At 41.1% G+C, this 72,089-nt stretch overlaps 1 protein-coding gene across 4 annotated transcripts; it reads left to right on the top strand.

The window, feature by feature from the left end:
• The first annotated feature begins 11,965 nt into the window (after positions 1 to 11,965).
• LOC103115664 (two pore calcium channel protein 1-like) lies at positions 11,966 to 48,374 on the top strand. Of its 4 annotated transcripts, XM_060187273.1 has the most exons (19): positions 11,966 to 12,183; positions 18,176 to 18,258; positions 21,229 to 21,343; positions 24,232 to 24,360; positions 26,105 to 26,221; positions 26,326 to 26,444; positions 26,699 to 26,800; positions 27,572 to 27,698; positions 30,863 to 31,064; positions 36,332 to 36,476; positions 38,084 to 38,269; positions 40,638 to 40,702; positions 41,546 to 41,633; positions 43,001 to 43,070; positions 44,419 to 44,630; positions 44,774 to 44,872; positions 46,470 to 46,583; positions 46,813 to 46,937; positions 48,229 to 48,374. In XM_060187273.1, exons 1-19 carry the CDS (start codon positions 12,109 to 12,111, stop codon positions 48,372 to 48,374), a joined length of 2,319 nt encoding a protein of 772 aa, XP_060043256.1. In that variant the 5' UTR covers positions 11,966 to 12,108. The 4 variants fall into 4 exon arrangements, with proteins under 4 accessions (XP_060043256.1, XP_060043257.1, XP_060043259.1 ...); XM_060187274.1 differs by lacking the exon at positions 24,232 to 24,360; XM_060187275.1 differs by lacking the exon at positions 18,176 to 18,258 and having other exon boundaries at positions 12,046 to 12,183.
• The last annotated feature ends 23,715 nt before the right edge of the window (positions 48,375 to 72,089 follow it).

The following is a 72,089-nucleotide window of genomic DNA, read 5'->3' as shown; positions in this document are numbered from 1 at the left end:
TAAATCTTTTGCACTGCCAGATGTAGATCTCAGTTGTGTCCAGGTAAAAATATATAGGAAATAAATTAATAAAAGAATATTTGAAAGATTAAATATATATCCAGTATGGAAGGTTTACCCTACCCAGAAAAGTAGAAAGAAAGGTGCATGTGGCCCCTTGCACCTTTCCATGGGCTTTCTCTTCACAGATTGGTGCAGATGGATATGCAAAGCCAAGAGTCCTGGTTTTCACCACACAGAAAGTGCCTTTTGTCTGAGAGTAAACCTTGCTCTTGGTTGCCAAAGTGGCATCTGAAATGTTACATTGTTATAAAACTATAAAGTTTTACATCAATGCCATAATTTAATAAGCAACTTGAATACTTTTCAAATGCTTTGGACCCAATATTTTCTTTCAGTGTTCTGGAGCTCAGGAAGTCCTAAATGTAGATGCCAGTGGTTTCAGCATCCTTGGATACTGCCTTCTTCCCAGTGAGTGGCCTTTACATGTGTCCTATCCTGTAAGGTAGCCTATGGGAATTGATGACTTAATGTGAACCAGAGAGGTCACTGCTGTGCAGACATTTGCCTTCCAAATAGGTGGACAAGTAATGATATAATCAAACTTTTCGCCGTATTTTAGAGACAAGACAACAACTGAATTGGGTTCCTTGTGTGTGAGATACTAAATGAGAGAAAGAAGTTTTTTTTCCCCCTAGGGACAATTTCAAAAATAGCACTCAATACTAATCCTCTCATAATTGAGGTGTAAAGTTATAATACATGGGGGTGGAGGAGATTTCAGGTCCTGGAACAAGATGGCAGAGGACCTAGTGGGAGTTGTATTGTTGCGTGGCAAACTGAGAAATGTTATGCATGTATACTATTTACCCAGCCTTCCTCAACATTTATTAACTCTTGACTTTGCTTTTGAAGCTTGTGAAACTTCCCACCCTTCAGGTGGGGATTGGGGGTTTGAACAAGTACAATTAAACATTTTAAATTAATTCAAAAAGAATAAAATACTAGTTTTTTTGTTTGTTTGTTTTATCAGAGCACTGCTCTCAGCCTTCCTGGCTATTGATGGTGCCAGAATTCAAACATGCAGGCCCTGGGTTCCAAGTCTTCTTATTTATAGTTTTAGAACAGTTACAGAATCTCACAGATTTGGACATACATAGTTTTATTCTAATGCAATTATTATCACGATCAGTGCTGATATTGTTCATCTTTGCAAACTCTTTAGGTTGGTCCTGCCATCCTTTTGACATGTTCCTGGTGGTCTCAGATCATCAGACCACACTTACTGGTTTGACAAAATGTTCCAGGTTCACTCAAATATTTCCTTCCTCTGATGTAGAATCAATCAGCTATTTCTCCAAGCGTCTGTGGTATCATATGGTAGAATAGGCTATTTAGAGAATTTATTCTGAAGGTTAGAGGCACCCCAATTCCCTCATTTCCCTAAAGGTAGCCTTTTCATAAAGGCTTATATTGTATTCTTCATTTTTTATTAAGATTTTTTTTATTTATATGTGGTCTGGGAGGTGGCACAGTGGCTAAGGCACTAGACTCAAGCATGAGGTCCTAAGTTTGATCCCCAGCAGCACATGTACTGGAGTGATGGCTGGTTCTTTCTCTCCTCCTCTTTCTCATGAATAAATAAATTATTTTTAAAAATAGGAGAGAGATGCTTGCAATTCATTATGCAGGTACCTCTCTTATTTTTTAAAATTTTATTTATAAAAATGAAACACTGACAAAAAACACAGGATTAGAGGGGTACAACTCCACACAATTCCCACCATCAGAACTCCATATCCCCTCCCCTCCCCTGATAGCTTTCCTGTTCTTTATCCCTCTGGGAGTATGGACCCAGGGTCATTATGGGGTGCAGAAGGTGAAAGGTCTGGCTTCTGTATTTGCTTCCTCGCTGAATATGGGTGTTGACAGGTCAATCCATACTACCAGCCTGTCTCTTTCTTTCCCTAGTGGGATGGGGTCTGGGGAAGTGGGGCTCCAGGACACATTGGTGGGGTTGTCTGTTCAGGAAAGTCTGGTTGGCATCATCTTAGCATCTAGAACCTGGTGGCTGAAAAAAAGAGTTAAATCCTACTTCCTATTATACTTCCCTCAGTCACTCCAAAGCTAACCTTGTCAAAGTAAGGACTGCAAAAGCTGAATAAGGGCAAGAGACTGGCATACTTTAATGATGACTCTTTAGTCACTATCAGGTCACCCCATCAGCTGGGGCCCTATTTGGGAGTCCTGAGATTCCCACACAGACATGATGGGCCTAGACCTTGATTAAATCCCTCTCTCCATTGTTACCAGTCATCTCTATCAGGAACAACACAATAGACCCCTTTGTGGGCCCCCATAGGACCTTGCCCTCAACGTGGATCAACAATGGCAGAGAATGTTCCATCCTCTGAAGGGACAACATACTCTATGTTCTACCTGAGGAAGATGGCTCCTGAAATTGGGGCAGCTTGGAATATTTCTACTCATGACCACAGAATGTGAGCGCAGATCTACAAGGATGCAGAGGTCACATAGGCTCCTAAGCTGAATATGGGCTTAAAAAAATCGATGGGGTTTACAGTCAACAACATTTATACACCTTTCCCATATTTGAGAGCTATTCTCTTCCCTGATCCAACTTTCTGGTCCTTTTTCCAGCCATGACATCATCTCCCCAGACAATAACTTGGATCCATTTGCATATCAGATGTCAGGCTCAGAAACAGCAACAACAACAAACCTAGTATTGCCACAGGCCCTTTGGAATATAACTAAAATAGACCTACGAACTATCTACAAAACAGAGACCCCCCAACTCTTCATCTGCACTACTCCAACCTTTAGGTTCATGATTAGTCCACTTCCTTTGGTTTTTAATATAAGCACATAAATCTGTATGTTTATATCCCACTTGTTAGGTAAACAACCGTGTATTATAGTCACCCTTTTCACCATATATACTTATTATATATATTTTTTCACTTAGCATATCTCAGCCATCACTTAATAGAGTGTAGAAATAACTGTTTTCTTATAGAAGCAAATAAATAGTCTCTAAGTTTTTGTGAGAACTATGATGGTTATCATTGGGAGTGTCGGGGTGCAGAACTTTGGTGGTGGGGTAGTGTAGAAATATACCCTGTAATCTTACAATCTTGTAAATCACTCTTAATCATAAATAAAAATGGATTAGCAACAAGAAATATTTTTTAAACAAACAATTTATTCCACCAGTTCCCTCTTAACAGACAATTGGGTTGTTAGAATTGCTTTTTGGTACAAATAATAAGAGCAGTGAATTTCATTTTATTTTGCCACCAGGGCTATCACTGACATTTGGTGTTTGGACAGTGACTCCAGTGCTCCCTGTGACCATTTTTTTCCCTCATTTGATAGATGGATAAGGAGTGGGAGGAGAGAAAGACAGAGAAACACCTGTAGAACTCCTCCACCACTCTTGAAGCCTCCCCTCTGCAGCTGTAGTTGGGAACTGAGCTCTTGAGCCCTGATCCTTTCACATGGTAAAGTGTGTGAAGAGCTGTGAAATTTAAAGAAGAAAGGAAGGCATGTAAATACAAGTGTGAGAATTAATCTTGCCCAGAGAGAGGTCTAGTCTTTGCCCTCAGTGAATGAGGGGGTGATCTCTAGTCTGCTGAAACATTCTGTCAATAGGAGTGTCTTTGTTTGTCTGGGAATGTTAGACCACACAGGATTAATTCTGACTTCCAGATAAACTACAGACCAGTGGTACTAGCCAGACTTTCAGAAAATGATAGAGATGAAAGACCAGCCCTACAGGAAGTATGTAATGAAGCCCAAAAAAAACCTCTGAAGCCCAAAAATATTTGAAAGTTTCCTTGGCTGGCAGCAAACTGTGCTTGTTATCTCACATTATGGTTGAGAGGAGAGGTCAGTGTTTAGGACTCTATAGGGAACAGACTATTTGGACTCTATCTAGACTCTGTCCTTTTTATCTTTCTGTTTGGCGGGTATAATTTTGGTTTTCACCAGAACACTACTCTGCTCTGGCTTATGATGTTGCTGGGGATTGAACCTGGGACTTCAAAACCTCAGGCATGAAAGGTTTTTTTTTTTTTTGCATAATCATTATGCTATCTTCCTGGCCTGGCTGGTTTTAATCTCCAGCCTTCTCTGTATCAAACCATAATTATGAGATAACAGATTTTAATGAGTTTTGTGAATTACAGCAGATAATCAAATTCAAGAGTAGCTTTAGAGAGGTGGGTGATGGTGCACCTGGTTAAGTTTACATGTTACCATGTGTAAGGACCTGGGTTCAAGCTCCGGGTCCTCACCTGCAGGAAGAAAGCTTCGCAAGTAGTGAAGTAGTGCTGCAGCTCTCTCTCTCTCTCTCTCTCTCTCTCTCTCTCTCCACCTCTATAATCCCTTTCCATCTCAGTTTCTCTATGTCTTATCAAAATAAATAAATAAAGTACTCCCGCCAATTTGTGACATGTCAGAAGTAAGAGGAGACTTGCAGAAACTCTTCTTTAAACTTTGGAATTTGGTTAACTTCTCATACGCAGAAACTGTAGTAGTTTCAGACAACTACCTTTTTTTCAAAAGCACAGACTGTATAAAAAAGAAAGAAATGAAGTACAATTATAAATAATTTTTTGAGTGAAAAAATTTCATAGGGGGCAGGGTGGTGGCATACCTGGTTGAGTGCACATGTTAAAGTGCACAAGGACCTGGGTTCAAACCCTGAGTCCCCACCTGCAGGGGGAAAGCTTTGTGAGTGGTGAAGTAGGTCTGTAGGTGTCTGTCTCTCTCCTTCTCCATCTCCCCTCCTCCTCTCAATTTCTGGCTGTCTTTATCCAATAAATAAATGAAGATAATAAAAAATAAAAAAATACTTCAAAAATTTCATAGTAATACTTTAAGATTTATTTATGTCTTATGGAGAGAGAGAGAAAAAAAGAGAGGGAAAGAGAGGGAGAGAGAGAGAAAGAGAAAGAGAGAGAGAGAAAAAAGAGATGGAAAGAGAGGGAGAGAGGGGGAAAGAGAGAGAGAGAGAAAGAGAGGGAAAGAGGGAGAGAGAGAGAGAAAGAGAGAGAGAGGGAGAGAGAGAGAGAGAGAGAGAGAGAGAGGAAGAGAGAGAGAGAGAGAGAGAGAGAGAGAGAGAGAGAACACCAAAGCATGGCTCTGGCACATAGGATACCAGGAATCAAACTTAGGGCCTCATGCTTAAGAGTTCAACACTTTGTCTACTGTGCCGCCTCTCAGGTCTCAATGCTTTATTTTATCTATTATTTTGGCTCTGGACCTCAAATTTGTTTATACAATTCTTGACTTGTAACAGACCAGCATTTCAATCTGCATACTTTATGGAATCTACATGGGTTCAATAGGTACATAATAACTAAGTCAGAGTAGACTATCAATAATAGTCTGTTTGCCGGAGGAATAACAAACCTATGACCATTTTTCCATGATGGCAAAGACGATGTGGGACTGTGGACCTTGTAGGAAGGCACAGGGGGAAGGATAGGAGCTGACAAGAGTGTCTCCTGGGAAATGAAGCACAAACAACCTCACACATCCTCTTTTCTGTGGTTAACTGCAGGATGTTTAGGGGAAAAACTGCTCTATACCACTTCTAGAAATTCTCAGTCTTAGAAATTCTCACTCAACAAGGTATTTTCAATGTACTGATAATGTTTTATTTTCTAGACACAAATTTAGATGCTTGAAAAATATCTGTGAAAAACAATTTGGTAAAACTCCTGCACTTGTGGAAGTTCTTCTCTTGTGAAGAGTAAAATGTATGTATCATGCTTAAATAGATAGCAAACAACCACTAGAGGGTAAAAAATGATGCAGTGTGGCAGAAAATGATAAGAGCAATGCAGGAAAGTAAAAGATAGGGAAACAGGAGGGAAGGAAAGGATAGAATGATTATGGAAAATAGACCAAGGGGCCAGGTGCTGGCCCATGCTGTTAAGCGCACATAGTACTAAGCACAAAGACCTGTGGAAGGATGCTGGTTCAAGTCCCAGCTCCCCGCCTGCAGGGGGGAAAACTTCACAAACAGTGAAGCAGGTCTGCAGGTGTCTGTCTTTCTCTCCCCCTCTTTATCTTCCCATCCTCTCTCAATTTCTCTCTGTCCTATCTAATAAAGTGGAAAAAATGGCCACCAGGAGTAGTGGATTCGTAGTGCCTGCACTGAGCCCCAGTGCTAACCCTAAAGGCAAAAAACAAACAAACAAAAAAAACCCCAAATAAATAGAACAAGCCCATCTCTCTGAGGAGGTGGAAGCAGAGAAGCCAGGCAGGTGGATGTCTGGTAAATGGGCACTCTAGGTTGAGGGATTGGCTGGCCCATGCTGGGAATGTTTAAGAAACAGAAAGAAACTGATCAAGTGGATGGAGTGAGTGAGAGCAGGGAGGAGATGTGTAAAACACTGAGCAGAGCTTGCAATGTGGGCATGTGAGTAAGTCTAAGGTTTGCTCTCCACTGTCAATGGCACCTGTTTGGCAGTCTGTACCCTGACTGTTGCATAACTGTTTAAAAACTATTTTTCAAAATCTCATATGATTCTAGGTGATTAAACTTTATAGAATTCTTTAGTTAAATATAGATTGTCCTCATTTCCCAGTGGAAACCACTTAATAAATACTTATACGGGGGCTGGGTGGTGGTATACCTGGTTGAGTGCACAATGCACAAGGACCCGAGTTCAAGTCCTCAGTCCTCACCTGCAGGGGGAAAGCTTCACAAGTGGTGAATCAGGACTGCAGGTGTCTCTCTCTTCTTCTCTATCTCACCCTCCCCTCTCAATATCTGGCTGTCTCTATCTAATAAATGAAGATAAGAAAAATTAAACAAAATTCTTGTACTTAAGAGGAGAGTAAAGTGAGGGTTCCCAGTTGCTGTGACAGTAGGCTTGGGTTTCTGATCCCAACATTCCACTTTCAAGCTGTCTGATATCCTGAGTCTCTTCTCAATATCCTCTGTTTCCTTAGCTTTATAGCAGAGATGGTAATCAGTAAGTATTATAGGCTAAATTGTGTCTCTCCACAAATTCCTCTGTTGAAGTGCTAACCTCCCACTACCTCAACACCTGACCTTATTTTGAGTTAGGGTCTTTACAAAGATAATTGCATAAAACTGTGATTATTAGAATGGGTCCCAGTTTAATTTTCTGGGTGTTGTTATAAGAAGCAGAAATTTGCAGAGAAGGGAAGTTGTAGCAAGATGGTCACCTTTAAATTGAGAAGAGAGGCCTCAGAAGAAGCGAATCTTGCCTTGACCTTTTAATTCCTGGTCTCTACAATGACAAGGAAACACATTTTTGTTTTTTATGCTAGCCAGTCTGTGGCATTTGCTATGACAGACACTAACACAGTACCCCAAAGGGCTGTAATAGAATGTACTCTCTCTCTCTCTCTTTTTTTTTTTTTTTTTACTTTCCTGCAGGGTTATCACTAGGGCTCGTTGCCTGCACTGCAAATCCACTGCTCCTGGAGGCCATTTTTTCCCTTCCATTTTATTCAGTAGGACAGAGAGAAATTGAGAAAGGATGGGGAGATAGAGAAGGAGAGAGAGATAGACACCTGCAGACCTGTTTCACTGCTTGAGAAGTAGACCTCTTGCAGGTGGGGAGCAGGAATTCAAGCCCAGATCCTTGCACATAATATTATGGGAGCTTAACTGGTATACTACCACCTGCCCCCCTAGAATATGTTCTTTAGGAATTGAATTCTCAAGGCTGCATTTTAAAACTTGCCTTCACTTTGCAGAAATGTTGCCAGGAATAGACATGCTCAGACATTATTACAGAGTATTTTGTAGTTTTCCATTCCAGATAATTTTTCAAATTTTCTATTTACATTCTACCACTGGTAATTTTACCAGATGCAAATATCTAAAGGCAAGATAAGAATATGGTAAAAAAATGAAACCTTGTGGGTGTTGGGCGCAAATCCCAAGCACCGACTTAATGATCCCAGCTGGAACCCCCGGCTCCCCACCTTCTTGGGATTTGCTTCACAGGCTGTGAAGCAGGTCTGCAGGTGTCTATCTTTCTCTCCCCCTCTCTGCTTTCCCCTCTCTGTTCTCTCTCCATTTCTCTCTGTCCTATCCAATAACAATGACATCAGTAACAACAATAACTATAACAATAAAACAACAAGGGCAACAAAAGGGGATAAATAAATATTCAAAAATGAAACCTTGTGGAAAAATATAAGAGGAAAAGCCTCTTGGGGGAAAGGAGGGTAAGGAGAAAAAAAAGAGAGAAAAGAAAAGCCTCTTTCCCTTCATGATTCTACCTCCTGTTGTGTGATCAAAGGTAAACACTGGCTACATAGTTTACTTAGGTATCTGTCCTTCCAGGAAGATATTTTATTTGTTCATGTGGAAACACTGGCAAATTCACCTTTAAGAATTATATGAAATATGACAGACTATATAGGGTATTTATCCTCCCTCTACCCCCATTTAATATCTTGCAGATATTTTGCTGTTAGCCCTATAGGTCTACCTCATTCTGTCCCCTTGTGGACATAAGTGGAGTGCACACAATTCTCAGTGCAAAGGTCAAGCAATTGCTAGGAAGGAGGCACCAAAAAAGCAGCTTAGATCTCCACAGGGCCATCCAGGACCTGAGCAGCACCATCTTCATTCATGACTGGTAACCAGATGGTTAGGAAAACATGGTTTTTTTTTTTTTAAACTAACATTCATGGGAGGAGGGAGGGGATCTTCTGTATGTCCATAGTTTCTTTTTAATCCGGCTGAGCTAATTTAACACATGTACTTCCCTTAATTACTGTTGCCAGGGTGGTACCCTGTACAGTTGACTTAGATAAAGCAAGATCCTCCTGGGGAGGGATGGGGTACAACTCTGACCACAGTCCGAATTCCTGGATAGCAGGGATGTCGATGGTAGGCCTTTAATCAAGTACACATATACTTTTATAGTGATCCATACACTAAAGTTATAAGAATTTCAGATTTCAGAGATCCTAAGCACATGGGTCATTGGGTACAAGCTAGTATTGACTCTTTTTTACCTACTTGCCATTTTTAATCTCTGTGCTAGGAGCTGGCAACTCACAGATTAAGAGTTACTGCCTGCTTTTCTGACAGTTGTGTGAGGAATAGCTGAGTGGGGCATTTACAAAGAGAAGTGAAGCCCCATGTGGCTACTCTCACAAAGAGTGTAGGACCACAGAGAGGAAGTAATCCACTGGCTGGGAGAAGTTGAGGATGAGGTGTGGTGTGAGAATGAGATGGGAACCATCAGAAGAGGAGGTGGGCATTAATAAATGCGGTGGAACCACATGGCCATTCTCATGGCAGGCAAGCCTCATGGCTGGAACATAACTCTGATATTGAAGTGCATGTTAGGGCCTTATATTGGTTTTCACTTGCTGTTTATAAAGTGCCACAAACCAGGGGCTTAAGACAGCATCCTTTTATTATCTCAGTTCACTGGTCAGAAGTTCAGCAATACATGGCTGATTCTCTGTACTGAGTCTTTCACTGCTTAAGTATTATAGATGTGTTGGCAGGACTGTGCTCTTTTGGGGAGATTTTGAGAAGAATCTTCTTCAAGGAGTATCTGGGTTGTTGGCAGTATTGCATTCTGTTTACTGTAGTTCCTGTTCGTCTTGAAGGCAATAGTAGCCAGGCCAGGCATATTGAGTCCTTTCTGGGGTTTCAGTCTTTTAACAACTCTTCTGCCTTACTCTGCTGCTGTTAAAGTGATTCCATAGGACCAACTTAGTTAATCCAGTACAATATATATATTTTTAAATTTTATTAGTAACTTAATTTACAAAATTATAAGTTAACAGGGGTATAATTCTGTACCATTCCCAGCACCAGAATTCTGTATCCCCATTCCCTCCATTGGAAGCTACAGTAGTTCTCCCAAGGTCACAGATATAGGTATTTTGACTATTATTGACTATTATTTCTATAACTACACGATAATATTTTGATTTTAAGATCAGCTGATCTGTAGCCTCAATTACATTTGCACTGCTGCTCTCCCAACACCTCAGGAATAAAGTAACTGATCCACAGTCCCAGGGAATTCTTCTTCTTCTAGCGTTTGCCCTTCTTCCGTAGCCAGTCAACAGGTCAGGTTGAAAGCTGTCAGGAGCTGCTTGTTGCTGGCTTTGAAAGTGACTGGGATCCATGTGGATTCAGTCGGCTAGGAAGGATCGTCAGTTTCCCCAATGAATGGGTACTCACGGGATGCACCACGAGAAGGTCGATCCAATGCATCTCGTCCCAGGGAATAAGAAGTGTAATCTCTTAAAGGTTCATAATTCTGCCTGCCACAGACAAGGAACTTGAGGACTTCTGTCAATGTCCTGATAAACCATTCAGAGTGACCCCATGCCTTCTGTTAGGCAACCAGGATCAATATCAGCCCTGCTGACCAATATCTTCCTCTGGGGAAGTGGTAGTGAAATTGGTTGGGGCCAGGAACCAAGGCTACTTGCTATACTGGCCATGGTCCATCTAATTATTGGCCTATTTAATTATTGGACTATTTATTACTTTTGCAAACCCATGGTAAACAATTAAAAAGTCAGGGAACAGTTTCATAGATTTCTGTTTTCACTTGAAAATTCAGCAGTTCTGTCAATCTTGAACTGGCCATAATGGAGTTGAGGAACACATTTGGTGGAATGAATAGGGTCTGCAGGACCACCTTCTCCATTAGTTTCCCCCTTTAAGTCTTCACCCAGTTCTCCAGAGGGCTCCATTAAAAAATGGGGGCTTAGTAGTACTTCTCCTAGTCCTATATCCAACTCTGACACCATCTCCTCAAACAATAATTTTGGTCCACCTGCATATTAGCTGTCAGGCTCAGGCAAAAATTAGTAAAGTCATGAATGCTTTCAAATATACCTAAAATAGGCCTACTAGCTTTTCCCAAATATCATCTGCTATGTTCTTACCTTTAGGTTCCTGATTATTAAACAATTTGTTCTGCTTTATATCTTAATGCTTTTCAGCCACCAAGTTGCAGATGCTACCATGACATCAACCTGACTTCCCTGGGCAGACCACCTCACCAATGTGTCCTGGAGCCTCACCTTTCTAGAGTCCTGCCCCACTAGGGAAAGAGAGAGACAGGCTGGGAGTCTGGACTGACCTGTCAACACCTATGTCCCTCAGAGAGCAATTACAGAAGGCAGACTTTCCACCTTCTGCACCCCATAATGATCCTGGGTCCATGCTCCCAGAGGGATAAAGAATAGGAAAGCTTTCAAGGGAGGTTGATGGGATATGGAACTTTAGTGGTGGGAATTGTGTGGAATTGTACCCCTCTTATCCTATGGTCTTGTCGATATATTTTATTTTATAAATAATTTTTTAAAAAATGGGAAGAGGGGATCAATATTTAATGGGCAGGAGATAAGGGGGCTACCCACCAGAATCTATGGCCAAATGCCCCTGGCAGCCCCCTCTCCAAACAGTAGCAGACACTAAAGAGGGATAGCTATCTATCTGTGTATCTATCTATGTATCTATGTATCTATCTATCTATCCGTTCATCTATCCGTTCATCCCATCCATCTAATCTTTAATTGTTTTTTAAACTTACATTGGGGGGGAGGTATCTTATTTTTTTAAAAAAAGACTCTCTTTTTAAATTACTTATTTTATTTACTTTGGACAGAAACGGAAGGGAGAGAATGAAACCTGTAGCACTTTCACAGATGGGGACCAAGGGATTGAACCTTGAGCATCCTAGTGTGTGCACTTAGCCAGATGCACCACCGCCAGCCCCCAGGGGGAAGATCTCATTCCTTTTTTTCCTGATATGCAATGCCAGGCACACAGGCACAACCACAAGCCCTTGGCATCTGGCTTGTGTCACTTGCCCGGGTGTCCTCTCACCCGGGTCCACCAACCCCACCCCCAGTCTACTCCCGCCCCAGAGCTGCTTCCCCGCCCATGGCTCCAGTGGGCGGTGGGAAGGGGCCGAGTGGGGAGCCGCCAGTTCTCAGCCCCGGGGCCTCGGGGCGCCCCACCACAGTCACGGGAAGGACGGGTTGAGGCCCAGGGCAGAGTCCGCCAGCGGCCCGGGCGCTCCCGCATCCCCGCCAGGCGCTATGCCTGGGGCTGGCCAAGGGGCTGCAGCGCGCCCCCAGCGCCCTGAGTCCCCCGAGGAGCCGCTCGCCAGGGAGGTAAGGAGGGGGCAGGACCTCCGGCCTCGCGCCCCCTGGAGCCCCCTCACCAAGCCACTAGGTTTTGACTCTCTTCTTCCTCCTCCCGGTCCCCCGGAGGTGGGGGTGGGGTGGTGGTCTCTTGACAGAAAGTGAAGCAGCCCAAAGCCAGTGCTGCGCTGGCTTCTAGGAATGAGGGGTCCCCTGTGGGGAAGAGGGCAAGGATTCCCTCCCTTCCCGCCGGGAGCCCCGCGAAGCCCCCTCCCAGGGCAGCAGCCCTGTTCTGGAGAACCCTGAGCTTGGCAGCAGGAAAGCAGCTGATGGTCCCCTAGCAGGGAACAGCCTGGAAGGAAGGCTGCAGGATGTGGGCCTGGGATTGCTGATGTAGCAGGACTCTTTCTGGGCCTCAGCTCTGTTTTCCTTTCAGCTTGAGTTTGTGTTTTCTTTCTTTGGGCAAGAACTCAGGAGAGTGGAGGGGGACAGAATTGCTGTAGTAGAATCCCCAGGCTCTCACTCTCAGGAAATCTTAGTCCTGCATCACTTCTTGGAGTCCCTGCTTCCTCCTTCTGAAAGGTGATTATGAGAAATTCCACCCCCTTCTGAGTGGCACAGTGTCTGGAGCTCTGTACTGACTGAAAGCTAGGCTGTAGCCCTTTCCAAGTTCACTCATGTGTGCTGCTTTTCCCTTTGGTTGTGCAAATGTGTGGGAGGTGAAAAACATTGTAGTCCCAACATCCTTTCCTTGAACAGGCCCTTTTAGCTCAAGTCTGCTGCTTCTAGTCTCCAGCTCCTCTCAGGGGCTCCTACAGCCCATTCAGGAAGGTCCACAGGGCAGGTTTGTGTGTGGGATTGAAAAACCCTACCTCCTACATTAACCTGTTCTCTGGTCTGCTAATCTCTCAGAGCGGTTTAGCCAGGTTTAGCCATGTCCATTCCTGGCAAGTAGATTCTACCACATTCTCTAGCCTTTAGGGAATAGGTAGAGGAAAACAGGTCAAGGAGAGTGAGGGAGGATTCTTAGTCCACAACTCTGACTTAAGCCAGGCCTTGTTTCCCTCAGTGTGCAAAATTATGGACCTAACTGTGGCCACCAGTCTTCAGTGCAAATAAAATCTTTTTAGCTTGAGACTGTTTATGGTTTCCCTAGTGCACTCAACTCTGTCTGAATAAGGTAAGAATGTAAAAAGCAAGCAAACAAAAACCAAAAACAACTAATAATTAAGACTTCAAAATGCAAGTGGGCTGAAAATAGCCCAGGATCCTGTTGGATCCCTGTTTGAGGCTTAGTACATGTGTACAAGTTTCAGATATGTACATCTCAGTATCTTTCAGAGCCCTTCCCCAAGGGAATAGGTATAAAAGGTGACTGTGGGTACCTACAGATAATCTTCACCAGACACCCTATCTCTGAGAAAACAATATGACTGAGTCATTGAACCAGAGAGGAGCCTACCCAGGCTCTTATCTTGTGACTTGTTCATCTACCCTTGAGCTAGTTTGGGGTCATTCAACAAGAACATATCTTGTCATCTGAAATGCATTACTAGCCTTACTTTTCAAGCACAGGTGACCCTGGCTCAATGCTGGGGTGGAGAGGGTGTTAGGGGCATCTACTCCTGTGCAAAGGAAAATCTGCATATAACTTTTGAACCCCATTCTAACTTAAGTATTATTGTCTCTTGTTACTTGCAAAGGATTGCTTTCAATATTTCCACAGATACTAATATTTGTGGGTGCTCAAATCTGTTATAGTTGGTACTTTGTGCTGCTGTGTTGAGTATTCACAGAGGTAATCAATGACATCCATGGTTGATTGAATTAATGGATGAGGAATCCACTGGTGAAAAAAAAACAACAAAAAACAAATGAGACCAAAAAAAGGCTAAAGTTAATGCTAACATTTGATGCCATTTTATTTTTCATACAGGAAAAATTCTCATAGTAATAAATGGGACTTGTCTTCTGTAATAAATATTTCTGTCTCTTAAAGTAACAAAAGCTTTGACTTTAGATTTAGAAGTAATCCAATGCTTGTGTTTTTCAGGATGATTCAGAATCATATGGCGGAGCTTTTAGAAATAGAACTGGGTTCAGATTCTACCACCGAGCTTCTTATTTGATTGGCCTAGATATGACCTGGGTAACAGTAACAGTAATTTGAAAATGCAGCAGGATTTGAGAGCCCATGTCCTGTGCTGTTTCTTTGTGACTTTATAGGACTGCCTACAGATATTTCATGTGCTTCTTTCAGATACAATATTTTATATTTATGAAATACACACACACACACACACACACACACACACACACACACACCCCAAAGAACTACCGGTGTTGGGTGTTGAGTCTTCATTCTTAGGCAGTTAAGTCCTGTACTGTAGTCACTGAGCCTTTTGCCTACTGCATATGTGTTTCTCTTTGAATATTCTTAACCCTCTTCATCAGGTCTTGTATAAGTTTTTGGTCTTCTGGTGATCCGTTATAATGATTTGAAGAGAAGCTTTTTGCAGGAAGAAAATGGCTGGAACCAGCAGCACTTGGGAGAGTGTTTTTAGGTGGTCACAAGTTGAAGTGCTAGGAAGCAATATAAAGCCAAGATTCACACCTAGATAGTTGAGGAAGAGGAGTGGTGTTTGTGGTGACCTAGAGACTTGTCTTCTGGCCAAAGAAAACCAGAGCTACCCACCTTTAGCTGGTTGTGGCCACACAGCTATCACAGATCACAAAACTGTCCTTAATATCTTCCCATCCCTGAACACACTCCTTTGTTTGCAGTGTAGCTTTGATTTCCCTTATATTGGCAGTTGAAGCTGATTTCTCTAGTTTTTGAGGAGACTGGTCATGAAACTTGATTTGATTAATGAGCCTTTCAGAGATGTGACACAGGTATGACAAATACTTAGGCAATGATTCTTGTTCTTGTGTATTCTTTAACCACCATTATGTGAAAGAGTTCTAGAACTAGCCTGTGATGCTTATGGCCAAAACATGTAAGGGAAGTTAACCTAGATCAGTCAGCCCTCCAATGACCATAGAGACCATACAAGCCAGAAGAAATATTAGCCAACAAAGAGTTTGGAAAGCTGGGTTTGTTCAGGTGATTGAGTATTAGAGTGAGTAGCACAACTTACTGAAATAATGCCTAGAAATTCCTGATCTTTAAAGAGAAACCAGAAGTTCAAACTTTTTGTGTAAGAGTCAGTATTTTTTTTTAATTTGAAGTAGTAGCCAGCATCCACAAGTGCTCTCTAGGCCAACAAAAATATATCCTTGCTGCCCTTGGCTTGTAGGCTGTTGCTTTTTCTGCATTGAGTGACATGAGGTATTTTGAACAAAAACCAAATTGTCCCCTTTTCTGTCATTCTTGAGATTACAATTGTAGTGCCCCTGCTTGCCCTTAAAAATATTTCTATGGGGAGTCGGGCGGTAGCACAAAGGGTTAAGTGTATATGGCACAAAGTGCAAGGACTGGCTTAAGGATCCCTGTTCGAGCCTTGGGCTCCCCACCTGCAGGGGAGTCACTTCACAGGTGGTGAAGCAGGTCTGCAGGTGTCTATCTTCTTCTCTCCCTCTCTATCTTCCCCTCCTCTCTCCATTTCTCTCTGTCCTATCCAACAACGACAACAACAATAATAACTACAACAAGGCCAACAAAAGGGAATAAATAAATAAATATAAAAAATAAATTTTTATGTGTGGAATTCCCACAATATACTTCATGACCCAGCTCCCCTTGGTAGTCTTTCCATACTAAAAGCTATTAGTATCACCACTTTTCACGAATAACCTAATTTTGAAATAGTCATAAAGTGAAAGGGTTTTAAGTGAGCATTAACTTAAGCTGGAGTTGGGGCTGGCAGTGCAACAGTGGGCAGTGAGTTCACCACTTTTCTTTTGTTCAGAGAAGAGGGTAAGTGATAAAGAAAAAGAAAAGAGGGGATACTGTATTACCCTGAATGGTGAGCTAGGGATTTTGCATTAGATTTTGTGGATACTCTAGATAGAGAAGTCAATTGAAAGCTTTGAGTGAGGAGAAGCAATGACCTATTCTATTCTGGGTATCAGTTTGCTCTTAGCCTATGAGAAAAAAGAAGGGAGGCAGAGATAGGCAAAGATTTTTGTTTGTAGTGATAGAGGGAAAAACTGACAAAGGAAAAATTTAACTTAAAATTGATGCTAAGGGCTAGCAAAATAGCTTGCTTAGGTAGTGCATGGCTTTGCTTTGTGTATGATCAGATTTGAACCTGGCCCCTACTGTCCTGAAGGAAGCTTCAGGGCTGTGGTCTCTTTCATCCTCTCTCTGTCTCTGTATCTTTCTGACTCTAACATAATAATAATAATGTAAAATTGATGGCAGCATTTTAAAATTATAGTTAATTATATTAACATTCTAATACGATGAAACAAGACACTGATTATGTTTTCAGAGGAGGGGAGGGGTTGTTTAGGGAAAGAACTTCCTTGTTCCACACTGAGACCATCTGTAGTAGATTTTTCCTTCTCTCCTGCATTATCCCCTCCCTTTCTCTCTCTCTAAGGGATTCTGTGCTATTCGCATCTCTCACAACAAAAGCTGGGAGGATAGGCGGAGGAAACACAAAAATCTTAAGTTAATTTATAAATCTAGGGCCTAGGAAAGAAAATGTCACACCTTGAGAAACGTAGAAAAAGAAAACCAGGAGAAGTCAATTATATTTCCATAGTGGCACAAAAGTACACACACATGAGAAATATTGGTAAAATGGCCACACTTAGACCAGTGGCTGCATATTTCATGCGTTTCCAAAATTGATTTGTTTAGCGGTAAGGGATTTCCACTTTAATTTAGGCAGAAAAATGTACAATGTACTGTCTTTAGAGGAGGTAACCCAGGTTTTAAAAAACATGTTGGGAGATAAACACATATCATGGAAAAAGGTTTGTATTATATGAAAACAACTTTATTATTTTAAAATTACATGCATGTTAGGTGTGCTACTATGTCCCTATAAGCTTTGTTTTAATTGCCACCAGGGTTAATATTGGGATTTGGTGCCTGCACAAATCCACTGCTCCTGGCAGTGTATTTTTCTTTTCTTTTCTCTTTTTCTTTTTTTCTTCCCTCCCCTCTCCTCCCCTGCCCTCTCCTCCCCTTTCCTCTCTTTTTCTCTTCTTCTGTCTCCCTTTTCTTTTTTTTTTTTTAACTTGACAAGACAGAGAAGAATTGAGATGAAAGGGGTATATAGAGAGGAAAACACCTGCAACCCTGTTTTACTGCTCATAAAGCTTCCCTCCCAAAGGTGGGGAGTGGGGCTTTGAACCTGGATCCTTGCATGGTAATATGGTAACTCAACCCAGTGTGTCACACACCTCTCATAATCTTATAATTGTGTAGACCACTATTAAATCACAAATAAATAATGTTTAAAAATTACATATATGTGTAGATTGGAGTTATGCATTAAGGAAGCGTTTTAAAAGTCATCAAGAAAGTTAATTCACTTGTAGGGGCTGGGTGGTGGTGCAACTGGTTGAGTACATGTATTACAGTGCGCAAGGACCTGGGTTCAAGCCCCCGGTCCCCACTCGCAGAGGGAGAACTTTTCAAGTGGTGAAGCAGGGCTGCAGGTGTCTCTCTGTCTCTTTCCCTCTCTATTACCCCCTTCCCTCTTGATTTCTAGTTGTTTCTTTCCAATAAATAAAGATTAAAAAATTAAAAAATAATAATTCACTTGTAAAAGTTATGCTTGACAATATTGAGTGATCTCTTGCTTTTGTTTCCTCCTCTGAAGCTGTATTTAAATCCAGTGAAGTTAAATATGTTGTGACTGGTCCTCACTGCAGGATTATCTCTGCTCAGAAAAAAAAAATCTGGAGTCTAAAACTACTACTCGTCATATTGATTTCTTCTGGCCACCCTGGGGCTAGGAGAGTGGTAGTGGGGTTTCCTCTTGAGACAGACTTATAAATGAAAAAAAAAATCTTCCTTTCCATCTGACTTTGTTCTCCTTTCACTCTTTCCCACTGGGTGCAGGACCTCCTCCTGGCAGCAGCCTATGTTTCTGATGCTCAATACAACAGGAATGTTCCATTTGAAACATCCCCTCAGGCCATCAGGTAATTAAAATGTTAAACTGTCACATAGAACCATCTGTTTTTTTTTTAAATCTATTTTCTTCCATAATGTTATTGGGGAGGTTAATGGTTTACTGTACAGTTGTTGGCACATAAATACTATTTCTCATCTCCTTGTAAGTAGGGGGGATAAGAGTGTTTTGCATACTGGAATCTCTTTTAATTTTTTAAGTTATTTACAAATTAAAATATAACAGGGGTACAGTTCCACACCTTTCCCACCACCAGAGTTTTGTGTCCTTATTCCTTCCATTGGAAATTGCAGTGATTCTCCCAAGATCACGGAAATGGCTTGACTATTATTTCAATAACTATTTGTCTCTCTATTTTTTTCCCCATTTTTTTCTATGGTCCTGTCTTCTCTTCCATTTTAAGTCATAGCTACACCTATTACCGCTTCTGAATGTCTTTCACCTTTTTCTCTTCTCTTTCTGGGTCCTGATGGAATTGGGTTTCCAAGATCTCTAGTCATCTTCTCCCCCTCAGAGTATGGACCAGGATTCTTTTTGAGGTGCAGAAGGTAGGAGTTCTGGCTTCTGTGATTGCTTCTCTGATGTGCATTAGCATTGGCAGGTTGATCCATACTCCTAGTCTGTTTCTATGTTTCCCTAGTGGGGTAGGGCTCTAGAAAGGTGAGGTCCCAGGTTTGCTCATGGAGTTTAGGATGGACTCATACTAGCATTTGCAGCTTGGTATCTGAAAGGCAGTAAGTTATGAGGCAGGACAAAATGTTTAATATATAGGAATCAGAAAGTAGGAATAGAGCAGGTGAGAATAGGGATTTTAGAGTGGTAAGAAGCTTGGAAATCTATTTTAGGTATGTTCCTTGGGACACCCTCCCCCCCCTTTTTTTTTTTTTGCCTGAGCTTGATAGCTAACAAGAAGGTGGCCTAAAAATACTACTGGAAAGATATGGTCACAGGACTAGAAATAGGGCTAGAAAGCTGGATTAAAGCAGAGTTTCCCAAACTTGAAGAAAATATTAATATATTAACTGTTTACCACATCAGTTTGACCCAGGGCCCATATATATTCACATTTAGTGCAGGAACCTGTGTAACCTCTGAGTCTCTGTCAATCTAGCTAGCAGTCCATGATCAAAGCTGGGAACATGTAGGCTGCAGTCATTTCAAGACCAGTCTTCCTCGAGTGGCATAATAGGTTGACCCAGTCTCCTTTCAGAAGATGGGGAAATCTCTAGTCCCTACCATTGCTATTTTATAGTGAGGGCAAGGTCCTTGATAGGGTTATGGTGACATTCATAATGGAAGTGATCAGTGATAGTGGAGACAGCATTATATTTACAGGGAAATCCTAGGTGATGGGGTGGCCTGGTAGTGACCAAAGAGGCCATCATTAAGTGAGCCAGTCTTTTGCCCTTTTCCAGCTTTTGCAGTCCCCTTTTTGGGGGAGGGGGCTTTAAATAATTCTAGGCTTTATTAAGGTGACACAGGGGTAAAAGGCAAATATCTAGGTACTGCAAAATAAGCAGTTATCAGCTGTAGTCCCCTTTTTTTATCTGACGAGCTTGGTATTCTCTCAGCTGTTAAAGCATTGAGTGTTATTTGTAGTATCCAAATTGGTCTATGGGGTCTGGCCTCAAGAAGGGGAGGAAATACCACTAGGATTTTAGTGGGGAACCATCCATTCTTTGGCACTTAATATTACTTAAGTTGAATCCAAACTTAAGACAATGTTCTAACAAATAGTTTGAGAGTAACAAAACTCATAGGTTTAAGTAGATTCTGATTTTTTTATTTAAGGTTTAAGAGCATGGTAGAGGGAGTTGGGCGGTAGTGCAGCCAGTTAAGCACACGTGGCGTGAAGTGTTAAGGACTGGCAAAAGGATTCCAGTTCAAGGCCCCGGCTCCCCACCTGCAGGGGTGTCACTTCACAGGTGGTGAAGCAGGTCTGCAGGTGTCTATCTTTCTCTCCCCCTCTCTTTCTTCTCTTGCGCTCTCAGTTTCTCTCGGTCCTATCTAACAATGACGATAACAACAACAATAATAACTACAACAATAAAAAGGGCAACAGAAGGGAAAATAAATGAACAAAAAAAAAAGAAATTTAAAAAAAGGGCATGGTAGAGAAGCATTTACTGTATACTTTAAGCAAAGATAAATAAATGAGTATCTGAATAACACCTAGAATAGGATATAGAACCTTCAAGTGAAAATGTGCCACCATCTTTTCCTCCCAGGCAGGGTTATCCTCTTAGAGCTGCCTAAGTGAAGACTTGTCCTTTTGCTTTCTGCTACTTTCTGGTATAGTCCATATATACATATGCATGCATACATACATAAATATATTTTTCTTTAGATTCAGTATGTTCTCATTCACACCATAAGGGTTGAATTAAGACCCACGAATTTGACTCAGAATAATAAAAAAATCATTTCTTAGCATCAGTGTCTCCAAAAGCATAGAATGCCTGCCTCATCCTTGGATATCATAGAGCTGGAGTGTGTGGGTAATGGGGGGTGGGAATGAGAACTTTTAGTCCACCATGTTAAGATGCATGATGCATATTTTATTACTATTTTTAATGCAATATGGGATAAGGAGCCCAGGGCTCCACACATATGCAATAAATATAAATAAATACTATAATAAAATAAGTCGGGCCGTGGCTCATAGGAATGAGCTACTTTAACTGAGGATTCACTCTGTACCAGTCACTGTTCAAAGTCCTCTAATAGCATTAGGTACTGATCTTAGTTTGAGACTGTTTTGAGACTCTTTTTTGAGATATGATAATCTTCTTGGATTTTCCTACTTGTGTTTTGTAGCATGTGCTAAATTAATTCTGTCCCCTGTTCCCTAGAATTTAAAGGTACTGTGGACATAGCCAGGATGGTGCTTTTACCTGCCTTTCATTTTCTAGTGGGAATTCTGAGCACTGTTTCACTCTGGCTCCATGTTTATAATCATTTTTCATCTTCCCCTCTACAGACTTTATTATTTTTATAACCACTGGACAATGCAAGCCATCACATACTTCTTTATTTGTATAGACCTTTCTCTTGCCCTGTTTGAGGAACCGGCGTTGTTTCCCCTGCCTTTCTTGGTAAGCATTAAAAGCAGAATGGCTTAGGAGACTTTGCCATAGATTGTTTGGGCTTCTTATCTTTCCTCCACCCTCTCTCAAATTTCAGTAAATATAGGTTTGGTTTTATTTATATTGACGAAGATGGGAAGAATCCTTATCAAAGGTTTATTTAATGGTAAGTAGATAACATCTACTTGACATAATCATAGTCAAAGTCCTTAAAGTGTTTATTGGTATTTAGTAGCATATCACATATGATTTTGAATCAAATTTATCAGATACTACTGGTGAGTCTAAATGCAAATTAATAACCTGTTCATGTTAATTTTATACTTGACTCTGCTCTCACCTGTGAGAGTAGTCGTGACAGGGATTGTGGGATATGTAAAACCTACAATATATACTCTCTGGCCCTTTAATCCATAATGTTTGTCCATTCCAGATTTAACCAGGTGTTTATTATCTTTTAAAAATATTTAAGTATTTATCTTATAAACAAATTGAGAAAGGAAGAGGAGATAGAGAGGAAGAGACACTTGTAGCATTGCTCCCCAGCTCATGAAGATTCCCCCCTTCAGGTGGGGACTGGAGGTTTGAACTCAAGTCCTTGTGCATGGTAATATGTATGTTCTACCAGGTGCACCACCAACCAGCCCCCAGTTTTCATTATCTTTCATGTGATATTTCCCAGTGGGTGGTGGATCCAAGAAGAATCATCCCACATGCATAAGCCAACAACTTTGACTTACCTGACACTTATTGATGCTATTGGCTAAAGCTCGTTTGGTGTCCAAGCCCTAAATTAATCTTGTGTTTTCTTTTTCTTTTTTTTTTTTTCCCCAGAGCATTAATCAGCTCTGGCTTATGGTGGTGCAGGGGATTAAACCTTGGATTTTAACACCTCGGGCATGAGAGTCTTTTTGCATAACCATATGTCATCTACCCCCATGTATGCACACTCTCTCTTTTTTAAAATATTTATTTTTTTGTTGTGGTTGCCCTTTTTATTGTTGTAGCTATTGTTGTTGATGTCATCATTATTGGATAGGACAGAGAGAAATGGAGAGAGGAGGGGAAGACAGAGAAGGGAAGAGAAAGACAAACACCTGCAGACCTGTTTCACCACCTGTGAAGCGATCTCCTGCAGGTGGGGAGCCAGAGGCTCGAACTGGGATACTTACGCTGGTCCTTGCACTTTGAGCCACTTGCACTTAACCTGCTGCGCTAGCACCCAACTCCCTTGTGTGTACTCTCTTTTTGTGTTTTTATTTATTTATTATTGGATAGAAAAAGAGGAAAATTGAGAGGAGAGGGGGAGGTAGAGAGGGAAAGAAACAGAGAGATACTTGTAGCCCTGCTTCACCACTCATGAAGCTTTCCCCCTACAGGTAGGAACCAGGGGCTTGAACCTGGGTCCTAGTGCACTGTAATATATGCACTTAAATTGGTACACCACTGCCTGGATCCCAACTCCTAAGTCAACATGGAAGGACCCAGCATGAAGGGATAGGAACTGAGATTGTGGTTCATTGGGGGCCGCCAAAGTGGTATCTGCCACATAACTATATAGTTAGTATTCTGCAATGATTGAAACCTCTAGGAGAAAGCTTCAAGCTCAGTGACTGTCAAGCAAAACACATAATCTAATGAAGCACAGAGCGGTGTATGCACAGACCCAGGTAGAGCCTCCTGAGCTGGGCCATGATGGCTATGGTGAGGATTCAGTGGAGTCTTCTTTCCAGTCTGTTGCAACTGTTTTTGAGTTCTCACCCCTATTATTAGTCACATGCCACTGTGGGTTAGCTGCCTGAACTTCAAAGTGTTCCTTTAGCCAGGATTTATATTTCAAGTCTCTAAAATCAAATGTGCTTAGGGAAGGCTTTGGTCAGATGCTTCATTATCAAGTAAATTTTATTGTGAACAGGGGTGTCTTGGAGCTTTTGCAAGCCTGATCTTGATAGTTTCTGTAGCCCTTCAAACATAAACAGATTGAGACTGGAAGGCTTGTATGGAGCTGCAACTTATGCATGTGCCCAGTATTCCTGGGAATTCTGGGTTGTGGGGAGGAGTATTGTGCCATCTGTTGGTTTTAGTGTGCAGTCAGCCTCTAACTCCCTGTTCCTTTGCAAGTCCATTTACTCCACTCCTTTCCCCATATCTTGCCATCTTTCTAGCCTAAACAAAATTGCCTCTTTCTTTGTCTCTTCCTGATTCCTGCACTCCCATTGATGGAGAAAAGTGCCCTTCTTTGGGAGCCGTTACTGCCTCATGACAACGGAGTTCAAACATGGGTGGCAGTCCCAAGCTGCATGTCTAGCTGTTTCCAGGAAATGTAAAGTTGCTGCCTTGTAGCCTGCAGAGGGAGATGGTCAGATCCTTCCACTATGTCTCAGTGCCCCCACCCCCTTTTCTCCTCTATCCAGCCAAATGCAGGTGGCAGTGGCAGAGATGACTGAGAAATGAACTGCCATTTCAAAACACATCTCTGGAGAGCTCGTCTGCTACTAGAGAAATTAAACTTCTAGATGTTTGTTCTGAATATGAACACGGGGAATTTGAGTGGATAAAAAACATCTTCCTCCCATGAGAGACTCATAAGTGGCCCAGGAGGTGGTGAAAAAAAAAACTTCCTCTGCTGGACCTGACTTCTTCCCTGGGAAAATACTTTCTGCTGATTCCATCCTTCCAGAAAAGCCCTGCTAGTGGAATTGGTGGCTAAGGGCAGGGTTCCTTTTAGGAGGAAGAAGCCATTCCAACCAGCAAAGAATTTCTTTGCAAATTTCAGTAAAATTAAGAAATACAGCTAATTCTCAAAGTGTGTGTGTGTGTTCTTCAAGTCAGTGTAAATTCATGTGGAATCTCCAGACGGCACGGTGTTGTGCTTAGTCTCTGTGTTCTCTATGCAGGCTACCTCCATAGCAGAAGTGCTCTGTCTGACTGCGTTTTTTGGGAGACTCGTACATTTTGCGAAAGTCACTCCTCAAAGGGTTTTCTGGAAGGATACAAAAAATATCTGCGTCATGTTAACCATAGCGGTGGGTATTCATTACAGTTCTGTTAAAAGAGTTTGGGGTTGGTCAAAAGCAGAAACAATGAAGGAAAAGGACTCAATAGATTTCACTTGGTTGAAGCGACAATGACAGGCTTGGTGTAGCAAGTTAGCACAGCTGTAAACAAATCACAACCCAAGAGCAATTAGGGAAAATACATCAGTGGGGATATTTCAATATAACAAATGCACTTCGAATTAAAGGAGAAACAAGACATAGTAATGCCAGAATAAAAGTGACCTGAAAATAGGTGAAAGTAACTTAAAGAAGAGGATATACTTAACATTTAAACTTCACTGATTAAGAAATAGTTTGTTCAGCCCCTGGCACCACCATAAGCCAGAGATAAACTTATTAGTGATTTAATAATGGCTAGAAAAATAGATTAAGGTATAGTCCACCACTTTACTCACCACGAAATTTCTGTGCCTCTGCCTTCTCAGTGATGACCACCATAGTCCTCACCAAGTCTTAGAGACTCTAATTTGATTTTCAAAGCCACCTGTCATCAGCCCTTGTCATATTTTCTTTTTCTATCATCTCATCCCCAGAATTCTTTACTGTGTCTTTCTGCCCCAATTCTCAGCATTTCTGAGATTTGTCCATTCCTTTGTGTGTTTATTTATGAGAGAGAGAGAGAGAGAGAGAGAGAGAGAGAGAGAGAGAGGGACATTGAACCAGAACATCACTCTGCTACAAGTTCAATGCTGGGGATCGAACTCAGGACTCTGTTTTTAAGTCCAACACCTGATTCATTGTGCCATCTCCTGGGTCATGATTTTGATAATTTTAAACCTCCCTCTAAGCCTAAACCTAGCCGAAAGGCCTTCTCCAACATCATATTCCAGGGAAACTCTCTTTGTATGTCAGTGTCTCATTTCTTCCCGTATTGTGGCTCACTGCACACACCTGAATCTACTACCAAACAGAACAAATTAATAGTTTTGATGATAACAGATTATCCTTTTCACTTTTTTCCCCCTAAAATACAATGGATTTGTTATTGTTCTCTGACGATCACAAACTTGACAAAGGTTTTTTAGAAGTTTTCTGTATTCTAGATATTCTCACCTCTGTTATTTTTTAGTATTTTATTTACTTTATTTTAATGAGAGATAATAGAAAGACACAGAGAGAAACACTATAGCACTGCTTAGCACTGGTTAATGGTGGTGCTGGGGACTGAACCTTGGAGCTTGAAGCCTCAGGCACTCAAGTCTTTTGCATAACCATTATGCTGTCTCCCCAACCCCTCACCTCTCCTAACCTTTTATATGCCAGGTTGAAGAAAACTTCAAATTCAACATAATTTAATATAGGAGTATACAAAGTCTGTGGTGCCAGGCATCCTGGGTTAGTCACCAATTTGACCTCATTAGCTATGTGACCAGGAGCCACATGCTCACTCACTCAATGCTTCAAGTGTCTCCATCTGAAAATAATGCCCACTTTAGGGGTGTGATGAGAAGAAAATGGAATGATCTTTAACTTTTAATCCATGCTACATAATCCCTGGTACTTTTTAACCCATATTACATAGTAAACAAAAAAAGCAGCCATTATTATTAATATAGCATTACAGAACTAGAATTATGCTGTTTATGAAACTTGCCATTTCACAAGGCATGTTGTGACCCTCCTTCTGGGTCAGTGAACATGAATTTTCACAGCTACTTCCTCTGTCCCCTATCAGTGTGATACTGACATCTTTGTCCTGTGTCTCTCACAGCTGACCTTGATTGACCTAATTATCTATGGGTCCCTGGAAACTGTGAACATCCACAGTGTTCGATGGTCTAGGGCCTTAAGGCCAGTCTTCTTAATTAACTTTCCTGAAAGTCGTCAGGTAAGGATATGTTTAAGATACCTGAGGCCTTGCTTTTTTTTCTTTTCTTTTTTGCTGAAAATAGGCTTATATCTTTCAAATGAAATGAAATTTTATCTCCTCAGATCCGAAGGGCTTTCCGAAGCATCCGGAACACTCTGCCCGACATCCTCTACGTCTTCCTCTTGTTTATGTTCAGCGTGCTCATCTTCTCCCTTATGGCCTTGAAACTTTTTGGGGATAGGTGAGCACGCTGCTCCAGAAGTTTCTGCCTGTGAATTTACTTATGTGTTAGATTCGCCCTGCTGGTAACAGAATCTGTTACTGACACTTTGTTCTTCTTTCAAACACTTCAGGAATGCTCTTGAAAGGGGGAAAAAATCTCTCTCAACATCCCAGGAGTACTCTTGAAAGGGGAAAGATCTCTTAGATACCATCATTTCATTTATGTGTGTGGGTTATTCACACACACACTCTTCTCTTTTCATTCCTTTTTAGGGGTCTTAAAACAGTGGAAGGATCACCCTACTTCACCAACATTCTGGAGATAGCCTTTGAACTCTATGTGCTGGTCACTACTGCGAACAGTCCGGATGTTATGTATGTGTGTTCTTAGTTCATGTCTATGGCCAAGTTGCCATCACAGAAATCATCTTGTTAAGAGCCTTTGTCTGTGGACATGAGAAGCGCTGACCAAAAAAGAAAAAAAAAAACTGATTGTTTATTCATATTTGTCATAAAATTTTTGAATACCACAATTGCAGTTATTCTCTATATTTAAAACTAAATTCAGATATATTTAAAAGAATTTGAGGGGGTAGGTGGTGGCACACCTAGTTAAGACCACAAATTACAGTGTACCAGGACCCAGGTTCAAGCCCTTGTTCCACATCTACAGGGGAAAAGCTTCATGAGTGATAAAGCAGGGCTGCAGGTCTCTCTCTCTCTGTCTCTCTCTCTCTCTCTCATTTCCCTCTCAGTTTCTCTCTGTCTCTATCCAGTAGTAAATGGAAAAAAAAAAGAATCTGAAAGGGGCTGGGTAGTGGTGCACCCATCTGAGCACACATATTATCATGCACAAGGACCCAGGTTCAAGCCCTCAGTTCCCAGCTATAGGAAGGAACACTTCACAAGCAGAAAGCAGTGTTGCAGGTGTTTTTCCTTCTCTCTTATTCTTTCTCCCTTCAGTTTCTCCTTGTCTTATTAAAAAAAAACTTTTAATAAGATAAAAAACTTTTAATAAGAAAGCAATAGGACACCTCTCTTGTGCTATAATTCAGGTGTACTTGAGGCTATTTTCCATGAATGCTGAATTTATGCACTGTGGGCCAAAGATATGAAATACCATGCAATGTAATTTTTTCCTTCTAGGATGCCTGCCTATGACTTCAATTGGTGGTATTCTCTGTATTTTATAACTTACATCATCATCAATACCTACATCTTCATGTCTGTCTTTCTGGCTGTGGTCTATAACAATTACAGGAAGCACTTAAAGGTAACAAGCATGAAATGGGAGTCAAGGGCATGGAACAGTCATCTGGGTGGGGTGTGGCATCGGGAGCTGATAAATACATTCTTTAAATATATGAAAGTGTCATTATTTATTTTTACTCTGGTGAGCCTGAAGACTTATTTGATGCCTTGCTCTTTTCTCCTAAGTGGAACTGTCCTTTTCTTTCTTTTTTTAGTATTTATTTATTTATTCCCTTTTGTTGCCTTTGTTTTATTATTGTAGTTGTTTTGGATAGGATAGGACACAGAGAAATGGAGAGAAGAAGGGAAGACAGAGAGGGGGAGAGAGAGATAGACACCTGCAGACCTGCTTCACTTCCTGTGAAGCGACTCCCTTGCAGGTGGGGAGCCGGGGCTCGAACCGGGATCCTTACACTGCACCTTGCTCTTTGCGCGCTTAACCTACTGCACCACCGCCCAACTCCCGGAACTGTCCTTTTCTAGTCTGACAGTGTGTGAGAATGTGAGTGCAATTGGTTACCTTGTTTTGCTTTTGAATTTTAATACATCAAGTTGCTCATAGTTCTTTGAAACATGTTGCGTTTGATTGGAAGCTAGAGATACTCTCCAAGATTCCAATCCCTTTTAACCTTCAAGTAGAAACAGAAACTTCTGTTTGTTTGTTTATTTATTTATTTATTGTTGTTGTAGTTATTATTGTTGTTGTCATTGTTGGATAAGACAGAGAGAAATGGAGAGAAGAGGGGAAGACAAAAGGGGAGAGAAAGACAGACACCTGCAGACCTGCTTCACCGCCTGTGAAGCGACTCCCCTGCAGGTGGGGAGTGGGGGGTTCGAACCAGGATTCTTAGCTGGTCCTTGAACTTTGCGCCACATGTGCTTAACCCTTCCGTTGCACTACCGACGGACTCCCTGTTTATTTTTTAACCAGTCTTTTTTAGCTCTGACATATAGTGGTACCTGGGATTGAAGCTGGGATCTCAGAGCCTCAGGCAAGAAAGTCTTTTGCATTACCACTATGCTGTCTCCACAACCCTCAGTAGGTTTTTAAAGTTAACAATTTCTGCCCTTATACTTACTTGTTTAATTCAAGTCTGAAGGATATCAAAGGGTTTTGGAGAGGCAGAGGCCTCTTCTGAGTGCTTGGATATAGGGTGCTTTATTGATAACCTGACTACCTCCGCCATCTCACTTGGACACATTTCTAGTTGACTGTTACCCACTCCCCCTCCAGCAAATTCACTACCAATTAACTGTCTTTTTTTATTTATGTAAAATCAGTTTCTCAGAGAAACATTTCAGCCAAGAATTATTTTCCTTAAGGAAAAATGTGACTTTTGGCTTTTAGTACTTTTGATGCTGTTTTTTGAAAAAATTATTTATTTATTATTGGGTAGAGACACAGAGAAATTGAGGTAGAAGGAGAGACAGAGACACCTGAAACCCTGCTTCACCAGTTGTGAAGCTTTCCCTCTGTAGGTGGGGACCAGGGCCTTGAACCCACATCCTTATGCACTAAAATGTGAGCACTTAACCAGGTGCACCACCATCTGGCTCCCTCCCTTGATTATGTAAATATTTATGTTTTGACATTTACATTGCATAGTTGCCTTACCACCCGGGGGCAAGTTCAAAGTCAGGAGAATTCAGATGCATGCAGAAGTGGGACCAAGTCTACCACTGTGACCTTTGATGATGTCATAAATTTTTTACGTGCTGTGGGAAACTCAGACGCTTCTAACCAAAGGCTGGGCCTCTCAAGAACTCAACTACTTCTGACTTTTTCAGCCCCCTGTGTGGAAGGCACTGTCTTGGAGAGTCTGGTCTCCTCCCATCTTTTTTACCCCTGAGCAGAACTATTGCTATGCTTCCTGCATGCCTACACAAGTGTTTCTTTTCAAAATCTTCTCTTAGGTGCACCAGTCAGCAAACATGCCATTTCTTTAAAAAGAGTTATTTATTATGAGAGGGCAGAGAGCGAGCAAGTGAAAAAAGGCCAGACTATTACTCATTTTGGGCATAAGGTGGTGCAGAGTGTTGAGCCTGTAGCCTCCAGGGCTTTAGGCATGCAAGTTGGTGCTATAACAGACTGAAATATTTCCCTGGCCTTACAGATATTGAGTTGTCGGAAAAGTCATGACACATTTTTGCATAGAAAAACATAGAAAAATGCATCATAACTTTTCCAACAGTCAAATATATCTCAAGTGTACGTATGTGCCTGGTACTATGCGAAGTTCTGATGCAGCAAAGATGAGCCTTAAAGAAGCACCCTTTAGGCATTTAGTCTAGCTATGTAACCAATCATCAAATGAGTATGGTATTGGGTAACCTGCTTACAGGATGTGGTGCATTAGGACTGGGCACCAGGGGCCGGGTGGTGGCGCACCTAGTTGAGTGCACATGTTACAGTGCGCAAGGACCTGGGTTCGAGCCCCTGGTCCCCACCTGCAGGGGGAACGCTTCACAAGTGGTGAAGCAGTGCTGCAGGTGTCTCTCTGTCTTCTCTCACTGTATCCCCCTTGCTCTGAACTTCTGGCTGTCTCTATCAAATCAATAAAGATTAAAAAAATTAAAAAAAAAAAGGACTGGGCACCAGATGCCAGTTGTAACCTGAAGAGGAGTGTTCAGCCTTCTCTTTCTGTAATGTTTCCTGTGGATGGGTAGATGGCACCTCCAGGCAGACTCCAACTTCTTCCCGTACCTCTTCCTTCTACTACTACTTAGAGTACTCCTAGCCTAAGTTTTCTGCCTTAAGTCCACACTCCATCTTCTTCCTCTTTCCTGACTGACTGAATGGTAGATCTGGTTTTTTTTTCTTTTTTCTTTTTCTCCCCTCTCTTGTGTGTATGCCCCTCTTAGGAGCATTTCCAGTTTTCTTTCTCTCTGAAATACTTCCTCCTCCTGGGCAGAGTGGAGTCTGGACCTTCCTGCCTTCTGCTGCTCTGTTTCTCACCACACACTGTACTGATGGGCCACCACATTGACACTTGGTAAGATGAATTCTGTTTATGTGGATAGTGGTTAGCTAGCAACCTGGAGCTAGGGAAGTGCTCTAAACCTTACTTGTTAGCAGACTCATCAGTGATTTTCTCTTTGGCTCCTCAGTGATTGTGAGATGTTTAGGATAAAGAAATGAGTCTTTGCTGAAAATTTCTCCTAAGAAGGAAAATCTGTTTTTTAAAGAATGAGATTCGCAAACTGGCATACCTGAAACGTCACAAGATGACAGAGGCTTTCAACATTCTGAAAGTCAAGATGGACACGGAGTTTGTGGTTAAGGAGGCCCCATGGAGACAGCTGGTCAAAGTTGTGGCGCCAGACATTAGCAGTTCCCACCTGGAGCTCCTTCTAAGGATCTGTGATGAGGGGCAGAAAGGGTACATGGGTAAGTAGCCTTGGCCTTTCATCTTTCCTTTCTCCACAAGTTCAAAAGGCCAGAGGAGGTTGAGAGGGGGGAGTTTCTCAAGGTGGTGGCTGTAATACTGAGGGAAAAGTTTGGTTCCTGGTCAGGTTCATTGTGGAATAAATTTTCTTCATTTCTCTCACATTTGCATTGGTTTTCCTCAGGTATCAGGTTTATTCCCACATCCCAAATATATGTACAATATATTCACAGGCATATGAAGAAAGGTATATTGAGGAAGAGAGCATATACAATTGACTGTTTACCATTAGATGTGTTTTGGGTCAGTACTTAGAAATTTGGTGATACTTGTGACCAGAAAAATGCCAAACCACAGCAAAATTGGATTTGTGATACATTGTTTTGCTAAAAAATCACAACTTCCAGAAATCTACTGATGACAGTAAATGAGGATTTATTCAAAATATTTTATTTATTTATGAGAAAGAAGGAGATGGAGAAGGAGAGAGAGAGATCCAGAAAGGGTGGAAGAGATAGCATAGTGACTATGTGAACAAACTTTTTTCTTTTTTTATTAGTGACTTAATAATGATTGACAAAATTGTGAGATAAGAGGGGTAAAATTCCATATAATTCCCGTCACTAGAGTTCCATATCCCATCCCCTCTACTGGAAGCTTCCCTATTCTCTTTCCTTCCGGGAGTATGGACCCAGGATCATTATGGAGTGAAGAAGGTGGGAAGTCTGGTTTCTGTAATTGCTTCTCTGCTGGACATGGCATGACAGGTCTATCCATACTCCCAGCCAGTTTCTATCTTTCCTTAGTGTGGTAGGACTCTGGGTAGGTGGGATTCCAGGACACATTAGTGAGGTCGTCTGCCTGGGAACATCAGGTTAGTGTCATGGTAGCATCTGCAACTTGGTGGCTGAAAAAGCATTAAGAGATAAAGCAGAACAAATTGTTTAATAATCAGGAACCTAAAGGTAAGAATTTAGCAGATGAGATTTGGGGGTCTTCATGTTCGAAGAAGCTAGTAGCTTTCATGCCTGAAAATCCAAAGTCCTACATTCAATCCCTCACATCACCCCATCACTGAAAGCCAGAGCTCAAAAGTGCTCTGGGAAAAACAAACAAATAAACAAACAAACCAGGGTATCAATCTGGCACATATGATGGGATTGAATACAGCATCTCATGCTTAAGAATTCAAAGTTTTATTCACTGCACCACCTCCCGGGCCACACTATTTTATGTTCTTAAAATAGCAAATAAAAATAATATTGGCAATGCAACAGTAGAATTAGAGTCCTTCCACTATCTTACAGGGCCTCCCTGTCTGTGTTGCCAACATGTAGTGAGTTATACAGAAACTCTTACCTTATAGCACTATCTGGGGTTTAGCTCTAGGGAGACTATCTAAATACAGAAGACATATGTATTAATAAACACCTAAATTGCATTCAAATATTTAAAAGTGAAAAGCTGAAAATTTATCTAGTGCTAGCTGATACTTAACATTGCTTGATATTTGTGTTATGCTTATCATGTGTAAGACATATCAGGCTTATTTTTTTGTTCCTGGTGGGTATGTGATCTTTCCTTTCAGTGAGTTGGGGATGTTTGTTATCCTCATTTATCAGGATACAAACCGAGAGTCAAAAAGGTTAAGTATCTTGCCCAATGCCAGGCAGCTGCAAAGTAAAGGAAGTGGAGGCCATCTGGCTTAAATATCTGGGATTTTTACTATGCATAAAATTTCCTCAATTTCTGATAGTCACTTAGTGGAAATTTTTTAATTAAAAAATTAAAATATTTAAAAATTAAAATTATTGTACACACAGGATAAGACAGATACTATGTGATCTCATTTACATGCATGGTTTATAAAGAAATCAAACTAATGAACAAAAAAAACTCAATAATAATCTATTGGACTATAGGATCAATTAATGATTGCCAAAAAGGAAAAAGGAGACAAATTGGGCAAAGGTAGTCAATTGTATCGTGAAGAATAGAATTAGATGAAATTGGGAGTCGGGCAGTAGCGCAGTGGGCTAAGTGCAGGTGGCACAGAGTGCAAGGACGGGTGGAAGGATCCTGGTTCGAGCCCCTGGCTCCCCACCTGCGGGAGAGTCACTTTACAGGCGGTGAAGCAGGTCTGCAGATGTCTTTCTTTCTCTCCCCCTCTCTGTCTTCCCCTCCTCTCTCCATTTTTCTCTGTCCTAACAGCGACAACATCAATAACAACAATAATAACTATAACAATGAAAAACAACAAGGGCAAAAAAAGGGAAAATAAATAAATATTTAAAAAAGAATTAGATGAAATTAATGTAATAAAGACATGTTACTTATTATTTTTTTCATCTTTTTATCAGTTCAGTGATACATTAGAGCATGCTGTATCACATGTGTTTCAAGGGCTCAAACCTAGGGCCTCAAGCATTCAAGGCATTTCAGTAGAACTACCTCCCTGTTCCTCACATGCTGATTTTTAGTGATGCATGTCTAAAACTTATATATTAAATTAACAATTAACAATTGTTCAGGTATAGAAGCAATGTGGAAAGATATAGCGTGAATGAGATTTGTCCCAAACTCCAAAATATCCTCATTTCCCCAGTTTCAAGAAGTCTGGATGGAAACATATCTAAATAGAGTAGTAGATTAGACAAGATGGTGGGACTATAACTAAATATAATTTAAATTAAATGTTGGGGGTCAGGTGGTGGTGCACCTGGTTAAGTGCACACACTACAATGCACAAAGGGCCCAGGTTCAAGCCCCTGGTCCCCACCTGCAGGGGGAAAGCTTCACAAATGGTGAAATAGGGCTGAAGGTGTTCCTCTGTCTCTCTCCTTCTCTGTCTTCTCTTCCCTTCTCAATTTCTATCTCTATCAAATAAATAGTTAAAAAAAAAAGAAAAAAAAAAAACAAGATGAGAAATGTCCCATGAGTCATAATTTTATTTTGCCATGATGCATGTGTAGGAAAAAAAACCCCACAAAAATGATAATGACTCCAGGAACTTTGGGAAGAAGTCTATCTATATTCAGGGGGGAAAAAAGAAACATATAGCAAGACACTGTTATATGGGTGATGCCAATTTCTTCCAGTAAAGAGTTTTAGATTCAGGGTGGAAGAAGGTCTTTAGCCTAGTACACAGAATTTAACAGGTTCCTGCCAGTGATTCCTGAATATATATCCTCAACCTTGTAGTCCATCACCATGCTTCTGGCCAGGACATGACGTTTGCTAGATCTTTAAGAGACTGAGTTGGTGCCTCCATTAGGACTGTTCCATCCAGTATGTCAGGCCTAGTATTTTGTTGATGGTGGAAGAAAGGACATGCACTTTCCTTGGCAACCATTCAACATAGGGTCCTTCAAGCTGTAAACTGTGGTGAATTTTTTTATTTCCAGCTTGTCAAGGATCAAAACTGTGGTAAACAAAGAAATAAAGTAGCTAGACAATTAAACGAAACAGCCGTATACAATCCCATTCCCAGTTTTGTTTTTTTTTTCCATTGGGATGGTGGGAACTTGTGAAAACTGTGGGTTTGATTAGGTTCCTGAGAAGAGAGGAAAGGTGGGAAGAGGACAAGGGGCTCAAGTGAAGGGATGTAGATTATGTTTATTTTGGAGCATCATAGGAGGGAGGGAAGGAAAGTGAGACTGAAGTTGGGAAAACAGGGTCAACACTTAAAGCAGTGATGGATTAGAGACAAATTTTGGGGGGGGGGGGTCTGGCAGTAGCGCAGCAGGTTAAGTGCATGTGGCACAAAGCACAAGGACCAGCGCAAGGATCTCGGTTTGAGCCCCCGGGTCCCCACCTACAGGGGAGTCGCTTCACAGGCAGTGAAGCAGGTCTGCAGGTGTCTATCTTTCTCTCCCCCTCTCTGTCTTTCCCTCCTCTCTCCATTTCTCTGTCCTATCCAAAAATGAACTACATCAACAATAACAATAATAACCACAACAAGGCTATAACAACAAGGGCAACAAAGAGGGGAAAAAATGGCCTCCAGGAACAGCGGATTCATGTTGCAGGCACTGAGTGAGCCCCAGCAATAACCCCAGCAAAAAAAAAAATGAAACAAATGTTGGAGAGGATATGGAGAATAGTAAACTCTTATATGCTGATGATGGGAAGGTAAATTAGTGTGGCTATTATGGAAACTAGTATAGAGAATCTTAAAGATAAAAATAGAAAATTCCACACAATTCAGTTATCCCACTTCTGAAGTATGCAAAAACACAATTTTCAGAGACTTGTGTATTCTTCATGTTCACTGTGGTATTATTTATAATATTCAAAAGTTAGACACACCTAAAGTTCCCCAGCAACAGGTGGTTAGATATCATGCGGCATGTTAACAAAATAGAATATAATCAGCTGTAAAAAGATAAAACCCTATCATCTGCAACAATATAGGTGTACCTGGATGGTATTAACCTGAGTGAAATAGTTCAGGCGGAGAAAGACAAACACTCTAAGATTTCACTTATATGTGCTACATAAAAAAAAACATAAAAACAATAAGCTAAAATAAAAATAAATGTTTAGACTAAACTAGTGGTTACTAGAATAGATGGGGGGAAGAGGAATGGTTAAACTGGGTAAAAGGGGCCAACCGTATGTTGTAGGATGGAATTAGACTTGTGTTATTGAACATAATGTATTAAATACAGATAGAAATTTATAATGATGCACATCAGAAACTTACATACTGTTTGATGTCATTTTACTTCATTACAGAAAAAAAAAGAGCTGGGTGGTGGCACACCTGCTTGAGCACATATGTTACAATGCACAAGGACCTGTGTTAGAGATCCCAGTCCCCACCTACAGGGGGAAATTTTTGCAAGTGGTGAAGCAGTGTTGAAGATATCTCTCTATCTCTCTTCCTCTCTATGACCCTCTTCCCTCTTTATTTCTGGATGTCTCTATCCAATAAAAAAGTAAAGATAATAAAAAATAAAAAAATAAATCAGTGCTGGCCTGTGTGAGGATGAAAGGAGAGTGGAAGACAGGGAGTGAGGTAGTGGCGTCTGCAAACTGGCAAAATCACATACTTGAGTTGACTGTCCTGAAATGGCTGAGGGTTTGAAAGAGAACAGATGTGAGACTTCCCCTCACTGACTCATTGGCTATGGACCTTCACCTTTTGAGGGTTCAGGAGTTGACCTGTGAAATGTAGACCCAAAGGCTGACTTGACTTCACCCCTTGAGCTTTAGTGTTACAGTATTGTGATACAGTATGTATTTTGAGGTTGTTTCTTCACTGCAGACAAAACAAACTTTCTACGTTTGGCTGACCTCCTCAACATTCAGGTGGTCACCATCAATGTCAAGACACACCCATTGGAAACCTGGCTGCCTCGAGTATACCAGTCAGCTGCAAGTCTGTTGATCCAAAAGATGGTTCGGCACAGGCAAGTGACATGTTTCTCTTAAATTGCTTTAAATAAAGCTAGAGGAATTGATTAGTGTTGTCTGGGTTGAATATTTTCTCATTGAAGCTATATATCAATTCACTCACTGCTTTTCATTTTTCAAGGAGACATGGAAGAAGGCTGTGGACATGTTCAATATGACCTTAGCCAAAAGAACAGGTTCCTAGATTCTGCTTCCTCTATGATATTTCTTGGGATTCAGAACTACACATTAGATATGCTCTTTGAGCCAGAGAAACTGATGACTCTGAATCCAGAAGGTTCCAGTCCCATCACAGTCAATAAGAAGTTGATGTTAAATATAGTACTTTTATTAGTAAGATATTTGGTAAGGACTGGTGAGTTAGATTTACTAAGATTATTAAGGAGATTGATCAGTTATTTTATTTTCCAGTAGATAACTTCCCTAGAGATACATCCATCCTGGTGGATGATGTTTGATATGGAACCCCTCTTTCATCAGAGGCCTATTCTCTTACTTTCTTTGAATTTATGTTTTATAAAAGTGAATGGCTCAGAAGTTATTGAAAGTAATTCAACCTAAGATGCAGGTGAATATCCTGTATAGCCGCCCATATATTATACTATTAAAGCTCTTTTTGGAGAATCTCTTTTCTGTGAATGTCAGTGTTGAACTACTGATGTATTTGATGCGTGTCCATATGTGACATACGAGGTTCATGCATAGAGTCTAATAGTTTCAAGCCCCTTGTCTGTCTTCCAGCATTCTTTGGAGCATAGGGAGCATCAGCAGGGCAAGCCTCCTCTATTACTAAAAAGTTGAATGAGCCCAGCTATTCCCTTTTCATCATTTTTTAACCCCAAATATGGTGAAAAAGATGAACTTGAAGGCTTGTGTGTACTATGAGTGAAGAAGGTTTAAGATAACTTTCTGGGAGTCAGGCGGTAGTGCAGCAGGTTAAGTGCACATGGCACGAAGCACAAAGACCAGCATAAGGATCATAGTTCGAGCCCCTGGCTCCCCACCTGCAGAGAAGTCACTTCACAGGCAGTGAAGCAGGTCTGCAGGTGTCTATCTTTCTCTCCTCCTCTCTGTCTTCCCCTCCTTTCTAGATTTCTATCTGTCCTATCCAACAACAATAGCAGCAATAAAAAAACATCAAGGGCAACAAAAGGAAATAAACAAATATTTTTTAAAAAATATACTTTCTTTGTTAAAGATACTAGTTTTATAAGGACAGGTATTGGAGGTATAATAATCCTGTGTTAAATTCTCAAACTCCTCTTTGCCCAGGTTTTCATCTCATCTGGGTATATTGTGCCCTTGAAGGGAAATCTGGGAAAATCACATCTTTATCCTGCCCTCCACTCTTTATTTATTTCCTCTTTGGCAAGAAGGAATATATGATTATAGTGGGAGGCAGGTATGTTTCAAATCCTTGACTGGGCTGAAACCTTTTCTCACCTGAAGAGGGAGAAGAGGATGGGGAAGGGGAGGATGAGGAGTGTGTGTATGTGTGTGCACTGTCCATCTCATTGCTTGGAAACAAAGTAGCACTATTAGGACTCTGAACATGACCCTTTCGCAGAAATGCATGATGGTAAGATCTTTTTTCCCCCACCAGGATTTTTGTTTGGGTTTATGATGTCATCATACTTATAAATGCCATATTTATTGCTCTGGATGAGAAAAACCCGCTCATTTCCTATGCAGAATGGCTCTTCCTTTCACTCTACATTGTTGAAATTCTCCTGAAATTGTACACATATGAGCCCAGAGCCTATTTTGGAAGGAAGCAGTTCTGGAACTGGTGAGCATGTGTGCTTTTGGGGTGGGGAAGAAACTCTTGGTGAAGAGAAGAGGCCTCTGCTTGTAGTTTGGAGGGAATATGGTTGTGGATTTCCAAGCTCCCTCTGCCTCATTTCGAGGCACCTTGAAATGAAATCATGGGAGTGGGGAAACAGGTGGCTCAGTAAAAGTTGTTATAATGATATCAGTTTGAATTGACTAGCTAAAATTAGAATCACAGTTAATGGGTCTAAAATTTAGAAAGGCTATTGGTACATTATAAGATCATAGTCAATGAGGCAGTACCTTCCAGAGCTCACTTGGCCATCTCCCTAGTCTTGTTGTTAGAACACATGAATGATGTGGAGGAATGTGAGCAAACTCTTTTCTGGACTGTATATTTCTCTGTGTGATGGTCTCTTGTCAAGACTACCAACTCCCTAGTCTCAAACCATCACTCACCGGTCACGGTTCATTTCGAGTATCAGGCAATGAAGACACAAAGGTACAAGCAATCCTGACCTAAGTATTGTAAAGTTTAGCAGGACTGGAGCTCTGTAAACACTATTGTCATGTCAGGAAACTCACTAGGATGAGTGCATGGTTAAAGGAATACTGGTCAATGATGTCAAATGCTTTGACATCATGAGACTCTGTGTTTGATCCCCAGCACCATAGAAAAGTACCATGGACTGCCCCAAAGGGAACTCCATGAGTGATGGAGTGGTAATTTAGTTATCTCTTCTTCTCCTCCCTGCCTATGTCACCCTCTGTCTAAGCAGATTAAAAAAAATTGGATTGGGGAGGTTGTTCTGTTCAAGTTTAAATGTGTGAGCCCCTTGGTTCATTACACAGTGCTGCCAAAAAGAGGGAGAGGGGCAGAGAGATAACAGTGGAGGGCACTTGCCTTGACACACTGCCCAGGTTTCAACCTGACACCATCGGGAAGGTGTTATGGCATAGGGGGAAACGGTGCAGTTCTCTCTCTCTCTCTGTGCATGTGTGTCTCTGAATGAGAGAAGCATCCAAGGAGTGTTAAAATTGTGCATGGCATTGACTTGCCAATGCACATGCCCAACAAAGAAACAATTACAGAAGCCAGACCTTGCACTTTCTGCACCCCATAAAGACTTTTGGCCCAGGGGGCTGGGTGGTAGCGCAGTGGGTTAAGCACACATGGCACAAAGCACAAGGACCTGTATAGGGATCCCTGTTTGAGCCCCCAGCTCTCCAACTGAAGGGGGGTCACTTCACAAACATTGAAGCAGGTCTGCAGGTGTCTGTCTTTCTCTCCCCCCTCTATCTTCCCCTCCTCTCTCAATTTCTGCCTGTCATATATATATATATATATATATATATATATATATATATATATATATATATATATATAAAGGAATTTTGGCCTATACTCCCATAAGGGAGAAATGTTAGGGAAAGACAACCAGAGGGCTCTGAACTCCAATTTCATTAGGACCTGGAAGTGGGGGGCAGGGGAGGAGAAGGACACTCAGAAGTAGTAGGTGACTTAGAAAGGAAGAGAAGGCAGGACCACAAAAAATGGGCAAATATTTATAAATATAGATTGACAGTTATAGAATAATAGTTAACCCTCATATGTGATCTTGGGAGAATCACTGCACTTTCCAGTGGAAGGAAGGGGGACACAGAACTCTGGTGGTGGGAAAAGTGTGGAATTATGCCCCTGTTATCTTATAATTTTGTACATTAATATTAAATAACTAGTAAAAACTAAAAAAAATTGTGCATGGGCTTCTCTCTGGTTCTGGAAAATAAAAGAGCAACAATGATTATTTTTTTGATTAAAATTATACAAATATATTTAGTAAAATTAATTCCAAGAAAGATTGTAAAGATTATACAGTATATTCTGAAAACATGTCAAAAATTTTGTTTAAGTATGTACTGTAGCCATCTTGGAAGAAAAAAGTGATATGAATTCCTACTAACCCCCCTGAATTTATTGGAGTACCCAGTCAATAATCATTGGTTTGCTTAAATGTAGTATTTTTTTTTTTGCTTAATAACTGATGACATAAAATTATTACTATTATTGTTATTTCCATGGTTTCATTGTTCTGGGCCAACTTTTTCATATATATAGAGACAGAGAGGCAGAGGGAGTGAGGGAGAGACAGCAGAGTACTGAAGCTTCCACTAGTATGGGGGCTGGGGGTGGGGTAGGGTTTGAACCTGGGTTATGCACATGACAAAGCAGGCATGTAATGATCTAAAATTTATGGAATTGGTTTTATGATTGGATCATTGCTTTTTCTGAGTCATTGGTGTGAGTTTTTCTTGGCATCTGTTGTATCTTGAACTTGATACACCTTTGCCTTGTCTCCTCACTGACTTTGCTTCTGCACCATTAGGTTTGATACCCTGATCATCATGGCAGCTCTGGTGGCCATGGTAGCCAATGCCACTATCCAGTCAGGTCAGTGTCATGCTTTCAGCCTCACCACCTCCTAGGACTGGGTGTGCACTCATAATTCTCATCTGAACATCACTGTGCACCACTAGGTTGCTTGGGGTTAGATAATGAAGAGAATTAGCACAAACGGTTCATGTTCTGAAATGAGATAATGACCTTGTTTGCATCTAAACATTTATTAGAGGCATCTACCACACTATGACAGGTTCTTAAATAACATTGTTTCCCTCAACATCATTTGGTTATAATATTGATAAGAAAAAACAATATCCTGGGTGATATAGGACAAAAAAATATTATTGGAGAACTTGCTATCTACTGTGGTTTGGTTTAAAAGTTGTGGGGTCTGGTGTCCAGCCAAAACAGGAGCTCTGCATCCTCTTTGCTACCACCTTTTACTCTTCTCTGGATGCCCCACACATCAATCAGTGCATTACCATGCACACTCCTTCCTGTCCATAGCAGAGTGGGTTATTTAGAGACTTCAGCTTCTTAACATAATCCCATAAAATGAATGCTGGGGGCAAGAACTGACTTGTTGAAACACGTTCTCATAGTGCCACAGTCCCTTCTTATGATGATCCAGAGTTTCCGTCTATACTCTCCATTCCTTAGCTCTGGGGCTAGAGCCCAGCTTGAATTCAGTTTTCTGGGGTGGGGGTGGTTAGATTAGTGATTGGAGGCATCACTTGCTTCCTCTTTACTCAGAAGCATGTGCTTTCTACTCTTGAAGTAAAATTGCATGTTTCTCTAATACCCAGAATCTAAAAAAAAAAAAAAAAAAAAAAAAGACAAGCCAGAGGTGCTCACCAAACAGAATGTCAGATGGTTATCTTCTTTTTCCAGCCAGGAAATATAACAGTCAGCAGATACTGGATATCGTCTTGATATTGAGGATACTCCGCCTCTTAAGGGTCATTGTCAGCATTCAGAGGTAAAGATAAATTGGTATGTAAGAGCTGTACTTGGGTAGTTCCACTTTTGGTCTTGGTAGAAGCCCCCCCTGCTTCAAAGTGTAAACACACACCTCTGGAAGACTCCAGAGCACATCTGACCACTCAGAATGCCACTTGTGTGGAAGATCTGAGATATTCTGGGGGTGCTAGGAGTGGAGGGAAGTTTCTGAGGATGTGAAAGAACGCCCACATGGCAATTCACTGAAGGTAGGAATTCTGTTGGTCATTTTCATCCCTCTGCTCTGGCCCCCCATGTTTGGCTTGCTTCATGGTAACCTGACTGTGCTAATTATTATCTTATTAAACATCTCTAACAACTCTTGATAGGGGGGTTTTGTTATATTTAGCTTACAGGTGAGGGCAACGAAGCTCAGAGAAATTATGTAACTCTTCAAGCAGTGCACAGCTTAAGAAAGGAAGAACAGGACTGCACATATAGGAGTCAGACCCCTAGCCCTCACCTTATTTCTGATGGTCAGGCTCCATTCAAGGAATATGGGGAGGTGCCTCAACTGAAGGACTGATCTGCTCCCCAGAAAGTGTTGCATGGTGAACCTAAACCTTTAGGTCAGCTTTAAAACAAACTGAATTTCTTTTTAAAAAAAGTTGTTTTTTTTTTCATGAGTAAGTAAGTGAGAGAGAATCAGAATACTCTGTTACATGCAGTTCAGGAACCTAGGTTTGAGAGTTCAACACTTTATCCACTGTGCCACCTTCCAAGGCCAAACAGGTTGACTTTTGATGGAGAAAAGGTAAGGGGAGAAAGTAGATGGTGTTTACGACAAGTTTTTTTTTTTGGCGGGGGGGTTAGTTTCAATATCCACCTGTGTCTTATTAGTGAAGCTTTCTGTTATCTTTATTATTTTTTAAATTATATTTGTTTATTTATTATTAGATAGAGACAGAGGTGGGGACCAGGGGCTTGAACCCAGGTCCTTGTGCATTATAATGTGTGTGCTTAACCAGGTACACCACTGCCTGGCTCCCCCCCATTTTTTTGTTTGTGTGGTTTTGATTTTTACATATAGGTAGAGATCAAGTGAAAAGACCACACAATGAAACTTCCTTCAATATGAAAGGTACATAACTTGGGCCTTGAACATTGTTCTTACTTTTTTTTTTTTTTTAAATACTGCCTTAGCTTGCCTTCAGAAGAAAGTACAACATAACACCCCCTCTTTAATCTAGGTAGATGAAATGATTCTGATAAATTGCAAAGGCAAATTCTGGACAGCATTTGAAGAACAGATCTAGGACTAGGGGAAGGGATGTTAAACTATGCATGTCAATATTTTCGCTCTTGATGTTCCCTTTGCCTTGATTCGTGAACTTTGTTTTATCTTAGGTTCCGGGTTATTGTGACCACCTTAATTAACATTGGCCCCACGATGCTGACATTTGGTGGACTTGTCTTGGTAAATAACTGCTCTCCATGACATTTTATGTGAAAGAAGTGGTAAAATGTCCATTACACTTTTCAAAAGAGAGGGATAGAGTCAGTGAGATAGAGAAAGAGGAAAAGCTACCACTGCACTGAATTTTCCCCCAGTGCCATAGTACTCCCAGGTGGTGCACTAGGAGCTCTAACCCAGGTCATACCCATGACAAAGCAATGCCCTTCCAGGTGAGCTATCTCAACAACCCCTAAGAAGTTCATTAGTTAATTTATATTTATTTGTTTATTGAAGTAAAATAGAGATACAGAGATAATGCTATCTGAGAGACCACAGCACTGCTCAACTGTGGTTTATGGAGTGCCGGGGATTGAACCTGAGCCTCAGGCATGGAAGTCTTTTGCATAACTATTATGTTGGCTATTTCCTCAGTCCATGAAGCTCATTCTTAGCAACCCTCACTAAGACTTATTTTAAGTGAGTGAGGGAAAGGGTGGTTAAGTAAATGAGATTCATTGGTTTCTAGTAGTCATTTTTTTCAGAAATGTCAGGTTTCTAGAAATATTGGTCATAGATCAACTAAGGAACACTGACAGCTGTGATAAACACCAAAAATCGGTGGGGAGGGGGCAGGTGGTGGTGCATCCGATTAAGTGCACATATCACCGTGCTCAGGGACCTGGGTTTGAGCCCCTGCGACCCACCTGCATGGGGAACGCTTCATGAGTGGTGAAGCAGGTCTACAGTTATCTTTGTATGCTTCTGTGAGTGTGTCTTTTCAAAATTTTAAATTTAATTGCTTTTTAAATATTTTATTTATTTATTTATTTATTTATTTATTTATTTATGAGAAAGATAGGAGGAGTGAGAGAAAGAACCAGACATCACTTTGGTACATTTGCTGCCTAGGATTGAACTGAGAATTCAATGCTTTATCCACTATGCCATCTTCCAGACAACAAAAAATTTAATTACAAATATTTATTTATTTATTATCATCTTCTAAGCATAACCACTCCAGGATGACTTTTTCTTTTTTGAGAGAGATAGAGATAGGCGGACAGACAGATATAACACAGCACTGCTAAAGCTTCCTTCAATGTAGAGGGGTTCTGACTCAAACCTAGGCAGTACATATGTCAAAGCAGCACAGCATTCAAGTGAACTATTTTGCCAGCCCTTTGTGAATGTGTCTTTTGGGCACTTTATAGAAATAGAATTTCTAGATCAACAAATACATTCAGTATTAGAACCTATGGTGACAAATTGGCTTCCCAAAACTGGCTCCCTATACTTCCAAATGGCAGTGTGTGTGGCAGCAACTGTACCCCTTGCATCTAGGATTTACTTAATGTCTTGCTTGTGGTAGGTGGTCTACTATGTGTTTGCCATCATTGGGATGGAAGTGTTCCATGGCAAAGTTCTGTTCTTTGATCCAAATTTCACTGCTCCTGGTGCTCTGGTGTGTGGGAACCCAGCTCTAGAAGACTCCATCTTTGCCCAAAGCAGATACTGCAGGAACAACTTCAATGACCTCGCTTCTTCCTTCATTGTGCTGGTGGAACTCACAGTGGTCAATCAGTGGCATAATATCCTTTCAGGAGATCTGCTTTGTCTAGAAGTCTGTCAGCTCCCCAGTGGGAAAAGGGGATTTGGAAAGTAATCTCTGGGAGGGGGATGAATTCTTGGTGGCCCTGCTGTTTCTCCAAGGTTTACTTCCTTAGCTTCACACTCCTGGCAAATGGTTTTGCCCTTGTGACTCACCAGGTGGCCAAGCTGTATTTCATTGGGTTCCATATTGTGGTCGTCATCCTCATTGTCAAGTGAGTTTACTCCCACCACTCTGGTGATTATAGTTCTCTCTCAGAATTTGTAATCACTCACTCCTCCCTAGTGTTCATGGTGGAGACATATAATCTCCTCTGTTGGTTGCTAAGGTGCTCACTGCTGTGTCCATTTGTGATATACTGAGTGCCGGTGGTATATGTATCCACACATAGCACACACCTCAGTCTTGGGACTTGCTGGGGTCAGAAGCACTGTGGATCCTGACTGTACTGTTTCCCTTCCTAACAGGTTGGAATCATCCTTAGACCATTCTGTGAATTGCTATCTATTTTCTCTTTAAATCAGACCAACTGCCAAAAGTATCAGAGTCTGTTCCTTACTCTGCTCATCTGTCAGGTGGAAAGGAGATGTGCTCCCTGATATATTCTCCTTACTGGCTCCAGTTCTGTGTTGACTCTTCCTCTTCTTAGGAAAGCCAGTTACTATTTGGAAGCCTCCTTCAATGACTTTCCACCACTCCAAAGGCTTTTCTCCTAGCTTAGATCTTCTGATACAAGCTTTGTGGTTCCTTATGGGACTTGATTTTGAATCCTCTTGATAGGCTACTCAGAGGTGTTTTCTGGTTTTCCTTTTCCAGAGCCTGAGTTTCTGGGGGTGACATTCTAGCACTAGTGCTGCCTTGCCACATCTTGGCTACTTTGGCCACTGTCCCACCCCACTGACTTTGGCTCAAGAATGTCCAAGCTAAGGGAGAGAGGCTCTGATCATTGCCAGTCCCCAGAGCCTGAATGGAAGTTATAGTGGGAACAAAGGAGAAATACCTCCTCAGTGGCTCTTAAAGAGGTTGCCAGAGCTTGGGACAGGTCAAGGCAGCACTGTGAAAAGGCTTCAAGGATGCTTCTGTTCCTCTGCTTTTCAAAGCATGTGGCTGTAGCCACCCTGAGCTTCACCATCACTGTTAAGTCAGAGACATGGAGAGGACTGAGCCTCCTCTAACTGCAAATTAATAGATTAGTCTGTGTGTTTTGGACACATAGCTGCACAATGCCTGGGGTCAGAGACAATGGTTGTTGACGATTCATGGAAAAAGCTACAGTTTTTGTGGCAGTCTTCTGCAACCTGAACCCTGCTCAGCAGTGTGATAAAGGTGACTGGGTGGGCTGCATCATAGGAAGGGAACTTGAAATGAGGAAACCCCAATCATCTGGGGGAACTATCATTTCTTCCCTGTGGAGAGAAAGAGAGAGACTTTATTTTTACTGTGGATTATAGGCTGATACCTGGGGAGGGCACTACTCAGAGCTACCTCTGGGGAGGGAGCGATTGCTAAACTTGGCTTTCCTGAAATGTCTCCTAATCAGACACTCCCAAACTCTAGATAACCAGACTTTGCAGAAACATGAGATACTTGTCGGGGACTATTTTGCCTAATTTTCTCTTACTGTTTACATAGCATGTAGAAGAAAGATAATTTTCTGAAAGAGTGAAAGCAATGCCCAGTCATTGAGAAACGTTTTGTGGGTCATTTCTCTTCTGTGTTGCATTTTCTTTGCAAAATGGGCAGCTCTTTTTTTTTGGGGGGGGGGGGGGATCTGGGATGCTTCCTTGATGTAATATGCTCTTCTTTCTCAGTATTTTCATAGCATTCATCTTAGAGGCATTTTTTGTGGCATATTCACTAGAAAAAAGTGAAGTAGAAACTGCTATTGAGAAGAAGATTCAAGAGCTTGGAGTGGGAGTCCAAGAGTGAGTAATATCACCTTTGATACCACTCATAGACATTGAGAAGTGCAATGAGCAGGGAAGAACTTGTTGATGTTACTGTCTGTATAGTCCCTACCCCAACCTGGCAGAGCATGCTCAGATAGTCCCATGTGCCAGTTCTCAGGATGAAAGCCCTGGGTGTGGATGGACAGTTACTGAGGTCACAGCTGAGAGCCTTGGCCAAGTTCATGTTGATTCTTCTCCCTTAAAGAGAAGAAGTGCAAGATGGGAAACTCATTGACAACGTGGACACCAAGGACTGCGGCTTTAGTGGGGATGATGGAGACAACAAAAGAAAGTCCTTGAAGGGACTGTACTTCAGAATTGCTTCAAAAAGTAAGTTTAACCTGAAGTGAAACTTCCTCCAATCAATCTTCCTCACTGTAGACAGTGAGATGCTTTCAGAACACAGATCTGATGTTGGATGTCTTCTCATTGCATGAGAAGGACAACCTGCTTGTGTGGCCTCCATACCTACCTGCTCATTTCTTTCTATTCCAACTTCTCTTCCTTCTCATTGTGGCAGGCATCACTCTTCTCAATCCTGCTGAGTTTTCAGTTCCTAGTCTCTGCCTTTACACACACTGTGCGCTCTCTCTCTCTCTCTCACACACACACACCTTCACTATCCTGTGCATGCAATTAAGGTGACTGATCCTTTAGGGTCCCTCTCCAGCAGCACTTCCTCAGAAAACTCACCTGCCCTAGTGAGGTGCTTCTGTGTGGCTTCCTGCTCTCCTTGCTCTCTGTTCAGTGTGTGTCAGTTACATATTTATCACTGAATGACTGATAGCTGCTATCTATCCTCCTTACAGACTGGAAGTTTCACCTGTTTAGTCTTTTTATTCTCTGTTATATTTCTGGGGATCTAACAATGGACAGAATGGGAAACTCATTGACAACATAGATACCAGTGACTGTGGTTAATTACTATCTTTAACTACTCACAAACCATTTGATTAATTACTTTATTAATTATTAGAAAATTAATAATTGATAGGATAAACCCAAACTGGTATAGCTCTGTGCTTTGACTCGGACACCTTATAATAAACTTAGATTGAAGAGTACAACATAGACTGCAGGAGCAGTGGTCTGGGCGCACAGCACCTGGGGGTGATCAGCTTCCTCTTCCCTTAGGAAGGACCTTCTCCCAGGTCTCCAGAGACTTTAGTGACTGGGAAGCTGAATGGAATAAACCCTAGGAGAGAGTAGTTTTCTTTGGACTAGTTCATCCTTTCTTTAAAAAAAATTTATTTATTTATTTTGGATAGAAACAAAGAGAAGTTGAGAGGGAAGGGGGAGATAGAGATGGAGAGAGAAAAGGAGAGAGGAGAAGGGGAGAGGGATCTGCAGCACTGCTTCACCATTAGTGAAGCTTCCCCCCTGCAGGTGGGGACCAGGGACTTGAATCTGGGCCCTTGCACATTGTAATGTGTGCACTCAACCAGGTGTGCTATTGCCCGGCCCCTCATCTTTCCTTTTAAGACTGTTTGACTACCACCCCAGAGCATGTTCCTTACCTCAGAGGTCATCCTTCAAGAAGGCCTGGCCCTAGGACAACCTGAGTGATACTCTCTTATCTCCTGCCTTACAGATTAATGCATTTTTCTCTCCTTCCTTCCAGAATACAGGACTGTGGATGCTTTACTGCAGAGGATGTTTGAATCTGAAATTGCTCCAGAGGATGAAGGTCCTTCTTTGGATGAGATTCTGAATTTCTCACCCAGTGACATATATCCTAAGAATCCCAATTTTGAAAACAGTGCTTGATTCTGGAACCCATAAGGGCCCACAACTGGAAATAAGAAAAAGTCTCATCTCATTTTGCTTATGTTGTTTAGAGATTACATTTTCAGCCTAGGTTCTCTTCTGTACTCTAACACACCTGTGGTGTGTCGTGTGTCCTCATCTGTCCTGAGCAGTTGGCTGAAAGATATGGACCCCATCTGGTGTTCTTCTGATTTCTGGTGATGAAAGTAATGCAAAGGAAATGTACAAAGAAGCTGTGAGAAGCACTTGTCATACACATGCATATACATGTGTTAAGTCTTTGGTGATTATATATATATATATATATATATATATATATATATATGTGTGTGTGTGTGTGTGTGTACTATATTAAATATATAAAGCCTTTTCATTTATTTTTATATGATATATTAGAAGAATACTATATAGCAATGTTACATAGACGGACTTGAATATTTAAATATGGTCTATTACTTTTAGATACAGTTACTTTTAGATACAGTGCTTGCTTATAACATTCATTGAACCTCTCTTGAAATATTAGTAGTCATGATCTAGGTACTAGGTACCTAGATATATGAAAGATAGAATACTATTTCTGCTTTCAAGGAAGAGATAACGTGTATTGAACCATTATAACTATGTACCATTCAATGTAATACTAGATTGAAATGTAATAAAAAGGATGAAATGTATCATTTGGAGCAAAATTGATAGGACTGGCAGTGATTGTGCTAAGTGAAATAAGAGATGAAGGACTGTTGGATGATTTTGCTCATATGTGGAATATAGATAACTAAAGTATCTTACAAAAAATCATAACCAAACTGTCTCTTGACCTTAATGAGAACTAGGGTGGTTATTGGGGGTGGTATGGGGGCATGGTGGGGTTCAGAGCTTTTGTGGAGGGTGTGGTGACTTACACACACAGTATAAAAGTGTGATATGATACCCCTGAAATCTTATAATTTTATAAAACACTATTAAATAATTTAGAAAATGAAAGAAGATAGAGAAGAACAATTTAAAAAAGTATTGAATTACAGCAAACTATAAATAACCCAGAGCAAAAACTTACTACAAAAGAAACTCTTAGACTACATGATCTTTGTTTTAGAAATTAATCAGTTTAAGAGAAAAGTTGTTTATCAGCAAAATTACTGCACGTAGTGAGTCATAAGAAAATAAGTCATGAGAAAATCATTTTATTTTAACTTGAACATAGTGTGTACATTTATTACCTTGCATGTTGGAGAATCAAGACCTAAACAAGGAAAGGCTTCTCTACCCAAAGAGAAGACTAACAATATGTCTGCCCTAAAACATACCAGAGTTGCCAAAGATCAGAGGCTTCTGTATTTCTTAGTTTTGTTTTTCAGTGTTGCCATGGTAAAACATGGTATATCCTCCTCCTTTCCCCCTGGTAATATGTGGAGAGAGCATGGATCTTGGATCCTAATGGTTGGAAACTCGTTGGTCCAGTTGGAGATCCAGTCAGGCCTGATCTAGAGACATTTGTGGATCTTGTATTTCCAGACTGCTAGATGACAGTTTTGGGTTGTCCTCCTGTTAGGTAGGTAAAAGGTAGGTAAAATCAGTCTAGGATCTGAGACATAGCTCACCTGGTAGTGTGCACATTCTGCCATGCATGAGATTCAGGTTCAAGCCCCCTGGCCACCACATGGTAGCACCATGAAAAGCAGAAGCTTCAGGAGGGGTAAAAATACTGCAGTGTCTTTCCTCTCTATGCCTTTCTCTTCCTCTCTGTCTCTTACTCTGTTTGGAAAATAAAATCTTCCAGGAGTGATGGATTCACATAAATGCAAAGTCCTAGTTGGGAAAAAGGGGGGGTGGAATCAGTACAGGGATAGATTTTATCAGAGATGGGAGAAGGGGATGGGCATATGCGTGTGAAGGACTAGTGAGGGGATAGTGAAAGTATGTCAGGAGAACTTATGTGTAAGAATAAGCTTCTTTAGCTCAAATTGAATGGATTTCTGTCCTCAACTTGATTTCAAATAGACCAACTTGGAAAATGAATATTTTTTGTCGTAGTAATAATGAACTAAAGATCAAAGAACCTCCCTTCAAATTCCAGAACTGTCTGAGATGACTCCCCTAAGATTCTAGGAGCTCACATTCACATCCTCATGCTCATGGAAATCCAAGTGAGTTCCCTAGGATACAAGAAGCCTCTCTATTTAGTGGGGCTAAAAGGCTGCCAGAATTTGAACAAGCAGGTTGAAGAGAAGCAATATTATGATATAGGAGTAAACAGTTGTGGAGAACAGTAAGGGTTCGGTTAAAAAAAAGATACCAGTCTATATATTTCAAGTTAAACAGTTTAATGGAACTAATTAAACTTATTATCTCTGTATCTTCATGATTCCAATTTACCTGCTTTCTTTATCAAATCCTGTTTATCCTTTGCATTTATCCAGTTTTCTTTACATTCCCAGTAAAAGAATAAACTGAATCGGGGTTATGTAGATAGGGAACTGAGTAGACAAAACTAGGAAGACAACATGATACATATTAGTGGGTGGCAGTTTATTTCTGTAATGTTTGGATTGTTAGCAAGGAAGGATTCCTAATACTCACCCTCCAAAACAGGTTCAAGAAGGACTGTTAGAGGAAAGCAAGACATATTTTCAGCACCTGGAACAAGGATGGGCCAGTAGGAAGTACCAATTGGGATATCAGGAAGGCAGAGTTCTATTCCAAGCTCAGTTCTTAGCATCTGTATAGGAATAGTGAAGTCACTTCCATCTTATGAACTTTGGTTTGTTTGCTCCTTGTAAATGAAGAAATATGCTTGCTAATCTCCCTCTCAGTTCATCATTTCATTAAGCAACAGTGGGTCTTGTGGTTGGAAAAGTTGTATTTATCTATGCTGACCACCAGTAATAGTCATACAATTGTTTCTGGGATACTGTTTTAATTTATTTCTTTGTTTATGATATGATCATTAGAAGGTACTCCTTCACTGTACTTAAAGTTGACTACTTATTGGAAGGCAAAGAAATTTTTGCATTTATCCATTTTTCATCATCAGTGATTATAGGTAAAGTCAGGAAAAATCTCCAATAACATTTTACTGATCACTCACATCTGTATTTTTGGCATCAGCAAATACAGAATGCAGCTTTGTACCATTCATTTCTTGACTTTACCTTAGAAACACCTGTGTTAGAATAAGGGGAGGTGGGACACAAACCAGAACAAAGGGGGGCACATACTGATTTGTCATGATGCAAATCTGAAACCTATGTGAAACCAATTTTAAGAAGAAACAAATTGCTTCTGGAGCACTGGGTGTTGATACACCCAGTTGATCCCACACATTAACATGCACAAGGACTCAGGTTCAAGCCTTGGCTCTCCAATTGCAGGGGGGGAAGCTTAATCAGTGGTGAAGCAGGTCTGCATAGCCTCACTTTCTCTCTCCCTGTCACCCCATTCCCTCTCAATTTCTATCTATCCTATCAAATTAAAAAATGGTTGCCCCTAATACAAGACTTCTTCCTCCCACATATAAGATATTATTGATATGTGTTTGGTGTGTCCCAAGAAGAGCTCAGTATCTGCCTCTTCTGAGTCCTATCCATTAGTGCAGCCCTGCCTTCTGACATGAAGACCATGGCAGAATGCCTCCAAATTTAAGGGTTGCTTGAAGGCAGATTAGCTTTATCAAAATCAATATTTATGATTCCCTTCATTTATCTTAAATTTTGAGTCTAGTGCATGGAACACAGTAAATTCATAATAAACTGTTAAATGTATGAATAAACAAAAACAACTGATTGTCAATCTGATGTACATTTGAATAGCCTGCCAATGTCACCTGCCTCAGTGTAAGTGTGGACCTGCAACTTTCACTTTCTTTTTTAATGTAGAAATTATTTCTAAACTTTTCAGCAAAAAATTAAAAAAGAGAAAAGCAATTCACTGGTTAGCAGTGAAATCAATCAGTACATCAGTTGCTTAACAAGACAACTGACCGTTGAAAAGAAAAAAAAACAACTATCTTTCTGTTTATATGACTAGTTCTAGAAGATAGAGAAAACTATTGTGACAAAAAGAAAGAAGTAGAAAATTCACCATTTTCAAAGTCACTGGGGAAAATGTTTTAGGCAATAATTATGAATGCACTATAATATTATCTATGACTTCCTGGATATAATTATTCATCTTAATATCACTGAAATTGGTGCTATAGTCATTGAGAACTTCCTCTGTGATTAAACATGAAAGACACTGCACTTTTAATAAGGTATCCTTGTAATAGAGGTTTAACATGCAATTATTAAGCTGGAGAACTAAATTTCCTCTACAAAACCCACAGGAAATAGAAAAGGAAGTTAAATGACACTAGAAATAAATAGCTAGGTAAATCCAGGTAGTAAGTAGTAAGACTACCAACATGGTTAGGACAACTAGCTTGATGTCTGTAGCAGCCAATGGCAGCAAGAGTAAAAGGGAGAGGAGCCTAGTTTAGAGACAGTTGTCTAGAGAAATCTCGAGATTAGAGACACAGATTCATGGCAACCAAATTTAACTTTATTTGGCTCTTATGCTCACAAGTCATCTGTAAAACAGCAATTTGAGACAGTTGGGGAACTTCACCTGTGAACAAGGTAGTATATGATAATAAGGTATTAATCTTCATGTTGTTAGGCAAGCTAATCAGTGACTTTTGTGTGGGTTCTACAAGCATTTGTATCTATCTGTAGGCACTTCCTCCACAGAAGCAAAAAAATTAAAAAGTATATTTTATGGCCATAATGGTGTAAAGACAAATAAATATTTACATCAAAGTGGATTAACTATTAAGTATAATATATATATATTCTTGAGTTAAAAAAATAAAACACTTTTTGGGAACCCTGAAAGTATTGTGGATCTTAGGCATTGTGCTACTCACTATGCTCTATAGATAAATCTGCCCCAATGATAATGCCACAGAAGGATGCTCTCTACCATTGTTTTCCACTATAAGTAAATTAAGAATTTAATTAAGAAATGAATTTAATTCAATAAAACAGTCTTAAAAATGAGAACATAGACAAGGCATAATGAAACTGAAAGGGTGATTACAACTCCAGAGAGAAAAAATTGAGAACTCACATTAAAAACATTATTAAATAACTAATAAGTATTAGAAATATGGTCATGATTTTAGTCTGTTTCTAATGCTATAACAAAACATCACAAGCTATGTGAATTTAAAAAACAGCAGAAATGTATTGCTCACAGTCCTGGGGACTGGAAGCCCCAAGGTGCAGACTTCTCATTGTAACCTCACATAGTGAATGGGTTATGAAGCTTTATGAGCCCTCTTTCTTATTTAGCTATTAATTAATTAGAGAGTTAATTAATTCATTAATTTAAAAAGGAGACATTAACAAAACCATAGGACAAGAGGGGTACAACTCCACACAATTCCCACCACCAGATCTCTGTATCCCATCCCCTCCCCTGATAGCTTTCCTATTCTTTATCCCTCTGGGAGTATGGACCCAAGGTCATTGTGTGATGCAGAAGGTGGAAGGTCTGGCTTCTGTAATTGTTGATTCCTCGCTGAACATGGGTGTTTACTGGTCCATCCATACTCCCAGCCTGCCTCTCTCTTTCCCTAGTAGGGTGGGTCTTCTTGGGTAGTGGAGCTCCAGGACACATTGGTGAGGTCGTCTGTCCAGAGAAGTCTGGTCGGCATCATGCTGGCATCTGGAACCTGGTATCTGAAAAGAGAATTAACATACAAAGCCAAACAAACTGTTGGACAATCATGGACCTAAAGGCTGGAATAGTGCAGATGAAGTGTTGGGGGGTCTCACTGCAGACTATTGTGTACTTTTGCTTTCAGGTATATATTTTGCCCTAGTTTATGGATACGTGTGAACATAGGCTCTATCTCATGGGACCTGGTCTATATCTACTTTCGGGACTTTGTTAGAAAGTGAACCTCCTGGAATGGAATTAGAGAATAGTATGAAAGGAAAGGTCTCACCTGAGTAATGAAGCTGAAGGGTTGTCATTCTACACCTGAAGTCTCTGGACACAGTCTGAAGTGAAGCATGATGAGGTGGCACTCATTGCATTGATTAGGCTGGGATCTGCAGATGCAATATTATTTGGTATGAATTGAGAGAAGCATGCAGGAAAGTGCACCTCATCGTAGGTTTCCAGGACTGAGGGAAGTATAGGTTCTATAGTGGAAATATGAGGTTCCTGCTGTTTTAGGATGAATCCTCTTTCTTTAAGACACTAATCCCCACCAGATTAAGCACGTTACCACGGGAAAGGACCTGAGTTCAAGTGTCCCCCTTTCTCCACCTGCGGTATTTGTGGGGAGGCACCTCACAAGTGGTGAAGTAGGTCTGTGGATCTCTCTCTCTCTCCCTTTCAATTTTTCTCTAGCCTATCCAATAAAAAATAGAAAAACAAAAAACAAACAAAAAGCCTCTGAAAGCGATGGATTCATCATGCATGCAAGAACCCTGGCAATATCCCTGGTAGCAGAGAAAGAAAAAAGACATTAATTCCATTCATGAGGACTCTATGCTAATAGTTTCATCACTTCCCAAATATTCTACCTCTTAATATCATGTTGAGGAGCAGATTTCTAGATGAGAGCAGGCATGTCCAGAGTAGTATAGTCTTAGATGAAGGGTAGAGTTACAAAATATGAATGGAGATATAGCTATTCAAATTATCAGTCTTCACTCAAAGTGTTTTGCAGATGGAATAAAGCCTAGTGATGCTCACACTGAATTCATTCACTGAACATTGAGGTTAAAGAAGTGATTCTAAATGTGTTCAGCTTTATTTTCTGATTCATAATAGGGTGAAAGAGATACATGGTTCTAGTTCTTGAGGAGCTCTGAGTCACCTATGTCTCTGAAAGTGTGGGGCCCTGAGTAGAATGCAGTTTCCCAGTTATGGCTGATAAACAGATAACCTTGAATATTTGGTTAAACACTGAAAGTCTGGCAGAGAAGAGTAATTAGGGGATTATGAGCTAAACAGAGACTCAAGAGATCACATGTAGTGGGGAACTTTGGAGTTTTGGACATCTATAGTAAAAAAAAATCTTACTCAAGGAGCCAGGTGGTGGCTCACCTGGTTGAGCACACACATTATAGTGCTCAAGGTCTTAGGTTCGATCCCGTGGCCCCCACCTGCAGGGGGGAAGTTTCACAACTGGTGAGGCAGGGCTGCAGGACTCTCTCTTTCTTTATCTCCTCCTCCCTTCTCAAATTCTCTCTGTCTTTATTTAATAATAAAATAAGTAAGTAAAAAGAAATCTTACTCAACATTCTGGACATTCAATGAAAATCTCAGCAAATATTGTATATCTTAAGTGATTAAGATTCTTTAAGTGGTTCTCCAGACTCACCCTGAAAAAGTAAAAAAGCAAGATCCAATAAGGTCAAGCTTATTCGCCAGTAAATTAAATCAAAATAAAATCTATTACTCATTAAAGGAAGACAGTAAAATCCAAACTTTCAAAATCATGACACCCATAGTTCTCAATATACAATATACAATATTATATTACTGGACATACCCTGTAAGATGAGAGCTTATACCCATATGATAATAGCAACTATCTTGTAAATCTTTATTTCCCTAATAAAGCAATAGAAAAAAAAATAGCTCAAAAGCCATCAGCCAAACTGGAAAAAAAATACTGGACATGTGAAGAAGCAAGTAAATGTGACCTATAACCAAGAGGAAATTCAAATAATAAAAAAAGAGCCAGGGATGATACTGGAATTAGAAAATGGAGATTTTTCGACAGAATAATAAATATTTTCAAGGATTGGAAGGAAAGAGTGGCTATAATGAGTGAACATATGGAGCAATCTCAACAAAGAAATGGTAACTATAAAAATAACATGATGGAAATTCTGTAGCTGAACAACATTGAAATTGTAAATGCACTGACATGGAGTCAAAACAAACTGAAAAACTGCATCAATCAAAAAGCTATAAGGTCAAAACAGTGAGGTTAAAGCAGTGGCTACAGATTTCAGGAATGAAGCAAGGGAAAATACAGGGTAAAACTGTTAGACTGTGGTCTATTTTAGCAGTTTCAAGAACTCAAAAGGGGGAGGGGCTTAAAAGAGGGTTACATCTATGGTGGAGTTGAAATGGCAATTTGGTGGTGGGTAGGGTGTGCTGGCCCCTATTTTAGGGAGATGTGAGACTACTACTGTGACAACAACAGTATTATAAGGAGCCCCAGAGTTGGGGGATTAGTAAAAAAAAGGATCTGGGGCTAGGTAGTGGCATACTAGGGTGGGCACACACAATAAAGACTGAGCATTATCTCCCCACTTGCAGGGGAATGCTTCATGGGAGGTGAGCAGGTCTGCAGGTGTCTATCTCTCTCTCTCTCTCCCCTCAATTTATATCTCTGTCCTCTCATATAAAATGGAACAAACAAACAAACAAACAAAAAGCCACTGGGAAAGCTAGATTCATAGTGTCAGCCTGAGCCACAGTGAAAACCAGGGTGGAAAAAAAAATAGCCTGTAAATCATGAAATCCCAGGTGGGTGAGCAGCCTTGGAAGACTAAGGCACAAACCCTTAGTGAAGGTTTGCAAAAACTTCAGGGTTTTGAATGAAAGTGACATATGCATGAAAAAGGAAAGAAGCGTCTAATCATTTGGAATATCTGAGTAGGAAGAACCTGGGGGCAGGAGGAGGAGTCCCTGACACCTAACTGGCTAAAATAAAATCAATCTGACCACAGTATTTGGGAAGACAAATTAGTGTAGATGTTTAATATTTGGGATGGATAACAGTGTATAAATAGGACTACTAACTATCTACAAAACAGAGACCCCCCCCCCAACTCTTCATATGAACTTTTCCAGCCTTTAGGTTCATGATTAGTCAACAATTTCTTTTGGCTCTATAGGTTAACTCTTTTTTTCAGTCACCAGGTTCCAGATGATAACATAATGCCAACCAGACTTCCCTGGACAGACGGCCCCACCAATATGTCCTGGAGCCCCGCTTCCCCAGAACCCGGCCCCACTAGGGAACGAGAGACAGGCTGGGAGTATGGATCGACCTGTCAACGCCCATGTTCAGCAGGGAAGCTATTACAGAAGCCAGACCTTCCACCTTCTGCACCCTGTAACTACCCTGGATCCGTAATCCCAGGGAGATAAAGAATAGGAAAGCTATCGGGAGGGGATGGGATACGGAGTTCTGGTGGTGGGAATTATGTGGAGTTGTACCCGTCTTATCCTATGTTTTTTGTCAGTGTTTCCTTTTTATAAATAAAAATAAAAAAATAAATTAAATAAAAAGTGCAGGATGGAATACAGATGGGAAATAATACTGTGGGAATTAAACTGGCACAGCAGGCAGGGACGATAACATAATGGTTATGCAAACAGACTTTTGTGACTGAGGCCCTAAGGTTCCAGGGTCAATCCTCCAACTACCAGTGCTCTGGGGGAAAAAAAAAAAAAGTTGGTACAAGCTATATTTCTTCTTTGAGGCTCCTTGACTTGGAACTTAGATCAGCAGCCATCACACAGAAAAAGGAAGTGATTGACAGTGCCCTCTGTGAGAGGTAAGAAAGATAGCAGCAGTAGCAGTACTGATCTTCTGCTTCTTAAGTCTTTTTTTGCCTGCTCCTGGGGCCTCCACGTCTGAACAGTGTAAGTCTTCCTTACGACACAAGGGCTGGACTTTCTGATGATTTGGATTCTAAAGTAGTTTTATAATTTTCACTGCAATCCGTAGTAATTACAGTAATATGAACTGATATATAACATTAGAGAAATATATGGGTTTCCTACGATAATTGCCTTTTTAAATAATGGCAATTGCCTTTTTAAAACAAGTTAATATTCTCATAATATTCTTTCCCTTTTTTGTTGGTTGGTCAAGCCAGACTATTTATAGTCACAGTTTCAAATAAAGAATCAGGTCGTGGCTTCCATTCTTGGGTTGATATTACGTTTAGTTTCATTTTCCATTTTTTTCATTGTTTTAATTAGTATTTTGCAAGGGCTGACTGACTTGTTGATTTTCTAACTATTTTAATTACTTGGTTAGGTGTTCCGTGGAGGATTTTATTTTTCTTTTTAAAGTCTGGATTAATGCTACATATTTTATACTTGCTGCTGCATCTTATATGGTCACTGGTTTTTATCTCTGGTGTATTCATCATCTCCAGATGGTTGTTTAGTATCTAGTTCTTTTTATTTGTGACCATGGCATTACTGAATATTAATTTCCCTTGTCTGTTTGTACCAACACCACATTTAAAGCAAACAAATATTGGGGCAGAGAGGAAAATTTCCCTAACCTCTCTAGGTCTTTTTTGGATTGATCTAGCAATAAAACTAATACTAGACAGATAAGAAGGAAAAACAAAAAAAGCCAACTACATATATAGAAAACTCTACATTAGACTCTGAAGTCAGTGAGGCTAGAATGAGGGTTGTTATCATAAACTGAGGAATAAGACAGGAGACTGGAGTTCCAAGGAAACAGGTGGAGGATTCATGTGATGAAGACCAGATGCTCTGGGACAATCTGTTGGCCCTGCTGTATAGATAGGTTTCTCTAACAGAAAGGTTGTTTTGGGCAAAAATCTTAATCCTGAGTGATACCCCTAGTCTCTATATTTCTAGGTAGTTAAGAGAGTGGATAAAAGTTTGCCTTGAGACTGCAGAGATTTGATTGACCCTGGGTAGAAATAGTCCATATAACAAAGTGACACATCTTTGGAAGACATGTTCTGAACATTTTGGGGAAGCCTATCTTTCACAAATCAGTATAAACAATTGCCCCAACTCCTGCCTGCAGGAATCCTCCACAGGCACTCTCAACTGCAGATAAGAAAGACCATTCATCAATCCACCAGGACTAGACACTTTGAAGTATAGTATAAGAACATGCCCTTCGGGGGTCGGGCGGTAGCATAGTGGATTAGCATATGTGGTGCAAAGTGCAAGGACCAACTAAAGGATTCTGGTTCGAGCCCCTGGCTTCCCACTTGCAGGGGGATTGCTTCACAAATGGTGAAGCAGGTTTGTAGGTGTCTCTCTTTCTCTCCTCCTCTCTTTCTTCCCCTCCTCTCTCCACTTCCCTCTGTCCTATCCAACAACAACATCAATAACAACAACAATGACCACAACAATGATAAAACACAAGGGCAACAAAAGGGAAAAAAATAGCCTCCAGGACCAGTGGATTCGTAGTGCAGGCACCGAGCCTCAGCAATAACCCTGGAGGCAGAAAAAAAAAAAAAAAAGAAAAGAAAAAAAGAGCATGTCCTTCAATACATCTTCAAAGAAAATCTTTCAAATCTCTCAAAAGACTCCTTCCTGAACTTTAGCAGGTGTAAATGAAAAGGACTGTCTATTCCTGTACTGTCTCCTCCTACTGTCTGAGAAATTGTCAACTCTTAAAGCCCATACTGTAGTCTTTTTAAAGAAAAGGGCAACACCAGGGTCCCACCAGAGACCACAACAATCAATTCTCTTCCTCCTTTCTTGACCAAGTTAATGTATTTCAATTCTCTATATTCTACATATGAGCAAAGCCATCCATAGTTGTCTTTCACCACCTTACTTCACTAAGCATAATCCCACCCATCTTTGTCCCAAAGGACACAACATTATCTTTTAAAATTTCAGAATGGTATTCCATTGTACCCTGTAACTTCTTTACCCAGACATATTTTGATAGATATTTAGGTTGCTTCCAACCCTTAGCTATTGTGGTTAGTATACTATGAACACAGGGGTGGTATACCCTCTCAAATTAGAATTTTTATGTCCTTTTGGATATATACCTAAGAAAGGTACTGCTGGATCACAAGGTATTTCTATTTTTATTTTGTTAAGGATTCTTCATGCTGTTTTCCATAGGGACTACACCACTTTATGCTTTTGGGGTTTATTTTCCTTAATACATTTTCAAGGCTGTCAATTGCACTGATGTGTGAATTATAGAATTAAGTTATCTGCTCGGTCTCTTCTCCCTAATTCTGTAGGTTGGCTCCTTTTACCACTTTCTGGGAAATGCTGAGCATAACCCTTTGTACCTTTTTGTTTCACCTCATGGAAAGTGCAGATACAAACACAGAGAGCCAGACCCCTGCCAGCCTCTTGACCTCACCTGGCAGTACTGCAAGTCAGCCCCACTTGCCTTCATTCTGCTCCCTCTGCCTGGGAGGCTCCCATCACACAGCTCCTGCTCATCATTCAGTTTTGGGCATAAATAACCCTTCTTCAAAGTGGCTTTCCCTGCCACCCCAACTAAAGTAGGTCTCCTCTGTAGTCACTGCATTGCATTGTTTTGTTTCATTTTACAGTGCTTTTACACTGTATAACATCATCTTCTCCACCACTCCATACACTTGTTTGCTGCCCATTCCCCCAAGAAGATAGTTCTTTCACCTCTATATCTTTATCATGTAGGGGCAACACTTTTTTAAATTTATAAATCCTTAGCAATTAGTTCTTAAAAGTAAACAAAAAGCATAGCATTTTCCTCTAATAGGAGGTGCAGAAGGAAGACTAGAAGATAACAAGTTCTACCACATGGTGGCACCACAAGCCCGGACAAATGAAGGCTCTACTAAATAAGCAGAAGCTGAGAAATTGTCAGCCACAGGCATTTCTCGCTTTCATCTCTGTCTACAAAACCTGAATGCAGTGGATACCAGCTATCAGATCAGTGAAAAAGACTTTAAGCCATCTCAGTCATTCTGGGTGTATCATAGTTGGCACATTAATATTCTTCCCAAATTATTGCAATATCTGAAAATTGGCTATCAAACAATTTAAAAGGAATATTCCACATATCCAACATATAAAGTAATAAATGAGGAAATAAAGACTTTTGTGGGTGAAACTAAAGATTAATATTTTGAGAAGAAATGAGTTAAGACTGAAATGATAGGACTTTCTAGCTTGCTAGTATTTATTGATCAGCTTCAGTATACCTAACTTCACTGCTACACATAGCTGGCTTTAAGACAAACTTGTATACTCCTTGCCATAATATGTAGTAGTGGTAGTGGTAATGGTAGTAGTAGTAACGGCAAGTTTCTGTCTTTATTTTTTTCTCCATTTACGTTGGGAAATAAAGTTAATGCATAAAATGTACAGAGGTTAAGTGATAAAATTTGGTAGTTCCATATTAAGAGAGTAGCATGGAAAAGGGAAATAAGAAATGTCTTGGAGAACAAGAGACTTGATTTCAAATTCTGTTTGAAATATGTCACTTAATCTCTGTTTCAAATTTCAGTATGGGACTGGTCCCCCTATATGTGTTGAATAATGAGTACATTTGCAAAGAGAGAATGATAGTAATAGTACTGGTTCTGCTATTGAAAAGGATAGGTTATGACTTCAAACAAAAATTTTAATTCACAAAATGCAGTGATGTCTTTTGTATTGTTACCAGTAAAGGCTAGTTGGATGGCCAAACAGCCCTAAACCCTCAGTAGGGTAAAGGTGTTATTGGGTACTGAAGAGACAGGAGGAAGGCTCTCAGATTTGGGGTTGGGGAGAGACAAAGTGTAGAAGCATCCTTCTTTCTCTTTTAAAAATATTTATTTATTTATTTAGAAGAGAGAGAGAGAGAGAGAGAGGATATCAAAGTGCCACTCTTGCACAGAGCAACACCAGGGATCAAACTGGGGCACCCTCCTCCTTGAGACAATACCACTTTATCCATTGCATGTCCTGTCAGGCTAGAAGGATACTTTTCCTGCAAAGTGGCATCCAGGAACATCTTTTGAGAAGCAGGGGATAGATATATTATCCAAATCAGGAAAAATTGTTCATATTCAGAAGCAGAGACTAGAAGCTCTTCCCTCATGCTAAGTCCTTGCCACACAGCTGAGAGTTACTTTCCACTAAATTGGATCTAATCATATTTCTGGTAGGCCCCTTCTACCCCCACCTCAAACATATTAGCGTCCTCTGAAGAAAGGCTCTTGCTCCATTCAGAATCTCATTATTGCCACTATAATTATTATAGTTATGACTATGACAATCATTATAAGGAAAATTGTCCATATGAAGTAAAGTGGAAGAAGGAGGGGATTCTGTGGTTCAGAGCAAAGTTACAAGGCCAGCAAATAGAGACAAGTATCAGAGGCTCTATTTCCAGGATTCTCCCTAGCATAGGAAAGGAATAAGCTACAGGGTGGAGAGTACCTATGCCATGGGCAGAGAAAGTCCTTTTTTTCTCCTCCTGCACCAGCTTTGTCTAGCTTTCTTTCCCATTTTTATCTCATACCCTCTGCTTATTTTCCTCCATGTCTTACAAGCTCAGGTTTCCATTACTTGTCTTGTAGCTTATCACAACACCACCATTGCCAGCCTCTCAGCTTCTGGGTTCACTCATGCCCTTAAGTGCAACCCTAGAAGAGTCTCTCCCAAATGGATGATATTGTGATGTGCTTCCATTCAAAGTCAGTAAGAGCCACTTACTACTTAGAGAATGTACACTGAGGTCCTCAACAGGGCTTGAAACCCTCCACAAACTCATTAGATTTTCCTAACGACACACACTCACAGGACCTACACATACCTCATTTAGTCAGCCCTTGTGCCCTCACTTCTGCCTGTACTCAAGTCTTCTCTTAGCCTGATTGTCCAGAAGTACCTTACTGTTGTTCCTCTTGCCTTTCAAAGTCCCTTAAGGCACTGACTCAGATAGCTTTCTCCAAATATTTCCCAATGTCAAGACTTTTTTTTTCTGGAGCAGAGAGATATCTCACTGGGTAGGACATGCATCTTTCCATGTATATGCTCAGGGATGCTATGGCCCTGGATGAAGCAGTGTCTCTCTTTTTGTATCTCTATCTGAATGGAAAGACAGAGCAGTGAAATTACGTGTGAGTAAGGCCTCAACCCTGGAAAAAGAATCTCTCTTAAGTATTTCATTAGCTTTCAGGATGCCCTATTTTGGATTTGAGATACAAAGTTCACATAGTTAGTTCTCTCAAATTACAATCCCTGGAGACAAAGGTCTGTATCTGCATCACCTGTTCTGGTGTTTAGTGCTAGGAAATAGAGATGAATACATGCTTGGTAACGACAGTGTGTTTCATTCATCTTTTTCCTTTGGCTCACAAAGGACTCCATGAGATCGGTATAGCAGTGATGGGTACTGCACTTGGGAAAATGCAGGTCAAACATCTCGACTTGGGCCTGACATTAGGTGATGAAACCATATCCAGAGCCAAGAACAAGACAAAGGAAGCAAGGATGGGTCATCCAGGGTGGCATAGCCTGTGCTGGAGGAATGCAGGGGGATTCCAATGAGTCACAGTACTGTGACATAGTGATTAAGAATTCAGATACCATGTCTTGGATTTTGATTTTTAAATTTATATCTATATGATCTTGGATGACTTTCTTGACCTCTCTGAATCAGTCTTCTCTTTTAATGACACTGTCATAGAATTTCAGAGGACAAATTAGCATAAAATCAGGCACAGTACTGAGTCATACATAATGTTTTCTTCTTACTAACTGTGCACTAACAGTAATGGAAAAGTAGTAGACTTGAATTTCTCTTTTTTGCTTGGGAATAGAAGTAGTGAGAAGCTCAAAGTATCATTCCAGGAATAAGGAGGAGAAGGAGAGGCTGGAAAAACATCCCCTACTTGTCTGAACACATTCCCAAGATACCAAGCCACCCATCAACATTTCCCAAGTAACAAGTCACTGTCATTTCCTCCCCCATCTCCTGGGAAAGTGCACAAGTAGAATTCATTCTACGAGCCACTGACTTCTGTTCTCAGGCCCAGTTCTGACCCTCAAGAGATATTTGATACTCAGAGTCAGGTGTCTGCCATTTTGAATGTGAGTGCAGGAGATGGAAGAAGATTGCAGAAGAGTTAGTATGATGTCTCCTTTGCTCCTCTAAATCTAGACAGTATTAATGAGGGGGAAATACAGCAATTTAAATGGAAGACAGAAAATAATGAGAAAAGAGAAAAAGAAAAAGAGAGAAAACTCAACAGAAGTGGAGAGTCAGGAAAAGCCAGCTTCCTAGGTGGCAATGATAGTCTTAGCATTCAGATTATGAATTTAGCCTGATTAGGTTTCCATTTTTACCCCACCATGTGCATCTGCAAGATTTTTCACTTTACCATTAATTTTTTCTCTTACAGAGCAAAAGGGATACCAACATTTACATCAGAGAAATGTTGCAGGGGTTGAATGAGGCAAAGTACATTAAGAGAGCAGAACAGCACAGTGTATACAGGAAAGGCTCAATTGGTTGAGGGTTAGTGGGGGTGGTGAGTTGATCATGACACAGAATGGGTGAACTCTTTTATTTCCACTTTACAGTGGAATAAACTCAGGCCTGAAAAGGTAAGTGTTTGGCTGAAGGCCATATGGTCTGCCCATGGCTGATCTTCTAACTGAAGTTCCACTCTGTTTCTGCCCAGACCTCCAGCAAGTGATCCAGACACTCTGAAAGAGGCATCAGGACCAGAAGGTACATCTTTTGGGAAATTAGAAGACAAAGAAAAGTCCAGCTAAGTATAAACAGACGCTAACAACCAGGTTAAAAAAAAATAGGAGCAACCCCTACACATACTTTAAAACATCCCAAATCTTTCCTTAGAACTAGAAAAGAGCATATCTGCCAAGAAAATATCTCTCCTTTACCCTGAAATATTTAACTTGTGCAAGATTAGATCACTCTCCTTCACTGTATGTGCACATCTAAGTTCACTGAGGTCATAGGAAGTCTTCCTACATGGGGTAGATGTGAGATTTCTTCTAGAAGGAGTTAAAAGTCTGTACATAGCAGCAGTAAAGGCAGCATGGCCTCAGTCTTGTCCCTGGGATTATTCAGGAGGTTCTGAGCTACAGAAAAGACCACTTTTTTGAAATCTCCTTCTGTAAGGCATGGGTCTGCATGATTTACAGGTAACATTACAGTTAACAACTGCTAAATGGAAGCAACAATCTCTATTGGGTCTACTGCCTGACTTAGGGGCTTAAAGTTAGGAATTAAAGCTGGTGCACATTAGGACTAAGAGTGACTCTTGGGAGTTGGGTGGTAGCGCAGCAGGTTAAGTGCATGTGGTGCCAAGCGCAAGGACTGGAGTAAGGATCCTGGTTCGAGCCCCCGTCTCCTCACCTGCAGGGGATTTGCTTCACAAGCAGTGAAGCAGGTCTGCAGGTGTTTATCTTTCTCTCCCCTCTCTGTCTTCCCCTCCCCTCTCCATTTCTGTCTGTCCTATCCAACAACAATGACATCAGTAAGAACAACAAAAATAACTACAACGATAAAACATGGGCAACAAAAGGGAATAAATAAAATAAAAAAGAGTCACTCCTAAGAGAAACTCTCCTAAGAGTGACTAAGAGGGAGTCATAGCCTGTGGCACTGGAGGGGTGTAGACAGATAGTTCTCTGGGCAGAGCCCAGGTTCAAGCCTTGGCACCACATTGGAGATACTATGGTACTAGAGGAGAATCTAGTGCCATAGTGTCTCTCCCACTCTTGGTCTCTCTCTATCTGAGTGAGAAAAAAAAAGACCATCACAGATAAGTGAATTTAACAAACATCCAAATAAATAAGGAAATAAACCATGACATTCATCACCTGTTAGCTTCTGTTATGATGCCATTGGATGGGCTCATTTTTGACATTTTATGGGGCGGGTGTGTGAGGAAAAGGTTTATTTTATTTAATTAATTTATTTAAAATTATTTTTTATAGCCACTAGAGTTAATGTTGGGTGCAAGTACTGAATCCATTGCTCCTGGTGGCCATTTTTTTTTCCTTTCTAATTTTCATTAGATAGGACAGAGAAAAATTAAGAGAGGGCAGGGAGATAGAGAGGGAGAGAAAGACAGACACCTGCAGACCTGTTTCATGGCATATGAAGTGGATCCCCTGTAGGTGGGAAGCCTGGGCTTGAACCTGGGTTCTTACTCATGGTAACATGTGTGCTTAACTGGGTGTACCACCGCCTGCACTTACTTTTTTTTTTTTTTTTTTTTTTTTAACCAGAGCACTGTTCAGCACTGGCTTACAGAGTGGTGCACGGGCTTAAACCTGCAACTTTGGATGCTCAGGCATGATAGTCATTTTGCATAACCATTATGCGATTGTCCCAGCATTCCTTTTAATTTTTTTTTTTTTTTTTTTTTTGCCTCCAAGGTTGTTGCTGGGGCATGTTGTCTACATAATGAATCCACTGCTCCTGGTGGCCATTCTCCCCTCCCTCTTTTTGTTGCCCTTGTTGTTTATCATTGTTGTTGGATAGGACAGACAGAAATCGAGAGAGGAAGGGAAGACAGAGGGGTTGAGAAAGACAGACAACTGCAGACCTGCTTCACCCCCTGCAGGTGGGGAACCAGGGACCTGAACCCAGATTCCTACTCTAGTCCCTGAGCTTTGTGCCATGTGCACTTAACCCGCTGAGCTACCGCTTGGCCCTCTCCCTTTAACTTGTTATTGCCGTGGTCTCAGGACCTGTATAATGACATGACAGGGACCTGGTCTCAGGACCTGTATAATGACATGACAGGACCTGGTCTCAGGACCTGTAAAATGACATGACAGGACCTGGTCTCAGGACATATATGATGACGTGAGTGAATTGAGTGTGGTCACTCCCTCCAGCAGCCACTGTCTCCTTTGGCCTTCAGCCATCTTTAAGATTTACTCCAGATACAAGACTCTTATCCACAGAAGCAAACAGGGCTCATCTAAGGCACCTAAGCCAATAAGCAGCAGCATCAAGAGTTTGAGCACAAAGTCTGTGAGCTTTCCCTGATGCCATGCTTAGGTGTAAATGGGATGTGGCAGAGTGGGCACACATGGTGCTTCCTGGTGCCTTTTGAAATAAGTATCAGCTCACTGCTTTCTTATTCTCCTCCTCTTCCGTGGGCTTCAGGGGGAACTAGAAATTTGGGTCCCATGTGGTATCCTGACCCTGATTGTTCTAGTTGTCACATCCATGAGCATAAGAACCAGGTGGGACACTATCAAAGAGTGGTGGCTTTCCAGTGGGGTGCATTGGATTCTTATCTCCTTGCCACCTTGGTTCCCTAATAATTCTCAAAATATTTCCTTACTTATCTTTCTCTGGAGTGGACTGTGTGCTGTAGTGGATTAGATTTGTTGTCAAAACTAATCCTAGCATGTTGCTTTTCTCTGCCACACCTCTGCCCTCTTTGAGGGCTCTATGCTTGGGTAGAAATTATCCAGATGTCCAACAACAGATGGGTGGCTGAGAAAGTTGCAGTATATGTACACAATGGAATTCTACTCAGCCATTAAGTATGAGGACTTCATTTCTTTCATATATATATTTCCTTTTGTTGCCCTTGTTGTTTTTTGTTTTCTTTTTAATTTTTTATTTATAAAAAGGAAACATTGACAAAACCATAGGATAAGAGAGGTATAGCTTTGCACAATTCCCACCACCAGACCTCTTTATACCATCCCCTCCATTGATAGCTTTCCTACTCTGGGAGTATGGACCCAAGATCATTGTGGAATGCAGAAGGTTGAAGGTCTGGCTTCTGTAGTTGCTTCCCCGCTGAACATGGGTGTTGACAGGTCTATCCATACTCCCAGCCTGTTTCTCTCTTTCCCTAGTAGGGAAGGGCTCTGGGGAAGCGGAGCTCCAAGGCACATTGGTTGGGTTGTCTGGAGGACTTCACTTCTTCACCTCATCTTGGAAGGAGCTAGAAGGAATCATGTTAGATATGCTGATGGAAGCCAGAAAGAAAGGATGAATATAGGATGATCTCATTCTAGATCAGAAGTTGAGATAAGAACAGACAGGGGAAACACATAGTAGGACTTGGACTGGGTTTGGTGTTCTGTGCCAAAGTAAAGGATTCTGGGTTGGAGAGGAACTTTCTGGTCCTGGTACTTGATTCTGCTGGAGGATGACCTATGCTGGGGGTGAGAGTATTTTGCAAAAAACTGAGAAACTTTACATATGTACTAACAACTGTATTTACTGTAAACCATTAATCCCCCCCAATAAGCTATTTTTAAAACTGTTTAAAAAAAAAAAGAAATTGCAGGGGAAAGAGGCCTACACAGAAATTCTAGGCTTTGTCCTAGTAATCAAGATAACATTGTAGTGCTAGCCTATAGTTCAGAAAGGGCTCAGGAATGTGACACTTGTTTAGTCACATAGTGCTGAAGAAGAGAAGCTCAAAGGAGGCAAGAAGGCAGGTGCAAGGATGTATTTGGTACTGGCAATAATCAGGTGCCCTCAGAGACTATCACCTCCAAAGTCCCTTGCTAGGACTAGGACAACTACATTACAAACTTTGGGACTTCCTGATGCTTTAGGAAGGTTTTTGTCTTGGAGATGCTGGTGGCTATTTGGCTCATTTTCTGTGGTCTCAGATGTGGAGTGGGAGGCAGGCTGGCAGAGCTGCCCTGTGAAGAAGGTCATCCAGAGGTCTGCATAGGGAGTGAGGGGGCAGGAGCCCAGTGCTGGGTGGATTGTGAGAACCAACCAGCTTATCATGTGGGCTTTGCAGCTGACTGTGTGGGAGGCCAGGGAAGGGATCCACTGTGCACAGGGCCTCAAGTTAAAGAGGTAAATGTTGGTCTGAATCAGTGATCTCAAACTTGGGTTGGTATTCAAATTGTCATCTAGAAAACTAAAACACAGATGTATGGACACCCTGCTTTCCCACTTCCCTGAAGTCAGGGTTAGGACCTGAGACTAAATGTCTTTTCCTTCCTTCCTTCATTCCTTCCTTCCTTCCTTCCTTTCTTCCATCCTTCCTTCTTTCCTTCCTTCCTCCCTTCATTCCTTCCTGACTTTCTTTCTTTCTTTCTTTCTTTCTTTCTTTCTTTCTTTCTTTCTTTCTTTCTTTCTCTCTCTCTTTTTTTTCTCTATCTCCTTTCTTTCTTTATTTCTCTCTTTCTTTCTTTCCTTCTTTCTTTCCCTGGGTTATCACTGGGACTCGGTGCCTACACAATGAATCCATTGTTCCTGGCAGGTATTTTTTTCACTCTCACCCACTCTTCCTTCCTCCCTCCCTTCCTCCCTTCCTCCCTTCCTCCCTCCCTTCCTTCTTTCCTTCCATTCTTCTTTCTTTTATTTGATAGGGCAGAGAAACTGAAAGGGGATATAGAGATGGAGAGAGAAAAAGAGACACCTGCAGCACTGCTTCACTGATTGTGAAGCCTTTTCCTTGCAGGCTTGAACCTGGGTTCTTGTGCTTGGTAATGTGTGTGCTCAACAAGGTGTGCCACTGCCTGGCCCCCATGTCTAAATTTCTTTTTATTATTTTAAGTTTTTAATTTAATTTTTACTTTTAGATAGAAACAGAAAGAAATTGAGAAGGGAAGGTAGGGATAGGAAGGGAGAGAAAAAGACACCTGCAGCACTGCTTCATAGCTTGTGAAACTGCTCACACTGCAGTTGGGGACTGGAGGCTTGAACCCCAGTCTTTGACAATGCAATTTGGACCTCGAGAGCTTGTTTGGAGGTTCTAGCAGGGGAGCCCAGATACTTGCATACCCTTGACCCAAGACTGGTCCATCTCTATTCAGGGAAGGCTGTCCTCTTCAGGCCATTTTATTCTCAACTGAGTGTGCAGCTTTGGAGGGACACACATGGAGCAGTGAGGGAGGAAGGTGACACCCGCCTAGCCAGCCAGATGAGCCAAATCAACCCTGGCAATCAATGGGGTGACAGATGTCGCAGCCAGAGTGCCCTCATATCCTGTGCATGGCAATATGTATACTCAACCAGGTGCCACCTCCTGGTCCTTGAGACTAAATCTGAATAAGTTCCCTCATGGGCCTGAAGCTACTGTGGTAGGAAACACACTTTTAGAACCACTGGCCCAGGGCGGAGGGTAGATAGCATAATGGTTATGCAAGCAGACTCTCATGCCTGAGGCTCCAAAGCCCCAGGTTCAATCCTCTGCACCAACAAAAGCCAGAGCTGAATAGTGCTCTGGTTAGAAAAAAGAAAAAGAAAGAAAGAACCACCAGCCCAAGTGACTCTGGTTGGAGCTTCTACCTGCTGTGAGCTTTTAAAGTTCTGCTTTCAAGAAGTATATAAATGGCAAGAAGAAAGTAAGAAAAAAGGGAGAATTTTTGAGGTAGTCAGAGGGAAATTTCTAGATACTTCTCCTAGACATGCTCACAGGCAGGTGGCTAATTTTTGCCCAGGCCTGGGAGCAGTGGGACAGCAGGCCTGGGGAACAGCTCTCTCCTCCCTTCTGCTTTCAAGAGTGCTACTCATTGGAAATCTACATCTGAGACTGTATTTCATGATACCAGCTGCTTGAATCTGTAATGAAATTCTTTATGGGAAAACGTTCTGAAAATATGAAATATAAGGCAGGGAGGGGGTGAGGTGTATTTTACCACATGTTTATATTTTCTGCTTTATCTCCTTCACAGTAGCGAATTATGACTGCAATAAAAGACAAGATGTAGTTGATGGGAGATAGTTGAGTAGGATGGAATTGAACTGATGTGAATTAAGTAAAAGTTGCATTATCTCTACTATAGTAACCAAACAGTGAGAGGAAGCCAAAGGGGAAACCCTGGGAGCCTCGAGATGGAAGCAACTGGTGTCCTAGAGAATGGGAATAGACAGTGACAATGAAGCAGAGCATGTGTGTGCCAGTCCCAGGCATAGAGAATATTCATTTTCAGAGAACCTGGAGTTGCATGCAGATATATTCTTCCATACTTGGGACCCTGAACTCTGGCTGCCCAGCATGCCTTGGAGCATGAGGACAGAACACTGATTGGCCAAGTCCAGAGTGAGTGCCCCCCCAAACCCCCACCCCCACCCCTTAACTACAGGACAACGTCTTCTCCATTGTTTCAGCATCTTTCCATGGTCTGGACTTTCTTCCTTATGTGTGCAGCAGAGTGTCTCAAAAATGGACCCAGCCCCATTTTATTACTTGCTTGTTTGTTCTGTATTTGTGCAACTGCTCTTTCCAGCCCCCTACTTCAGGGACGTCTCCACCCTTAGAAGCACAGGGATCTACAGGGACTTGAAGGTAGATTGATGGCATTTTGCTTATGAGCAATATCATCTGGAGACAGGTAGTAAGGGCCTTCCCTTATGATCTTGAAGACTTTTTTTTGGCATCTTAAGCCATGATTCTTCCCATAAAATGAGTGATCTGAGGGATTTTGGGGTTCAGCTCTCTAGAGACCCTTACCCAATGGGGAATGTGTCTCAGCATACACACCTAAGCTTGGGAGGCCAAGGGGTGGTTACTGTGGGGAAGGTGTCATGGAACCAGAATTCTCACACAACCCATGCACAAAGTCCTAAGGGTTCAGGTCAGAGCAGGGGCTAGAGTGAGTTAAGAAGTTTCATTCATCTTATGCCTATAAAACTGACTTAAGCACCAGCTACAAAAAGCAAGACAACCGATTTGTACTGAGAGACAGGCAAAGGAAGCCAGAGTCCTGGCAAAGTCTTAGGCCTGCCTTTGGTTTCTGCAGTGCAGCCCAACCAGGAGTCCCTGAAAACACATGGCCCTACTGGTAGAATTGTCCAGTGTCACTCAAGAGCCCTTCTCAGAGGAGAGGGTCAGCCACACTCTTCACTGAGTTGTTTCAAGCCAAGATCCCAGTTACTCCTAAGAACACTTGTAAGTAGACTGTTGGTCGGGATGGCGCCAGGCAGCCCAGGGCTAATTCCCCCATGACCTTGTCCTGACCTCTATCTAGGGACAGGGCATATAG

Source organism: Erinaceus europaeus, chromosome 3 (genome assembly GCF_950295315.1).
Source record: "Erinaceus europaeus chromosome 3, mEriEur2.1, whole genome shotgun sequence".
Lineage (NCBI taxonomy): Eukaryota > Metazoa > Chordata > Mammalia > Eulipotyphla > Erinaceidae > Erinaceus > Erinaceus europaeus.
The sequence above is the reverse complement of the archived record's forward strand: the minus strand, read 5'-3'. Positions and strand labels throughout refer to the sequence as shown.

Bases quoted from the DNA above. Each gene is read 5' to 3' on its own strand.
- LOC103115664 (XM_060187273.1), top strand. From the start codon at position 12,109: ATGCCTGGGGCTGGCCAAGGGGCTGCAGCGCGCCCCCAGCGCCCTGAG. The intron at 31,065-36,331 runs GTAAGTAGCCTT...TCTTCACTGCAG, and splicing joins GGGGCAGAAAGGGTACATGG to ACAAAACAAACTTTCTACGT. The intron at 43,071-44,418 runs GTAAATAACTGC...TGCTTGTGGTAG, and splicing joins CATTTGGTGGACTTGTCTTG to GTGGTCTACTATGTGTTTGC.